The 72,089-nt window shown below is 39.5% G+C and overlaps 3 protein-coding genes, 1 non-coding gene and 1 pseudogene across 4 annotated transcripts; 2 read left to right on the forward strand and 3 right to left on the reverse strand.

Moving 5' to 3' along the window:
- Positions 1-17,591: 17,591 nt before the first annotated feature.
- On the reverse strand, positions 17,592-19,633 carry LOC130463904 (replication protein A 70 kDa DNA-binding subunit B-like; annotated as a pseudogene).
- A 331-nt stretch (positions 19,634-19,964) lies between these two features.
- LOC110780739 (uncharacterized) lies at positions 19,965-24,913 on the reverse strand. The gene is made up of 5 exons (XM_056833187.1): positions 24,610-24,913; positions 24,176-24,521; positions 23,315-24,035; positions 23,041-23,122; positions 19,965-22,948 (listed from the first exon to the last, which is right to left on the reverse strand). Exons 1-5 carry the CDS (start codon positions 24,911-24,913, stop codon positions 19,965-19,967), a joined length of 4,437 nt encoding a protein of 1,478 aa, XP_056689165.1.
- Positions 24,914-30,169: 5,256 nt separating this feature from the next.
- On the reverse strand, positions 30,170-33,259 carry LOC110778511 (AUGMIN subunit 1). The gene is made up of 7 exons (XM_021983064.2): positions 33,098-33,259; positions 32,586-32,854; positions 32,126-32,258; positions 31,894-32,028; positions 31,589-31,712; positions 30,669-30,806; positions 30,170-30,564 (listed from the first exon to the last, which is right to left on the reverse strand). The coding sequence occupies exons 1-7, from the start codon at positions 33,256-33,258 to the stop codon at positions 30,457-30,459; spliced, it is 1,068 nt and encodes a 355-aa protein (XP_021838756.2). The 5' UTR covers position 33,259; the 3' UTR covers positions 30,170-30,456.
- A 2,858-nt stretch (positions 33,260-36,117) lies between these two features.
- On the forward strand, positions 36,118-37,173 carry LOC110778509 (BES1/BZR1 homolog protein 2-like). Its single transcript, XM_021983063.2, has 2 exons — positions 36,118-36,174; positions 36,736-37,173. The coding sequence occupies exons 1-2, from the start codon at positions 36,118-36,120 to the stop codon at positions 37,171-37,173; spliced, it is 495 nt and encodes a 164-aa protein (XP_021838755.2).
- An 11,166-nt stretch (positions 37,174-48,339) lies between these two features.
- Positions 48,340-48,446, forward strand: LOC130466456 (small nucleolar RNA R71). Its single transcript, XR_008926682.1, has one exon. It is a non-coding gene; the product is annotated as a small nucleolar RNA R71 (small nucleolar RNA).
- The last annotated feature ends 23,643 nt before the right edge of the window (positions 48,447-72,089 follow it).

Genomic DNA, 72,089 nt, shown 5'->3' on the forward strand with positions numbered 1-72,089 from the left:
AAGGACTATGTTTGGAAAAGACTCTCTATAGTTGGGGCATTTTAAAGTAAATCGACCATCGTTGAGACCTACAATATCCTAGATTTTTGTACAAATTACTGCAAATGTTTCCAAAGTCAATATTAAAAATAAAAACGTGAATTTATTTTTAATTAATTAATTTACAATTTATCTAAGCAAGAACTGTTTTAAAGAAATATCATTTGTTTGGGCTCCCAATTGATTCTCAATTGGGCCACTAAGTCCAAAGCCCAATGGCTCTAAACAAACAGCATCAAACCTACCAATGGCTAATCAGCCATCCATCAAGGCCCAAGGCCCAAAAGCAATAAATGACCTATGGGCATTTATTATGCAAACACTATAAATAGGCCGCCAAGGCTCACACCTCAAGGTACGTCCAATTTATCTCCTTAAGACTACTCTTCTAGAGAACTTCTCTCTAGAATCCGAGCATCGTTCTTACTTAGGCATCGGAGGGGCTTTCCTCGGAAACACCCCCGAGGCTAGTGACCTTGCTCTTGTGCAGGTGAATTCGGACTCTACTCATTCAAACAAGAAAGATCTTCAACACATACGAAAGGGCCTTCATTCGAAGCCCATAGTTTCCATCTTTACAACACCGGAACAATTTGGCGCCGTCTGTGGGGAAGAACGCTTCAAAGCCTTTGAAAGACATCAATCACCTCTTTCCGCGAAAATGGTTAATGATGCTATTAACAACAATGATGACGATATGATAGTGCGGTCAGATTCAGAATCTGACCAAGAGGAGCACCCTCAATCGATGGCGAGGTCACGGCCAAGCAGAGCTACGACCGCCACAAACGCGGGACCTCCGATTCCAACCAGGGAAGAACTCACTGCGGCCATGACCATCATGCAAAACTTCCTCTTCAATGAGAAGCAGCAAGGATTGGCGAAGGACCGCAGAGAGGAGAGGAGGACCAGGCGAAGGCTGAACGAACAGCCCAGTGTAGAAGTGTCCAGACCCGAAAGAGAGCTCCTCCCCTTGACAGGAACACACCTGACGTCGAGATGGATGGAAAGCACGTGGGACACCCAAAAAAGGGCACAACAACAACCAGAATGGTTTGCAAGACCGTCGCCTACTCCAACAGCTCTCCAAAGCGAATCGACTACTCGTGACACTCGGGTCCGAAGCTCGGTGCTCAGCAGGTTAAGGCCCTCGGTCCACTCGAGGTTAAGACCTTCGATCCATACGAGACTCGGGGTAGGCGAACCAAGCAGATCTGGCGAACGACCCGAGGTCAGTAGCCGAGAAAGAAGAAGAGACAGGAGGCATGATCGAACCCCTAGCCCCCATCATACGCCCTCGGCAAACGAGGGCATCAGGGCTAGACTCGGGAAAAGAATCATGACTCCCACGTCATCCCCTTTCTCGGACGAGCTGATCCTGGAAGAAATACCGAAGGTAAGACTGCCAGCACACCTAACCTACAGCGGAATCACAGATCCGAGGGATCATGTCATCTCCTACGAGCAGCAAATGTTCTTGAGTCCCTACTCCGAAGCATGTTGGTGTAAATATTTCCCAACCACGCTAACCGGAGTGGCGGGAGAGTGGTTTAGATCGCTGCCGAAGGGATCGATCAAGAGCTGGAAAAAGCTGAAAAAGAGATTCTGCACACAGTTCGTGAGCAACAATCGCCCCGAGCGAACCACAGCAGAACTGACCTCAATCCAACAGGAAAGAGACGAAAGTCTAAGAGAATTCATGGCCAGATTCATGAAGGAATCAACAAACATACCAAACTTGCAGCCAGACGTGGCCATCTTCGCCTTGAAGCACGCGCTCCAGGAAGGGAAGTTCCGTGACGAACTCTCAATGAAGAACCCCTCCAGAATAGCTGACGTGCTCCAAATGGCTGATGCGTTCATCAGAACCGAAGAGTTCAACAAGGCCGCCGCAAGATTGAAAGGATCGTCGGATCCGAGAGACACAAAGAATACCCAGAGCAAGCCCGAGGGCGGCTCAAGGAAAGGGAAGGAGAAAGTAGGAGCTAGAGAGATGAGCCCGAAGAAAGACGGGAGAAGGGGTGAACTTCAACCCAAATACACTAACTACACTCCACTAGCTCTGCCCCGAAAAGAGATCTTTAGCCTCAACAGAAATGATGAAAAGTGGAAACTACCGGGGAAGCTCAAGTCCAACCCAGCTCGGAGAAACAAGAACAAGTGGTGCGAGTTTCATGATGACTTCGGTCACCACACCGAAGAATGCAACTCGCTGAAAGACAACATTGAGGACCTCGTTCGCCGAGGCTACCTGAAACAGTACTTGTTAGACCGAAGGGAGGAAAAAGAAAAGGCCGCCAGTGGCAAACAACATGAGCAACCCCAGAAGAGGGTCTACGAAGCAACAGGACACAAGAAAAACGAAATCCTGGTGGTGTTCGGGGGGCAGAAGTCTGGCCAGGCCAGCAAGAAACACCTAAGAGCCCTCTCCCATCGGGTCAACTTCAGCGCGGTGGGAGACAACCAGCCACACCCCCCGAACATAACCTTCACTGCCGATGATTGTTTCGGAGTCCAGTACAAACATGACGATCCTCTAGTCATTTCCATGGACCTCAATAACCACAACGTACATCGGGTGTTAGTCGACGGAGGAAGTGCCGTCAATATCATCTTCAGAAACTGCTTCGAGCAGCTGATCCTCGAAGAATCAGAGGAAGCACTGACGAAAGTCAGTTATCCTCTGATCGGATTCAACGGATCCGCAGCTATCCCCCGAGGAAAGATCACCCTGCCAGTCACGGTGGGTGAAGGCCAAGCAGCAAAAACCCTTCGGGACGAATTTTTGGTGATGGATTGCGATTCCGTATACAACGTAATCATGGGAAGAACCATGATCCACAAGATGCAAGCAGTTCCCTCCACATACCATCAGCTGATGATATACGTTTCGGACGCAGGGTTCGCCGAGCGGATTAGAGGCGATCAAGAGGTCGCAAGAAGAACCTGCCACACTGCTGTCCGAAAGCCCAAGCTAGGGGACGGCCCCGAGGAAGAAAAAGGAGCTACAGGAGAGGAAAACGAGGCAAAAAGGAGAAGAGCAAGCACGAGCAGCCTATCTCCCGCAGAAGTTGATGCCCGCCCCGAAACCCTATCTCCTGAACCAGATCAAGAAATGGAGGATATCTTCCTCGAAGATAATTCAGACAGGAGCGTCCGAATAGGCAAGGGCCTAAGCTCGGGGCTCCGAATCGATTTGATCCGACTACTCAGGGATCACAAAGACATCTTTGCATGGTCAGCAGCAGATATGCCAGGGATAAATCCGAAGCTGATTTTTCACAAGCTGGACGTCAACGCTGAAGCTCGGCCAGTCAAGCAAAAAAAGAGGAACTACTCCTCGGAGAAAAACAAAGCCATCGCCGAGGAGGTGAAAAAGTTGCAGGAGGCCGGATTCATCGAACCATGCATGTATCCGAAATGGCTGGCCAACGTGGTGATGGTCAAAAAAGCGAACGGCTCCTGGCGAATGTGCGTGGATTTCACAGATCTGAACCGAGCCTGCCCCAAAGACTGCTATCCCCTGCCAAGGATAGATCAATTGGTTGACTCTACCAGCGGCCATGCACTGCTCAGCTTCATGGATGCCTTTTCAGGCTACCACCAAGTATTCATGCACCCCGACGACAGGGCAAAGACAGCATTCATCACAAGCGCAGGAGTGTTCAACTACAAAATGATGCCTTTCGGCTTGAAAAATGCCGGAGCCACCTACCAGAGGCTAGTTGATCATGTCTTCGCCGACCAGAAAGGGAGGAATGTGGAGGTCTATGTGGATGACTCCATCGTAAAAAGCATCAAGGAGGAAGACCATGTCAAAGACTTGGCAGAGACCTTCGGAAATCTGAGGAAATACAGCATGAAGCTGAACCCAAAAAAATGCGTCTTCGGGGTGAAGTCAGGGAAGTTCCTCGGATTCATGGTGAGCGAAAGAGGAATTGATGCAAACCCAGACAAAGTCCAAGCGGCATTGGATTTACCCGAGCCGAAGACCAAGAGAGATGTGCAGAGGCTAACCGGCAGGTTAGCCGCACTAACAAGGTTCATATCAAAAGCCTCGGACAAGGGAGCCCCCTTCTTCAAAGCACTGAAACCAAAGAACCTCCCCGGGGGAGAAGCAGAACCAGTCAAGAAAAAGGGGGTCCCGAGGAAGGTGGATCCCGAACTAATATGGGAACAGGAGCAAAAAGAAGCTTTTCAGCAACTCAGAGCCCACCTAGCTCAACTGCCGACACTGGCCAGACCAAAGGAAGGGGAAACCCTGTACCTATATGTCGCAGTCAGCCCTGGAACCGTCAGCGCAGTGCTTCTTCGGGAAGAAGAGAAGAAGCAACAGCCAATCTACTTCACCAGCCGAACACTCACAGGGGCCGAAACTCGGTACCCGCTCATCGAGAAAGTCGCATATGCAGTAGTGGTAGCTGCGCGAAAACTGAGGCCATACTTCGACTCCCACCAGATCACAGTACTAACTGACCAACCGCTCGAGAAAGTACTCGACAAAATAGAGAGGTCAGGAAGATTGGCTGCCTGGGCCTTCGAACTATCAGAGTTCGGCATCAAATATCAGCCGAGGACAGCAATCAAAGCACAAGCGTTGGCAGACTTCTTGGCCGAGTGCTCATACCAGGAAATGCTGGATGATACGAAAAGCACTTGGGAGGTCTTCACTGACGGATCTTCCACAATAAACGGCTCAGGAGCAGGAGTTGTACTAATCCCCCCGACGGGGAAAAGCATAGAGTATGCATTGAAGTTCGGCTCCAAAGCAACTAACAACGAGGCCGAATATGAGGCCGCAATCGCAGGGATAGAGCTTTGCTTATCCCTGGAGGCCGAGCATGTTTGCCTCAAAACTGATTCCCAGCTTGTAGCCAACCAGATCCGAGGGGAGTATGAGGCCAAATGGCCCAGCATGACAGCTTACTTAGCATAAATTAAATCCTTAACGTCAAAGTTAAGATCCTTCGAAGTCATCCTCATCCCCCGAGGACAAAACACGCAAGCAGACGCACTGTCAAAACTCGCAAGCTCAACACTGATCGACCTAAACAGGTCGGTCCACGTGGAAGTTCACCAAGAGAGAAGCATTGACTTGCTACCCACCACAGTATGCAGTTTACGTACCGAACCCAGCTGGATGGACGCAGTAGTTGCATACAAAGAAAGGGGAGAACTTCCCGAAGATAAGCTGCAGGCGAGAAAACTGAAAAGATTCAACAAATGGTTCATCATCAGCGCCGAAGGAGAGCTCATGAGGAAATCATTCTCTGCTCCGCTGCTAAAATGTGTGGGTCCAACAGACGCTGACTACATCCTAAGAGAAATCCACCTCGGGATATGCGGAAACCACATCGGAGGCAGGACATTGGCACATAAAGCCCTTCGGGCCGGATACTGGTGGCCCACTATGGTTTCCGAGGCAAAGCAGATGGCAAGGAAATGCGAGAAATGCCAAAAGTTCGCACCAGCCATCCATCAACCAGCTCAAACCCTACAATCAACACTGTATCCCTTACCATTCGCACAGTGGGGGTTAGACATCATTGGTCCCTTCCCCTCAGCTACGAACCAGAAGAAGTGGTTGATTGTAGGAGTCGACTATTTTAGCAAATGGATCGAAGCTGAAGCTGTCTCCTCCATCACCGAACCTCAGGTCCGCAAGTTCATATGGCAGAACATCATCACAAGGTTCGGCATACCAAGACTGATGGTCTTCGACCACGGGAAACAGTTCGACAACACCCCGTTGCAAAAATGGTGCAAACAGTTCGGCATACACTTAGCCTACTCGGCAGTTTGCCACCCACAAAGCAACGGCCAAGCCGAAGCTGCTAACAAACTCATCCTCAATGTACTCAAGAAAAGAGTCGAGGATGACAAAAACAAATGGTTAGAAGAGCTACCCGGAACGCTATGGTCCCTTCGGACCACTGAGAAAGAAGCTACCGGGCAAACACCGTTCCACCTTGTGTATGGATCCGAAGCTGTCATCCCTGTGGAAATCGGAACAGAAAGCCTGAGGATCCAGGCATACAACAGGTATGATGGACTCCAAGGAGAAAGCAACAACCAACTTCTGTCCGAAGCTCTCGATCTACTGGACGAAGCTCGGAACGATGCAAGGACACTCAACGCAGCCTATTTGCAGAGGGTCAACAAACATTACAACCGAAGAGTCAACGCCAGACCCCTAAAAGTCGGTGATCTAGTACTCAGAAACGCCGCCTCGGTTCAGAAAGGACGGATCCATGGCAAACTCTCAGCCACTTGGGAAGGACCATACATCATCCATTCCGAAAAAAGGCCAGGCACGTTTATGCTGAAACAGTTAGATGGAACAATTTTGAAGAACCATTGGAATACCGATGTTCTCAAGAAATATTTTGTATGATCTCTGTCTGTAAACCAAGTAAGTTGTTTAATGAGAAGAGGAAAGCCATTGGCACCATGAGTTTCATTAAACTTATCTCTATATTTATTGTCCCCTTATATATACATGCAGCCTCGGATCTGATCAATCCGAGACTAAAAACAGGTTGACTTTGCCCATTCCTTGATAAAATGCAAGAAATGACCAAATCATACACTTCAGGGAATCGTCCAGAATCCTCGGATTCGCGATACCCAGATAAAACTTGTTCGCAACAAACAGTCGCTCGAATCAAGTTATAAAACTTCGGCTCAGATCCACGGATCGCCGAAGACATAACTAAGAGGCAGACTAGCGATCTCTTGCCCAGGTTTCCGAACCACAAGAGATCGGAAGAACAATCTAGACCTCTGAGCAGATCGACGGATTTGAAGAGTCTGGAACATAAAGAGTCTCTTAGCAGATCTACGGATTTGAAGAACTCGCAAAACCAAAGAGTCTCTTAGCAGATCTACGGATTTGAAGAACTCGCAAAACTAAAGAGTCTCTTAGCAGATCTACGAATTTGAAGAACTCGCAAAGTTAAAGAGTCTCTTAGCAGATCTACGGATTTGAAGAACTCGCAAAACCAAAGAGTCTCTTAGCAGATCTACGGATTTGAAGAACTCGCAAAACTAAAGAGTCTCTTAGCAGATCTACGGATTTGAAGAACTCGCAAAGTTAAAGAGTCTCTTAGCAGATCTACGGATTTGAAGAACTCGCAAAGATAAAAAGTCTCTTAACAGATCTACGGATTTAAAGAGCTCGCAAGATCAAAAGGTTTTAGCAAGTCTACAGAAAGAAAAGCTCGAAAAGTCTACGGATTCAAAGACTTAAAATTGCGAAAGTACAAAATTGAAAAGAAGTAGCCAAGTAACAAACATTCATTTTTCATTCAATATTTGGGGGAAGTACAAATACATTGAAAACCTCAAAAATTGAAAACAAAATGAAACAGTTAAAATCGGCAGCCATCAACAGACAATACCGGCCTACCGAAGTACTAAGAAAACAAAAAGAAATGAGTACAACGCAGCGCCGAGGCAAAAGGGGGAAAAGCAAGCACATATTCGGAAGTCCTCAACTGGAACCGACCGACTCTGAAGAAGACGACTGCCCGAATCCCTAACTCTTGGGAGTCTCAGGAGCAGCCCCTAGGGGAGCATCCTTCGAAGAACCCCCAGCAGTAGTATCACCCTCGGAAGTCGCCTTCTGGGCCCGAGCCTCTGCAAGAGCAGCTTGGCGTTCAGCTTCAGCTTCGTCTCGATCAGCTTGGCATTCCACCAAGTGGTCCTCGGCCTGCATCCAGAGGGGAACTTTCTCGTTCCAAGGGAAGTGAGGCATGTGCTTCGCAAACATGCGCCGAGCACCCAGGATGCCATTCCAGTACTGCTCTCTACACTGATCAGCAGTGTAGAGGTCGACTCGCTCTTGCTCCAACTTCCGAATGTACTCGTCCTTTTCCTGGAGCTTCAGCCGAAGAACAGGCACCTTATCAGCTTGCTGCTGGATCAGCTCCCGATGCTTGACAAAATGGCAGAGCCTCAACTCTGCCTCTTTGCTCTCCTTATCGGCCGCTTCAAATTTAGACTTCATCTCCTGGAAGAGTCTATCTTTTTCTTCAAGTTCGCTAGCGAACTTAGCGGCCATATCCTTCTTTTCAGCATCGAAGGAAGCGATCTTCTCAGCATCTTCTTCAACTCGGAAGATAAGCTTGCCAACCTCGGCCCCGATCTTCTCAGCAGACTCTCTAGCCTCGCGACTATACTGAAGGTATAGTTGCTTGACTTCCACAAGCTCGCCGAGGAGTTGCCCAGCCTTCTGGTCCAAAATAGGAATATCCCGAGCGTAAGCCTCACGATATTTCCTCAATTGTTTCTCCTCAACCGAGCTGCACTCGGAAGCGAACGAGGACCAGAAAACAGCCTGGGAACGAGGGAAAGATGAGCAAAAATAGGGAAAGCATAAAACAAAAACACAACTCAAAGAGAAAAATCCAGCAATTACCTCGTTCAGATAGTACTGGGCCATCATAGCCGGATTCCTCTCTTCAGCCCCAGGAACCCTCCACTGCGGGTTAGCACGAAGCAGATTCTCCCGAGCAGCTTCGGGGCCCACCAAGGATCCCACGTGAGCCAAAGGGTCCTCTCCCAAAATCGGAGCCCTGGCATACCGAGCCATCGCCTCCCTTACTTCTTCGGGGATCCGCTTCAGCGGAACATCCGAACAGGGATCAGCATGGATCAGCCTATCCAAGGCCGAGGTGGAAGTAGAACCCAAAGTCGAGTGGCGCCTCTTCCTTGTCAGACCTTGCTCGGGTTGCTCCTCCTCTCCAGCAGAGGGAACCTCCTTCTGAACCTCGGGAACCGCAGCTTCGGGGCCCGAGAGATCCACCATCTCCTTGTCTGGACTCTTCTCTCTTTCGAAGGGAAGATCAGCAGACTCCTTCTTCTCCTCAGCTACCTCAGGGACATCCGAGGCAGGAGCAAAATCGGCTTCAATCGCCTCCACCACCTCGGTGATATCCTGGATTTCGACCCCCAAAGCAGCAGATGGCTTCAGTGGAGAGGGGATGACATCTTCCTCGATCAGCGGCTGGTCCACGGGTGGCGGTTCAGCAACCACCACACTCTTTAACTTCTGCCCTGGCAAGGGCATGAAGTGAAGAAGGTTCTTTGGAGGAGGCATGACTTCCGAAACCGCTTCCTACAGGGCAAGCGCTCAAAGATCAGTTTCGGAAAAACAGAGAACGGACTACAAAAAACTCCAAGTCAGAACAAATACCTTCTCCGAGGACTGAGAAGCCTTTGCTTTCTTCGGATGCGCGGAAGGCCTCAAAAGAGTGCTACCCTTCCTTTTGCGTTGATCCTAAAAAGGGGAGACCAAGGGTCAGCAAATGTAAAAGAAGAAAAAGGAAGAAATAAAGAAAAAAGCGTGAAGTACCCAGTTCCTAGATAAAGAGATATCTATCCGAGCCGGAGATGAAACCGAAGGAACGGCACGCGGCACAGCGTCAGTCCCAGGACCCTAAAAAGATGGTCCAGGACCAAGACGTTAGCCGACGGCCAACCAAAAAGAAAAAGACAAACGGAAAACCGAGCCTATAAACAAACACTCACCGGATCCGAAGTTGTCTTCAACACAGGAAGCACAACCTTCACAGGAACAGCTTCAATAGAGGAGGCGGAATCCCACGGATCAGCTCGAACTTCGGATATCCGAGCAACCCCCGAGGGAGACAACACGTAATCCTTCAGGCGAGGATTACGAGGATTATCTTTTCCGAACTTGTACTCGGGAGCCGGGTCGTGAATAGTCTTCAAATCCAAAGAAATGCCCAACTTCTTAGGATCAATGCAGCTAAAGCCGTACTCTGCAAAAACAAAGCACAAAATATGTCAGCAAAACGAAACAGGAAAGAGAAGGACAAACTCACTGAAAAATCGGTCTCAGCCGAAAGACACCTACCCCTGTCAAAAATCCTGCTGAGACCGGCAACAGCAAGAATGTCCTCCCGCAAAATGTAATTAAGGTTCGGGAGCCAGCTAGACGGCAGTCGATAATTATCCTCTTGAGCCAAGAACCACTGGAGGAGATCCACATAGTGGCGATGATTCCGATCCGGAGCTGCCACACCCCTCATATCAGGATCACGAGCCACGAACCACTTCGGAGGACGATAAAAATTGGGATGCTTCGGATCCGTCGGCACACGAACGAGCAACCACTCCGTCTTCCAATTGTGGTCAGAGCTAAGGTAAGGGTACGCCGTAATGTAGTTCGGCTCCCCCCTCTTTCGGGACTTTTTGTTGACGATGGTCCACCAACCATACCCATCACCCTTGGAAGCATGGTTGAGAACCAGATCGTGAAGATCCCGAAAAATAGCGACAGAGCAAGGGAAATTGACAAAGTCACACACCCATCTAAATCCGATTATGTGCCTCATAGATTTGGGTGTGAGCTGGGCCAAACTAATGTTGTACGACACCAAAAGCTCGGATACGAACGAATCCAAAGGAAAGCGGAGACCATTCTCCAAATGATGAGTGTACACGGAAATGAACCCTCTCGGTGGATGAGTCACCCGAGGACGCTCTTGTTCAGGAAGCTCGCACCAGTACCCCAAGGCGTGCTGAATTCCGTATAGCTCCTCGGCCTTCCGATGATAATTCCCCAACTTCGCTTCCACCAACCAGTCACCACTGACCGATTTCTCCAACGGACCGTCGATCTTGGTGGTCTCGTGCAAAATTGAGGCATACCTGCCCTTCGGATCAGCTTCCGTCCTATGAACTGGAAACTCGGGGTAACGACGACGAGCACCCGAAGAACCAGCTCTCTCACCAGAAGTTGCGCGTTCAGACACGCTAGACCCACCAACTACATCATCTTCGGAAGCATCCCAACCAATCGAACGCTTCTCCACCGGCCTCGCCGAAGGCCGACCCCTCGAAGTTTTCGGTAACCTCCCCGAAGGCACGTTCTCCCTCTCACTAGAGGAGCCAACGACGAACTTGCTTTTGCCCCTATTCTTTGCCATGGTCGCGAAATCTCGGTCTAGGGTTTAGATTGAGGGGTAGAAGGAAGAACGAAGAAGAAAGGAGAATTCAGAAACAAATTACCTTTTTCCGAAGCGGAATTCGCCGATAAAACGAACAACACAAGTTCCCGAAGTCTAAAGCTGGCCGAATTTCGTAGATCTGAAGAAACTTAAAAACTGCGATCGCCAGAATTTAGAGAGAGAATGGGTTTGAAAGAAAGAGTAAAAAGTTCGAAAAGAGCAAAGAACCCAGTATTTATAGAAAAGAAAGGGAGCGCATCAACTTCCTCAACCCACGATCTCCACGACACAATACAACTCCCAACACTTGTCATCAATGCAAATCATCCCTTTTCAAAAAAGAGAGGGAACTTTCGGACTTCTGACAGCTGGAAACCCACCCATTTAATTCTAAATGGACCGGGTCTGGGGGGCATGTTGTTTGGGCTCCCAATTGATTCTCAATTGGGCCACTAAGTCCAAAGCCCAATGGCTCTAAACAAACAGCATCAAACCTACCAATGGCTAATCAGCCATCCATCAAGGCCCAAGGCCCAAAAGCAATAAATGACCTATGGGCATTTATTATGCAAACACTATAAATAGGCCGCCAAGGCTCACACCTCAAGGTACGTCCAATTTATCGCCTTAAGACTACTCTTCTAGAGAACTTCTCTCTAGAATCCGAGCATCGTTCTTACTTAGGCATCGGAGGGGCTTTCCTCGGAAACACCCCCGAGGCTAGTGACCTTGCTCTTGTGCAGGTGAATTCGGACTCTACTCATTCAAACAAGCAAGATCTTCAACACATACGAAAAGGCCTTCATTCGAAGCCCATAGTTTCCATCTTTACAACACCGGAACATCATTTAAATTATCTAAATGTGAAATTGAACTCATTTTTTAACACGTCAAAGAACACACTTAGATCATTCCATAGACGTATTAAACGCTCAACTACGAGTTTGGGTCGTCGAAGTATGAAGCTGAAAGGGCGATGAGGTGTAATTTTGTCAACAATGTGTTTTAAAGAAATTTGATTTTCATGTACAACATTCATTCGACTTACTCGAAACAATTGTTTTTTTTTCTTATAATGGTTGGATCACGAAAGCATAGATACTTCAAACCATTCACCAAGACATTATACTTACCTAAAATCCAATTTAGATTATGTTAAGTGATGCGGAAAATTCTAAAATAAATCTAAATATAAGTTTCATTTACTTTGGTCTTCTTTTACTTATCCAAAGTGAAGATATCTCTATTATATAAAGGAACAGCTGAGGGCGTTTTGGTAACATCATTTTTCGTGTCCCCATTTAAAAGGACTACAATACCCTTGCATCTTCACAAAGCTAACAGTTTCCTGTGCGGCGCATCAGCTACCTTACCCCCATTTTCTTCAACCTAAAACATTAAACCCCCAATTTCTCTCCTATTTTTTTTCGCTCTAATTTTTACCCCAATTTCTACAATTTTCTTCCCGAAATATGCTTCAAATATGCATCAACCAAACATTCAGCATAATGGAAAGGGAAGTAACAAATGGATCGAAACGACGAACGAGAGAATCAGAGTGAAGTAAAAGAACAAGGTCAGTAATGGTGGATTTTTCTAACAATTTAAGCATTTTTTCTTTAATTTTGTTGATATTTGTTGATTTTCTTTTTTATTTTCGATTTTTCAAAAATTAACTATTTCGATTTGATTTATAAGTATCTTAATTTCTTTTTTGCTGTGATTTATAAGGATATTTGTTGTTTTTCGATTTTTCAAAAAATAATGATTTCGATTAGATTTTGGTGAAGAAAATGATAATGGAAGAGAGAGAAAGGCATATGGGATTTCATACGCTTTATACCTCACCGGTGCCTCGTCCAACATTTTATCCAATTCTACCATTCTAACCATCTCACTCACTTCCCCTTTTTCGGTTTCATACGACAAACCAGAAGCCGAGAAGTAGAAAGAGAATAACTATGCAAGCCCCATTTCAGGCTTTTGCTTAATCATTGATTAATTGATTTGGCAATTTCATTTTTTTTTTTTGGAAATGTATGGAGTTAGATGATCAATTTACCTGAATGTTTTGTTTTTTTGCAGGGATGGATTTTGCAAAGAAAGAGTACGCATTTCTAAAGGAGATTGATATTAGCTTGCATAATCTAGGATGTCATGTGAACGGAAAATGGAAGGCTAATGGTCCTGTCATCTCAACTGTTAACCCTGCTTACAATCAGGTATAAACCATTTCTTGAATTTATGTCATTTGTAAAAAGCAATTGACAAAGATGGATTTTGTTTTATCATCTGGGTGAGTAGATTGAAATTAGAGCAATCTATTCTGTACTATACTGTTGAATTGGGTTTTGATTGTCTGATTTATCACCTTTGTTTGTATGTTGGGTTGTAATTTTATCATGATTTTCAGACCTTAAGTTTTAGGTTTTTGACTTTTGTTGTGACTTCATCGTTATACCACCTTCTTAAAGTTTTGGTTTTTGTCGTAATTCTGTGAATCATACACATGTTTCAGCCACAAAGAAAGTTGATGTTGTTGATCAGTTGATGGGATGAGGGGCAAGGTGGAAGTAGTTTACTAGAGAAATATGTTGTATTTTGTTGGTGTTTTACTGTTTTATATGTTTATATGCTAAACTAGAAATTTGCTGATTATTGGTATGTTTTTGGGGCTTTATTTTAGAATTTCGGATTTAATTGAAGTTGTTGATGTTTATTTTATAGCGTTGATGCTGAATTGGTTACCTGCTTCATCTTTGAATTTCGTCGTTTTTTTATTGAAATAATTCATATTTTCGTTAAAAATGGACTTAATCTGATCTGGTTTTTGCTGTAATGTGGGATAATTGAAGTTATCGTGAATTTATTTCTTCAAATTCGTCTGGATTACTGAATTTTAGTCAAGTGAGGTTTCGTACAAATGGGTGACTCGATTTTTTGTGCAAATTTAGGAAATTCATGGGTAATTAAAATTATGTCTCATGATTATGCTATGAAAAGTATTAATTTGTCTCCTCAAATTCAATTAGAATTAGTTCATTTTAGTTAAGAGAAGTTTTTTGCATAATTGGGTGAATCAATGCAAATTTTGTAATTTAATGGATAACTATGAGTTCTTATTTTCGTCAAACATGGAGTAATCTGATCTGGGGTTTGCTGTAATTTGATTTTTGGATGATGGGAAATAACCTAAAGTGGGTAATTGAATTATGGCTCATGATTATGCTATGTGAAGTACTGATTTGTTTCCTGAAATTGGTTTGTTTTAGTTAAGTGAAGTTTTTCCACAATTGGGTGACTCTATTTTTTCGTGCAAATTTAGGAATATTGTGGATGACTATCCTATTGTTTTGTGCAAATTCCTAATATTAAAACACATGTTATATACTACTAAGTTGCTCATATAAGTTTGCTAAATTGTGAATTCTGTGAACGAAGGATAGTTTGATCCTTTATTTGTGCTGATTTGAGGTTAAGAAAACTTAATTAGTTTGGGATATTGTATATTTTTTGAGGTGATTTTGTTGAATTAAATGGTTCAGTATTTTTTATTTATCATGTTTGATGTGCTAATTTGATTGGTCTGACCTTCTGATGAAGCAGATTAGCTCCCTTTGACTTTGTAAACTATTATTCTATTTGTTTGGGGGGGGGGGGTTGATGCTCAATTACGCACTCTTCAATCCCAATTTATCAACTATCATCACAATCTAAAGTATTTATCTTTCTCTGTGTGTGTCTCCCGCTCTCACACACACAATTATGATATTTAATGTATATATCTTTTTTAAATCTGGGTTTCAGTTACGACAAAGAAGCTGTAGAAATCAGCGCAAAGCTGCTTGGGAAACTACACTGCCCGGAACACCAGAATTATAATCCAGAATTCTACACTGCCTGGAACTATCGGAAACTTGCTGTTGAGTATTTTCTGAGTCAACCCAGTTCCGGTCCCGTCTCTATTTTGAATGAGGAACTCCGCGTTGTAAGTGTTCCATTTTACTTTCATAGAAACCAGTGTTGTTTTTCTTCTGTTTTTCCCGACAGCAGCTGCTGTGATCTACTGCTGTCTTAGCATTACTGTTGCTAGGTTGTTCTATTTTTGCTGCAGTGTTTTGTTTTTGTTAGGGTGCGGTCTGTGCACCCTTCTTTGTTGGTTGTTGTTTCTTTCCTTGATTGGTAGCCCAAAGCTTTTGATTACAATGAAGTCCGTGCTAAGTCCAAATCCAGTTCCGTTTTATTGTGACAACAAATATTGCAAGGTTTCAGAATCCTGCCAAATTAAGGAAATTTATACTGTTGGATGAGAAGTACACCCCTGTCTTCTCCAAACTGCCTAAAAATACCCCTGAGATACACTCTCAAATGTGCATCACTCATTAGATGGTTCGGCGCTATTTTGTTCTTATGTGAATTTCGTTCTTCATTTCAAGATATCTAAGCCTTTTCCGTGCTTGAATGATGCAGAATCAATGTGTAAACTCAGAGAAGACTCATTACTCAGGCACCGTAAATGATGTTAAAGCTATTGTAACTGATGTTATGAAAATAAAAGGAGTTTCAGGCATCCAGAACCTACATGTATGGAGCTTGACGAACACAGATGTTATCAGCACTTTACACCTCCGGATTTCATCAGAAGATGATCAAGCTGCAACAAAAGCACGTGTCATGCACGTACTTGAGGATTCTGGGGTAAAGGATCTGACACTTCAGGTAGAGGGTGTCAAGAATTTGTAGTTGTTATTTGTAAAATAAGAAGTGTAGCTTAAACTCTTACAGCGTGGTTAGTGATTGCTGTCATTAATTACAAAATTTATGTTCTCAAATAATCAAATTGACATTTCATTTTCAATTGAGAAATTGAGAATGGTTTAAGATGTTTTGGAGTTTGGAAAGGTAGACCACCTTTTCCATTGGCTATATTTGCCTGATTAGGAGAATGTAATTCAACATAGATTAGGAGTATATATTTGGATTTTGGTTGTTAGTTGTGTTTTAAGGATTAATGGGTGGAAAGGAAGGTAAGTTCTGGTTTTTTTCTTCTTCATTGATGGGATTAGTTCGGGTGCACTTGGGCCAGTTGGCTATCGTCAATGTCAACTTTTGTTCAATTTAAATTAGGTGATTTTTAGGAGGTTCTTATCTAAGTTATGTGATAAAGGAAAGGGTCTGACACAATGTCATAAAAATGTTATTTTGTGATGTTCACATATGGTTCTTCACACATTACTCTTATATTATGTATTTCTCCCTTTTTAAAATTCTTTTAAGATAAAACAAAAGAATTATGAAACTTTTGTGTTATATGTTAATATTGATGATTTGATCTTGATTTTAAAGTATGTTTTCTTAAGGGGATCAAATTTGCTTTTTTATTCGCACGCATCGCGTGCATATAAGACTAGTATGAAGATAAGTCAAGGAAAAACAGTTCAAGGCAAAGGGATCAAGATTTGAAGGTGCTATTTAGATGGGAAATTGAAACTATTATAATATTTATTGTATTTATGACACTTGTAAATTAAAGTTCCACCATCAAATTATTAAAACACAAAGGATTTATCTTATGCACACTTCTTAACAATAAATCATTCAAGTGTTTTTATTAAAACGGTTAAATAACTTTGTATGCTTGATCGATATATCATTTTGCATTTGCATGAGATAGACCTTGTGATTTATGGTTTATGACCTTGAATCGAGTAAATAGGTCAAATTGAAAATCTAGTAATATAGGATTGTGAAGTGATTCACCTACCTATACAAAATATATTATCATCAAGTATGACATGATTTCTATTATGAAACTATAATTCTACTTTAGGCCATATAAGGTGTCCTAACTTATTTGGTCATTCCATAATCCCAAACATGTTACCTCAAATCTCACTCAAAAAGTACACTACTATCCATCCTCATTAGAGTGAAGTTCAACCCAAATTAAGCAAGTTACAAAGTTAAAAACAACTTTCTTTTCAGAAACAAGTCAATCTAGAACTCGTCAATCGGAAAGCATTTTATCTTTGAATTGTCTTTCACGTAAGACTTTTATGGTGTCACTAATCGGGGTGATTTCCACAACCTTAATGGAGCGATTTAATACCAAAATCAAGTTAATTAAAGACCTACTACCAACCTTATTTTGAGTTATCCAACATTCTCTTTCCCTTCACCCATTGAAATTGGCCAAATAGGATAGACCACCTGTCAGAACTACGTAGGATTTTGATCCAGCAGTGGATTCCTAACTTATGTGACAACTTTTGTTAGGCGATACTGCAAATGACGTGGTGATTCGAGTGGATTGAGGATAGGTTGATCGTGAGTCATTTGGGGGACAATGATACAATATTGTATACTAGTATTTTATGCACGCGATGCGTGCGTGAATTTTAGAAACTTTATTGTGCCTATTATTTCATGCACATCATTCGCAAAGTCCATATTTTGCAACATTGAGGTCATACAATACTCGTAGCCTTACATGACGAATTTAAAGCTATTAAAAAAATGTAACATTATTTTGATACAGCTAACATATCCCATTGGAAAACCAAAATTGAAGTACATACAAAATAGTAATTATCACTTTCTTTTTTTGCTCGCAATATATTTGTTTAACCACATGCACTCCTCCGCCCAATCGATATGCAACACATATCCAACCGTATACGAATGTTCAGGATTAAAAGCTTCAATTGGTGGATGTAGCACCCATGAAAAAGCTTTGTTTCCGAAGCATGCAAATACTTTTTCCATCACTCGATTACGTCCATTAGGCTGCATGAACGATAAAAAAAAAAATCAAATGTAAAATCAACATGAGTTAATTTTTTTTTAAACAATTATGTTGTTAGAGTATTAGATTGAAACCTGTTGAAGTACTGATTTTATTTCAGTAGCTAAACAACCTAAGAGGTGTTGTGCAAGATCGTGTAATATTGTGACTTTCAAATTACCACTTTTATCAAATATGGTAAGTCGAAGAAGCAACCTATAAAACGAAATTAAATCAATTTATTAATATAGATAAAAATCAATATATAATGTGTGTTTAAGTATAAAAAATATTTAGATAATTACCTTGGGATAGTTACAGTGTTGGTGAGATTGCAGGATTGACATTTTTGTAGTCCTTGAAAAATGACAACCTTTTTTAGACAACGATTGCATGCCTCATATATGATGTTATCAACACTATCAACGCGACATGCATATGCAGCAACTCGACAATATTGAACCTACCAAAAAAAAAAAAAAGTTAGACAATTAAGTACATAATATCGTATTTTGTTGACAACACTTAAACTTCAAGGTTAAAAATGATACCTTTCTCACGCTAGAGAATTGAGATAATCGGATACGGGGAGTGTTAGAAATGTCAATCGAAGACTTTAACGAAAAAGTCGACGAACGAAACCAATCTCTCCTTATATTTGCCAGTTTTTCCGATTTATACCTATACGTGAAAAAAGTTATGATCATAATACTTAAGGTTATGTTGTACATGTATTTGGCGAAATTGTACATACCATGTAGATAAGGATGTTGTTTTTTCATTAACCGGGTTAACATAAACCCTAGTGTGGTATCCCGTGGAAAGATATGTACCTGTTTGTATTTATCAATTAGAAATATTATCACAGGTGGATATTATACTTTAAACTACATATTACAAAGACAACATCTACAAAATAATTTAATTTGGATGATGTACCATAGAAGCTCTTGACATGCAGACCACATGCTACAATGATTGGACAAATGTCAACATGATTAAGATTTTCATCAAGAACATGCACAAAATCATTCCAAAGTGTTAATTTAATAACAGTCCAGCTGCAAGTAGAAATGAAAACAATATTAAGACAAAATATTCGAAATACAGGTAAATTCGATAAGTAATTAACATTATAATAATTTAGCGGACTTACGTTGTATCCATTATTGCTACGTCTCGCTTGACTGAATCCACACCAATATTCTCAACTGGTGAAACGTATAGGACCAATCCCATTGCATCTAAAACATCATCAATGTTTCAATTAATAAACGACATATGCATGATAACTGAATATTGAAAAAAGGCAAACAAAAGTACCATAAACTCTATCGGTACAGTCGATGTGACAACTTAATCGGTTCAACTGAACCAAATTATAGTGGAATGAAGGTATGGAAATGTCATCCTCCTCTTCACGTATCACATTTGTTTCTTCTTTAATGATCATCTGTTTCCAATTGGGGACAATTTTGTTTTTCCCTTCAGCAAATATCACTCGTACAGCAAGGAGTATATAAATGAATCCCTCTTGAAACCGTCCTACAAACTTTTCAATCGCGGGGCCGAAAATATTTCACTGTATGCCCTCACCCTACAAAAGGAAACACATGCAAAGTTATGATATAGTTCAGATTCAATGAAAATTTAAATGAAGCATAAGGTCATTTACCTCAACATCGACAAAAAGCATTTTCCATGTTTGCTTGGTTATTCCTTTATGGTTGTAGTTGAAAATATCATAATTGCGAATCAGTCGGGCTCGTACATCATATCGTTGTACCCCGCTAGGATATAAATGCTCAAAAGTTGGATAATGGTACTCTGTCATCCTGTAAAGTTAGTTCAGTTCAAAATTAGAATTACATAAACCAAAATTCACAATGTATGAATAGGTATATCACATGAAAAGAAAGCTATGTACATGAATACATTTAATTACTCCGATATATAAAATTCACATCTCTCAATTCGTCTGTAGTTATATCATAAAGCAATTATTATTATAAAAACTACTCAATGTGAGTACAATAACGTTTATTATAAAACTGGGAAATAAAAAACAATACTTTAATTCCGTATCTCTAATCATAAGACAACAAAACTTCTTTGTACACAATATTTTTAGTGAATATGCCTTCACAACCTTGAACCTTTCCCTTTTATACCACGATCTTTGTCGTGTTCTCTGAAATTCCTCGTGATAATGCCACATATAGCTGGCCGTGGCTAAATACATGATCGGGGAGGTATATCCCAACATGTGGAATAGTTTGTCCCTGAGACTTGTTGATAGTCAAGGCAAAACTCAACTTCACAGGAAATTGCTTTCTGACCATCTCGAATGGCAATTTAATATCTTCAGCAGTTTTCAAGGGAATTCTTGGCAAAAACACTCTGTTCCCCCTAGAATGTCCGGTTAATATCTCAGCATCAATAAAATTGTCCTTTAATGAATGGCAAAGAAACCGTGTTCCATTGCAAAGACCATGTTTAGGATCAATATTTCTCAAAAGCATTAAGGGTACCCCAGGTTTCAGGGTGAGAGCATGGGGAGGCAATCCCGACGCAGAAATCGAATTCAAAAACTCTTGTTGGTACAAATTTCTCTTATCTTCAGGAACAGAATCAAACGAATAATACGTTTTTCCTTCTCCGAGAAACTTTTCGACAACCTTATTATTTATTCTATCAGCGTCTTCGTTCAGGGGTGTGATGATCGCCCTTTCAACTATAAAATTTCCATCACCAACATGCTCACTTAAACTTGGAAAGATTTGGTCGATCAAAGCCTCGATCGAACTATCTGCCACTGTTGGTATAATCATGGCAGTTGGTAACCTTATCATCTGATCTGAAACAGTAGGTTCATTACCGTTCCCAACAGAGAGTAAGAAATTAGCAAAGCCGTTATCATCAATTGATCTCATATTTTCTCTCAAACGCAAAATACGAATATGTCTCCACATAGGGGACCTGAAAAAAGATGCGTCAATCATTTGAGCTCTAGTTCCGTTTCGAACCACCGGTAAAACCTGTCTGAAATCACCACCGAACACAATAATTTTTCCCCCAAACGGCAAGTCATTCCCCATTAAATCCTTGAGTGATCGATCAACAGCTTCAAATTGATATCTGTGTGTCATTGGGGCCTCATCCCATACGATAATGGCAGAATTTTTTAGGAGAATTGCAGTTTTAGAACGTTTGGTAAATGAGCAAGTTGATGAGCTGTCTGGATTAAGTGGAAGCTGAAAAGTCGAATGTGATGTTCTTCCCTGGTGCAACAACGTTGCTGCAAATCCAGATGTTGCAGTGGGGATAGCTATTTCGCCTCTACTCTTTACAGTAGCAAGAAGGGCTCTGTATAAAAATGTTTTTCCGGTTCCCCCAGGACCATCGACGAAGAAAGAACAGCCAGCCTTTGAAATGACAGCATTCATTATTGTGTCGTATGCAACTTGTTGGTCACTATTGAGAGTGCCAACGCATGCCAAATCCTCATCTGGAACCGGAACAGAAAAGTACTCTTCCATGATAGAAGGAAGCTCGTCAATGTCATCAGTACATTCAGGTAAGCTTGGCAACTCCGTGTAGTCAGAAATCCTTTTTCTAAGTGGTCTTAATAACCTATCTATGTCTTGCAAAAGTTTGTTAGTGAGGAAAACATAATTACTTGTTGTGTTTGAGGCTAGATAATCCTCAACCATGTAAGGGAAAAACTCATCCCAGAGTGCTCGTAATCCAGTTGGTTGACAGTATACCAATATGGTTGCAAGTAACCGACGTAATGCAGATGGCATTCGTACTGAACATGCTTCTAAAAGACATTGACGAATGCTTTCGTCATTTTCGATTAGACCGAGGGCTTCAGCTGCAGCCCTGAATGTAGGGTGTGTGACGCCATTGATCGTTCTTAAATGTTCGAACGATGTACGCTCCCTCACATGATTGAGTAACATTCTCAAATAAAATCGTTCTCCTTCCAATGGTGAAGCTACATACAATCGACCCATAACTCGTTGTGTACTTTTTCTCTTCTGCCATTCACGTGAACTCGTTAACCATCTGTAATGCTCAGGAAATTCTCGATAAAGATATTTCCTTGCATTTGGATCGACTGAATTCATCTTGAAAAATTCAGTGAGCATCGTCTTAGAGTTTCTTGGGTTCGCTAACACGCTTGAGATTTGCTGGTTCCCTTCGAACCTCACTTGATGCATGTTTGGCAAATGAACCTGCAAACGATCTACGGCAGGACAGATTCTAGTCATGGGGAATTTGTAAAGTTTCCACATAGCTTCGGGTGCACAAATCCACCGTGCATCGACATATTGTGCAATCTCATCTCCGTTATGAACTTCCATTGAAACTCTATCTGAACCCTTATGGATGTACTTATACAGATATTTGACACACTTGATGCTGCTGCATATCTCAATATTGATGTGACAATCGTACTTTAAGAGCAAAAATGGATTATATGGGACTACCCACCGATTATCTACACGAACTCGTGAATTCTCACGCAACGGTACTGCTGGACGATCTTGTGGACGACGGTAAAGAGGATATGAGTCATTTCCTTGCTTTGTATCATTGGAGAATTCCTTAGGGAATCCTTTCTTACAACTTCCTTGTTTCATACACGGGGATTTGTGGTTGAGAACACCACATGGGCCATGAATCATGTGTTTAAGAACTACCTGATACAATTTTGGTTCTTGTTGTTCATCAGGAATCACTGCTCTCACAATCTTATCAAAGTCATCCGGAGTGGTTAGCTTGTCATTTTGATCAAGAATTAATAACATATGAACATGTGGAAGACCCCTCTTTTGGAATTCAATCACATATACATAAGCAACAACCGTTCCGAGGACGCCCCTTTCTAGAACATCCTTTTTCAACTCTTCAAGTTTAGCATGAAAAACCCGTGTCAGCAGATCTGGACGATCGTTTGGAACTTGTCCGGCCAACAATTCTGATTGTATCTCTGGCCAAGATGGATTGCATGTCATTGTAAGAAATATATCGGGCTTGCCGAACTTATGAACCAATGCCATGGCATCTTGATACCTCTGGTGCATATCTCTTGGACTTCCAACGAATGAAGACGGTAGTATGGTCCGTCGTCCAACATTTTCTGCAAATAGACATTATATGGACAAACTTTATTGCATGTGAAACAATGTATGAATTATTGAGTATAATCGATTAACTTAAATCAATATGGACCTGTGTTATGCTCTCCAGCATGTAAAGAATCCTCTAAACCCTTGTACAAATCAGCACATATCTTATCTTGGTTGAGTGCAATCTACCTCAAATTATTGGCTTGCATTTTCACACAGTTATCGACAACAAATTGTTGCAGTAGACGACCGCCTCTTAAGATTAGAGAATCAAGATGTTGCCGCATCTATAACACAAAATACTTGTTTTGGTCATAAAGGTCTAAGTATATGATTTTTAGGATAAGGCTTAAAAAAGAGTTATTAGAAATATGCACCTGAAACATGTATGCATAGAATTCCCGGCACGTCAACTTTTTACCAGTGGAACTTCGACTGTTTAAATCCCAGCCGTAAGAACCATAAGGGAACAGTAGAGGATACTGCAGTGGGTCATAATAACCGGCAGTGTCTTTGATATAACTTAGTTGCCCAGTTACTGACTCTACCATGATGTCCCTATCCTTCAAGTTGGAAATGTCATCACCTCCAACGACAACTGCTGCTACTTGCGAAGCTGTCGGCATCGAGTATTGATGTTTATTTGTAGGTTGCTCTTTGATGACAAATTTGCAATCACTTAAGTCACTACGCTGAGCAAGATGGCGGAGATTGTGGACAAAAGGATTGTGAGCATTCAAAATATTCTTGATTCTGTCGATGACATCGAGGCGTAATGATGAATTCTCTGCTGCACGATTTTCATTTTCATGCTCAGTATCATAAATGTAGAGTTGAAGAAATCGAGGACGATCTCCTTCGTTCAAAGGTAAGAAACCTCCAATACGATGGTAAATTGAACCTTGTGCACGGAATGTGTAAACGCCTTGACGTGCATTTGCTAGTTCGTCATCTAAATGAACTCCCATTGAAGTGAATGAAAAGACGTGGTTGTACTTACGGATGTTTTGCCTAAAATGAGCCCCATATTCCGATTGATCAGAATATAAATCAAGCATATCAGAGGATAATGGAAAATCAGGTAAGTTGACCTTCCCACTTAAGCAACATAGTTCAGGAGATTCACAATGGAAAAGTCGTGCTTGGCAATGCGGACATGTTTTCATGGGTGGCAAACTGAATATAGGAACCCCTTGACTCTCTTGGTAATTTCTTGCACAATTTTTATAACCTGTTACGTTCTCCCTACTTTCCAGACCCTTATATCATCAGAAATGGGGTTTGATATGTTGTTGGTGTCGATTGCACGACTTTCACCGACATTGAATAATATGCCAGGCATGCGTATTTCATTTTCCGCCTCAACAAAGCGCGGGAATTCCCCATCGTCTGAAGTAGGGTATGGTATACGTGCATTGGTTGTACTGCTCTCGCCAACACAAAAGAATCGATTGGGCATACCGCTTGAGTTTGATGTTGGGTCTGGGATGGTCACAGTGGTTGCGCTACTTTCACCGACACTAAAAAACCGATTTTCTAGATTTGCCCGAGTATCGAGTAAACGAAGTTCATCAATAGGTTGCACTGCATTATCAAATCATGTTTTTGATTGGTTAGGTAAGTTGTCATGTTTACATACTTAAAATGAATTGATTATGTTCAGATTTCTTACTTTCACGCCTTTCATATCCAGTCGTGACATTATGGGCACGATTTGTGATGTCTGTAATAGCCCTTCTAACTCCCAAAGTGTTGGGAGTATTGGTAACAATCACAGGCCCTTCCGAACTTGGAGTTTGAGGTTGGCTTTCAGGAGTACCTATAACATCTGATTGGTTTTCACATGCATAGCTGAGTCGCCTTTTTGCATTTTGACGATCTCTTTGTTCTGGAGTGAGTGATTTTCTCTGTTGTCTTTTTTTATCCCTCCATATCGACCTTTGATCTTGCATACATTGATCTCCGTTCTCGTCCATTATGAAACTCTAAAACTACACATTAATTTGGTTACTATAAGTTGTTTGTATTGTAATTTTGTTGCAATATATATATTGATAAATTAAATATTTTATTTTGATGCATTTTTTTTCCTTTTTTGCTAAAACGAACGTATAATTTTAAAATAAATTGAATATTTTATTTTGTTTCCTTTCGCTTTTCTGTTTTACTTAAAGGAAATTTTATATTTAAATTAAATTAAATATTTTATTTGAATGTTTTTTATTCTATGCTTTTCCACTAAAATGAAAGTCAATTTTAGGTAATCAAACATAATTTGTGTTTTTTTTTTTTTAATTTTCGTATTAATATTCTTATAATAACTTTAGGTGATACTCCTCTCGCCATTTGGTTCCGTTTTTTCGTTTTAGTAAAGCTAAAGCCCATTTTATTCTCAAAGCCCAATCCTTTCTATACTTAAGAACGTAAACCCTATCTGATGTTTGTTGTTATCCGCCGTTCCTCTTTTATGTGGAACCTATTTTCATTTGTCTCCTTCCTTTCTCTCTCATCGTTTATCAGATCTCCTTCCTCTCTCATCGTTTATCAGATCTCCTTCCTTTCTCTCCTTAAAGAATGGCGATAAACCTCAAATTTGGTGAAAATATGCGCTCAAATGCCTATCCTTTCAAATTCCGATCAACATATTGCGAAAATACTCAGATCAAGAAATATAAGGTTAATCTCTCGCCTTACCCTCTCCCATCTTTTCTAATTTAACTAATTCAACTCAGATTAAGGGTTTTATGTAAGATGCTGGGCCAAAAATCGCTAATTTAACTAATTCAACTCAGATTAAGGGTTTTATGTAAATTACGCGCAAGTTTTTTTTCTGATTGGAATGGGTATTTAGGATTTAATTTAGCGATTAATTGTTGATTAACTAACTGATTTTTTTGTTTGCATTTTTTGGTTTGCATGTCGTATCAATGTGGAGGGTAAGGTCGCTGGCGTGGCGCTGGCGAGGCGGTGGAGAAGCGATGGCGAGGCGCGGGGCGAGGCGATGGACGATGGTCAGGTTCTGTTTAATATAACTTTGTTTTAATTTGGTGAGATTTGTTGTTACTATTCCAAGAGTACAATTATTTGTATGTTTCTTGAATTTAACGTTAATTTAACCATTATTGTTCGTCAAATTTTTTTATCTGTTAATTTGAGAATTTGTTGGGGTTTGAGAATTTGAGAATTTAACCATTGTTGGGGTTTCGTCTGTTAAATTTTAGAAATTGAGAATTAAACCATTATTGGGGTTTTGTCTAATTTGGTGTTACTATTATCGGTGTCTAATTGTTTGTATCTGTTAAAAGTCTTATATGCACGCGATGCGTGCGTGCATATTAGTAATTAAAACTTAACTGTAGATTCGTTTGACGTTTCATGAATGTTCTAGAGCATGAAAAAAGTCTCCTCTCTTCTCCCAAAACACACACATACAAATACGCCTCGTAATGAGCACCAAGCAACCAATTAGTAAACTACTACAGTCCGGTAAGTAAAAATTAAATGTTTTTCTGCTAAAAACGAAAATTATAATTTAAAATAAATTAAATATTTTGTTTTGAGGCCTTTTGTTTTTCTTTTCTGGTAAACGGATATTTTAATTTAAAATAATATTAAAATAAGTTAAGTGTTTTATTTTTTTTCCTTATATTTTTCTTTTCCACAAAAGTAAAAGTTTTAATTAAAAATAAATTAAAAATGTTGTTTTGATGCGTTTCATTTTTATGTCTTTCTGAAATATTCATTTTCGTTTTAGTAGAATTCAGTAGTTGGCCCATTTCATTAGAGCGACCCATGTTCTCAAAGCCCAAAGTTTGGTTTGGTTTAGTGTTGTAGGGTTTAGTATTTCATTCCACCTGTTAACCCCATGCAATTTTAGGGTTTTATGGATTGATGTTTTTAGGGTTTTAATTGGAATTTACTTCATGCAAATTTTGTAATATTCAGATACACTAATTTTTTGTTGCTTTACCAATTCTTTTTGCAAAAACCGCCGTTGATTTTTAAGCGGAATATCAAAATTATTGTTGCTTAACCAAATTTTTTTGCAATTTTGGTTTGCATGTAGAGTCCCTCTATTGGTTGGAGAGGAAGGTCCACAGATGTTGGGCAAGACGCGCGCGAGGCGATGGGCGAGGCGGGGAAGGCGATGGGCGAGGCGACCGAGGCGCTGGTCAGGTTATAATTTGTTTAAATTGGGTGAGATTTGTTACTACTTTGGGTTCGTCAATTCTTTTAAATTATAAACTGATTTGGTTGTTTGAATTTTATTTTATTTGTGTGATTTGGTGGTATGAATTTATTTAGATTTGGTGGTATGATTTGTTGTTGAGTCTTGATAAGATTGGGACTTTGAGAATTGAACATGGTGTGGCTTATTTTTTGATGGAATTTGTTTTTTTGTTGCCTTTTGTTTTCTCTTGCTGCAGTATTACTGGCTCAAATTCCTATTCTAAATAATGCTCAGTTATCTTATATTTGTAAGCAATGTTCTATAACTTCAGTTTAGTTGGTTAAATCGTGGGCCATGACAATCAAATGTAACACCTAATATTTTGGGCCATTTATATCTTGGTGTGTACCTAATATTCTGCTCTACCCAAGCAGCATTATGAATTGGTGTTGTTTGTTTGTAGAAATATCCTCATTTTTTTGAGTTGAATGCGGAAATTAAGTACTTTAGTGAAAATCATGATATTATTTTCAGTTAGTGTGATTTGTAGGGGTTTAATTAGGGGTTTGATCCTGTTGTTTAGATTATTTTGTGTGTTTTTCTAGTGGATTGTCTTGATTTTCTTAATGTTATTGTTTATTAAAACACAAATCAAAACTAAATTACCTAAATTGATGTGTTAATCACATATTGAGCTCTAGATCAACCCCGTTATTGAGTACCTTGATGTCGTTGTCACTTTGTTGAGCCGAAACATGTAAATACAACTATTCTTGCGACTCGAACTCCCATTATTCACTCTGTAATTTTGGTTAATTCAAGAAGGGATGAGGGATTAGGTTAGTTCACTATGCATGGGTGAGATCATTGTGCGTGGGTGAGGGGAGGAGGGAGATGATGGGTTTTTAATACTGAATTTTGAAACAATGTGCGTGGGTGAGGGGAGGAGGTGAGATTAATGTGCTTGGGTGAGATCAACCTGATGTAATTTTTTTTAGATGTATTTTTATTTATTAATTACTCACTATATTTTAATCGAATAAAATTACATTGTTTTTACCTTCTCATTGACCAAATTTGTTGATTTTTATTCTCAATTAGTTAGAATGAAAACTTGATGATTTTCTTTTCGTTCTATGTAATTAAAACAGAAACAAAACATGTGTACAGTCACATTAGGTATCATAAACATGTATACAGTCACATTAAGCATGCATATTAATATTAAGATCTTGGTGGGCCACATACCATATGCCGTTGTTTATAGTATGTCTTGATGAACTTAACACCCAACTTAAAATTGAACTTAAAACCGAAATTATAACCTGCAAAACCATAATTTATTTCAGATTTTTGACTTACATAATTGAACAAAAAAAATGCAAACAATCTCAGATTTGACTTGGGAAAGCAAAGGTCTGAAAGATGAGGGGTTTAGTTTTCCTTCCAGATTTTAAAGATTAAGAATTTACCGTATGTCGTTGGTCGTTGTACCTCGTTATGAACTTCAAACCCCAATTAAATTCTGCATTAAAACAAATGTAAGTCAATAATGTAAGTCAATTATATTTAAAATCATAATTTTAATAACAGAAATTTATGTTATCATATACCTTCGTTGTTGAAATCTGCAATTAAAAATTAAAAAAATTATGAGATTATTTAACCAAATGCTTAAATTGAAATATAAAATAATTTAAAAGCAAGAATATTACTTACCTCTTTCTTTCAAAAAAAAAAAAAGAATATTACTAACCTTATATGTTGAAATCTGCAAAATAAATAAACACAACAATATTAGAAAAGAACATTTGTTTTATGCATGAATTCACAAATTTAATTTTGTTTTTATTTTTTATATAGTCTTGTATACATGAAAAGTATATTGTTATGCGTACAATATTCCTTGTATTTTTATGCATACACAGATTTGAATATGTCCATACAATTAAATTAGAAATTCACGAATTTGTTAAAAGAATGATTGTTTGATTTCTGTTTCTTTATGGTTATGTATTAAAATTTATGAATTATTATCATAAAAGAATTATTTAATTTCTGTTTGTATTTTATTTGCAAGGATTCATACGAAAAGTATACTTACGTGTGGGAGCGACTTGAAGAAGGAAGAACGGTGATGTGGTTCTTTTGAGAACGGGTTCCTTCTGGTTTTCTACTGAGAATCAGCGAGGCAGTAGATTTGCGATGGAGATGTTTTTTGATTTCTGAAAATTTTCTTCCTCTTCTGGTTTACAATGGAGATTTTTTGAATGTTTTTGGTTTCTGCAGTTTGAATTTTTTTGTGCGTTTAGCTGTATTGTTCATAATTTGATAGTTTCATTTGGCAACTGTAATAATTGTAATATTTTCTTTTCCTTATTTTCATTTATTTCCTGATTTAATCCATCAATCAACACCAACTTTGGTAATTGAGATAAATAGGATTGTGTTATGTGGTAATGGGCCCATAATCTTGATTCTGGGCGTTACATTCTTTCAGGCAAATTAGGTCTTTAGTTAAATTAAACTGTAGAACTATTGGGGGGGTATTTTTGTCTTTTAACTGGGGGACACGAAAAGCAAAGTTACAAAAAAGACCTCAGCTGTTCCTTTATAGAATAGAGATTTGACTGTATATTATGGTGTTGACCATTAAATTGATGCTTAAAAATTAACAATTGTACTTGAAATATTATTAAGAAATACTTAAACATACTTTGTTTTAATTTTATTTTGGACTTGAACATACATGTGCGAGGTACCAGTGCAGATGTGCAGTAGGGTCCTTGGTCAAAAGTAGGTTTCGACTTGGTGGTTGGCGGAGAAAGTCATCCGGAATGACTAGTAATAGCCGCCAATAATGGTGGTTGTACACCAGTACTTGATGCCTTGATTGTGAGAATTGCAGTGGGAGTTAGATTAGGGAAAGTGAGAGCGGGGAAGACTGAAATTGACTGAGGGGAGAGTAAATACTAAATAGTTTAAAACTAGGGCGACGTTTAACAACCTGTGTTTGTTGGTTCGCAAGTCGCAACTCCTTTTAGCTTCCCCAAAATCAATATGCATACAATAAGCAACTACAGTAGCATTCAACTCTTCAGTCCAATTACAAATACTTGGTATACTTTTATAAGGCTAATTACTTACTACTGGAACATATTGCCAGAACAATGCTGCATGGAGTACATAATACTAGAGCTCAATTGGGAATTTTGGAAACAAGATTGATTTTCATAAATAACATTGGTTGAGATTTGAGTGGTATTGTGGCTTCAACTACAGTGCCAATGAATAAGCTAGCTGTTGATATTCACTCAACTCAAAATACGATAAATGCTAGAGATGAAGCTAATCTGTTGTAGAAAGCGCAGACTGTAAAACCTCCTCTAGGTACTTCTCCGCGGCAGCAAACTGTCTTTTCTTGTCTTCAATTGCCAGTGAAGCCAATGCTTTATCCTAGACAAGTGCGAGAGAAAAAAAAGAGGAGAACAAGCTAAGAACATCATAAATGAAACTCAAAAATTAACTATGGAGGCTTTAGTAAGAGGACTTAGACTTACAGGGGGCAAATCCTGGTAACTTCTCAAAGTATCTAGAATTGGTTTAGTTTTCTTCTCCAACTCTTTCCTGTGTTCCGCCATTTCCACCAGTACCCCGTGGCTGATTTCAGGGGCATAACCCACTCGGTTCAACAATGCCTGCTCAAACAAGGGGAGAAAAAACATCTTAATCAGTGACCAGAGAAACAAAGGACAGAAGGCGATAGCAGTTATTTATTAAATAAAAGTGTCAAGAAATTTGGATTACCAAAACAAAACTTGCAGCAGTCTATTATCGAGTTTAGAATTTAGACGAGGAAACAGACCAACAAGCAAATGATGCCAATAACAAGCAAAGTGTCATGATTTAACTGGCCTGTTGAAAAGTATACTTAAACTGTATCAAAATGGAGAAATCAATCCACAATGGTTAAGTGTTCTTCCTATTTCCCCTTTTTGTTCCAGATCTGAATACTCAATTTATCCATTTATCCAATGGTATATTGCATTATCATCCATCTCATATAGTCGAGTGATAAACCAACAGATTGAATACACAAGATTTAGCTTAAAATAAACACAAAAGAAATGAGATATCTTTTCCCCATGGAAAAACCACAGATTCCAACATCAGTTCACAAAGCCAGATTGATTTGCACATGCATCCTAAGCCTGCTGCTATGGAGTTCACAAAGAAAATGAAGCAAAAACATCACGTATAACAGAGTTACCTCACACAACACAGTTTACTGTAATAGTAATCCACACACTTCGTATTTGATTGGATGTCACATATAGAGAAAAATGAAGCATTCACAAATCAAGAGCATAACAACAATAAAAGGAAGCCAAACAAAGACCAGAATTCCATTCTATGCCCCGACCAAATGATTGCAAACAACAGTTTAGACTTCCAGTTGCAGCAATGTACACTACCTTACCTTGTAATTGGAATATCTTTGATTGTATTCACGCTCTTTTGAGACTAGGAGTGGCAAGTTTGTCTTCCAGTTTTCAATTTGAGCCTCACATGGAGCTACTTCATCTTCCAGCTGAGCAAGTATTCTAGAACATGCAAAGAAAGCTAAAATCAATAATTCAAACCGAAAAAGAACTAGTCAAGCTTCTAAACAAAAATGTCCTAAAACAAGTTACCACCTAGGAAACAACCACATATTTAACAAAATAACATAAAAAATATATATACTCTAACACACATTTCTGAAGAATTTTACTGAAAGCATACCTTTTCAAGTAAGTTAGCCTTGCTATAGCCTTCCTTGTATAATCAAGGAGCACTTTAGATTCCTTTTGTACCTTCGCCCTCTTCTCTTGTACTCCAGACTTCCTCAGAGAAAGATCTCCCATCGAGACAAGGAAACTAGAAGCATATTTATTCTAGTAAGATCTCTCGAAATCAAGTACAAAAACACAAACCGTAGGCAAAAAGATAAACATGATTTACAAGCAACACTCACCTGCTCAACTCAGTGTCTCTTATATTCAACAAGTTAGCAACACTCGACAAAACTTGCGCTGAACCCACTACACTGGATGGCAAACTCTCCTGAGCCAAACCCACATTCTCCAGTAACTCCCGAATCCTTGCAGCTGAATAATTAAAACTCCCATCAAAACCATCACAAAAGAAACCCAAAATATAAAACCAACTTCGGACTGCGTCTAATTTACTTAGGCTAGCCTCTATCACATTGATCCGCATATTGCACCATAGCTTGGATGCTCATGATATAGACTACTAGACTAGCACAACACTTTTAGGCTCCAAAATCAATCACCACAACCTATCTAATCAGATCGAGACTAGCCAACATAAATAGAATCAATTAGCATACTAACATTGCAAACTAAACATACAGCCTGCAACAAAATGCCACTCAAAGTATCAAACACAAATTTAGAGGGGCAACACCAAACCTTGAGAACGATATTCGGCTGCCTTTTGTCGAAAATCATTGGCAACAATGCCAGCAGCTTGTGTCTTAGCTTGAGAAACAGATGCAATATTATGCAAATGGGCAATACTTCGAGGGGTGTATTCGAATTCGGGTACATCTTTGCCAACAGCATCAAACTGAGTAAGAAGCCATGCTTTCACCTCCTGAATCCTAGTAGGATCAAACCCACTGCCCTTTGATTCGCTGCTGCCCGACGGATCAGACCCAGAAACTGAATCACTCATATTTCTTCACCAATTCACAAAAAAGGCTCTTTTAGCGGAAATTCAAACTACCCATAATCACAACACGCTGAATTAACACATTGTTTTCTTCTTTTTTAAAATCAAATTTTGATTCAATAAAGTTTCAATTCCAATACCTAATTTGGAAATTGATAGAATTGGAATTTCATAGTGTGTAAAGATCGAAATTAATTGGGTGAAATTGAAGATTAGGGTTAAGTAAATAATTGAAATGAAGAAAATATACCTGAAACTTTCCAGTGATATTTTAGAAACTGTGCATAAATTCGCCGGCAAATGGCAGTGCACCGTATTTGTGAGCAAATGATTTTCCGGTGAAGTTTGTGGGAATTTGAGAGTGAGTGAGACGTGAAAACTATTGTTATGTGAGATGAAAAGGACAATCATGAAATTTGAATTTCGAGTTATAAAAGTCGCCGATTTATGGCTAAAACTAGTTTAGAACCCGTATTATGCACGAATTTTTATTTATTTTTTATCTATTATTTTTATCATATAGGAATTTTATTGGCATTTATATTTAAGGTAGATAATACATTTCTGAAAAAAAAATTAAAATGCATAAGAATCTATATAAATGGGAGTTTTTTTAAGAGCATTTAGAGCGTCACGTAAAATTTTACAGTCACAAAATCAAAATTAATTTTATTTTAAATTAATATAAAAGAAACAAAAAAGTAGGATAAAATATATTAACCATAAGATAAATATTGATTATAATGTGATAAATTTTTTTAAAAAAAACTTCAATTTATTTTATAGGATAAAATATATTAAACCATAAGATAAATATAGATCATAATGTGATAAGTTTTTTGTTTAAAAACTTAAATTTATTTTAAGTTATATTTAGGATAAATATATTAAATCATACTCCCTCCGTCCCAGATTAGTTGTTACACTCTCCTTTTCCGTCCGTTCCAAATTAGTTGTCTCTCTTTTCCCACTAATTTATTTTTTGTCCCCACACATTCTCTCATTCAATTAAAAAAAAAATATTCACTAACTCCTATCACATCTATTTTTTCAATAAAATAACAATTGATAGCCAAACAAACACTTATTACCTAAAACTTTGGGCAAAGGTAAGTGTAACAACTAATCTGGGACGGATGCAGTAAGATAAATATTGATTATAACGTGATAATTTTTTTTGTTTAGAAACAGAATTTCGGTATGATACTCTTTAAAACATATATATTGAACCTTGTGGCATTTCAACGTTGACATTTGTACGCCTAAACAACAACCTAAGTAATACGTAGTACTTAAAATAAATTTGTACGTAGATCTTGTAAACTCTTTCTCCCATTGGGTTTTGGAACGAATCTTAAAAACAGAAAAGAAAAATAATTGCACGAGTAGATTATGGCTCGAAAACTCTTTCTCCCATTGAGATTTTTTTGGGGGGGGGGGGGGGGGGGTTGGTTTGAAGGAGAAAAATTGGAGGGAAAAGGGGTGAAGTAAACAAAACCGGCGAGTCAAAGGCCGAATAATTGGAGTCAGCGCCAGAAAAGAGGAAAATGTTGTCTCTCGCAATTTTTTTACTTTAAGGTATTTATTCACAAAAAAAATTAAAAGGTTGTTTCTAAAAGGTTATTTTTGGCAAATATGCCTTTTTATTAAAATAAATTTTCTTTCGACATGAGTATTTGTTTGCAAAATATGACACATAATATTGTATGCCAAGTGGATAAGTCATTATTGTTCAAATCATGAGGTCATGCGTTCGTATCTTGTGTTCTAATTTTTGAATAATGTAAGGATGATATGGAATGATTTGTGTCGAATTGCAGAGGAGAGTGTCACATGGAATGAAATTATTTCTTACAAACACCTTTTAATATATCTATACCTAGTCTATACCTAGTAATATATATATATATATATATATATATATATATATATATATATATATATATATATATATATATGACCAGGTTCTGGTGAGAACCTCTAACAACCGTAGAATTTAGATGGAATAGACGGATGAGATTGAATCTCAAAACATATGATATTTTCGCTCAAAATAGACAAACATCTTTCTCTCTCTACTTCCCAAAATATCTCACGCTTTCTTTCTCTTCCTCCTTGAAAAGTGACGCGCGATTTATCTTCGAAAGCCTTCGTTCTTCAAATTCCAGAAATTCGTCCCAAGATTAGGTATAATTTGTCAAAATAAATTTGCAATCAGACTTTAGTTATTCGTGATATCAAAATTCATATTGTACGTTCTACAGTGATTTTCAACTTGGATTTTGAAGTTCATCATGCGAAAATTTCGAATACTAATTGCTTGATTTGGTTAATCAATTCTAATTTCTTCTGTAGCAATATTTCAATTAACTTGAATCTGCAATCATCGAGCTCAAAATTAAAGGTAAATGTTTCTAATTAAGTTCAATTAGATTTCTAGGTTATCAAATTTCTTAAGGTTCATCCCGTATTTGATTTGATCTTCGTTCTCGAATTTATTGTTTTCTTCTAGGGTAATTAGATAAGATTTTGTACCATTTTGAAGATTGAATTTCCCGCGAAATTGCTAAAGACAAGGGCAAGAGTTGCGAGTTCCCAAATTGATTTCTAGGTACTTCAATTTCTTCAAGCAAAAAGGATTTTGTAAACTCACTAGTAGAAAAAACCCCTGTTGCAGCCCCTTTGTTGCAGCGTACATGTATTTATACGCTTCAACAACCAGTCGGTCAACGCGGGTCAAACACTTTAAAAGGTTGTTGCAGCGTACAAATTAATTGTTCCCTGCAAAACGTTTGTTGCAGCGTACATAGTAAAAGCCCCTGCAATAGCCCGTTACTATTGCAGAGTACTTGTAAAAGCCCCCTGCAATAGCCCGTTAGTAAGAAAAATTCGTTGCAACGAATATTTGTTTAACTCAATTTAGACCAAAATAATCTGCAGTCCCGCGCTCAACTCCATTCTTCTTCCCCTCAGTTTTTCCTGCGTCGCAATCAATCTAGCTTCCTCGTCGGTGGTTCTCGCCTCCTCGCCTGTCGCAGGTGGGTCGTCAGTCGCCACCTGTTCTCCGTCGCATCCTGTTCTCCGTCGTTGAACCACCGATGAAATTAGTCGCTAATCCAAATTTTTTCCAGATTCTTACAAATTCTCGCAAAAAATCTTTGAAAATTGTTCATATTATTGTACAAAATCTGTAGCATTCCAAGAATTTCCCGAAAAAAATAAACAAATTTGTTATATGAAAACCCTAAAAGTCTCAATTTTGATTTTCGAATGGATCTAAGTGACCAAAAAGTGAAAATCTACATCAGTGAATTGCGAACAACGAAGGTTAGTTGTAATTTTTGGATTTGGAGTTGTATTAGAAATTTTATGTTTTGAATTTGATAATTTTGTTGCATTTTGATTTACAGAGAATATATATGGAAAATTAATATGGTGAAGAACCCTAAATCGCGATTTAATTGGTTACTGGATTTGGATTGATTTTGGACAAAATGGTCAGATTTGGATTCACATTTTGTTTATTATGTTATTGTAATAACTTTTGATTCAATCTCTTAGATTTTCGTATAAATTTGTATGAAAAAGAAACATTGTCTTCTTAGCTATTGATTTGTTTAATTTCTGCCATTGTTGTGATTATAATGTTATTATAAGAACTTCTGATTCAATTTCCTATATTTTCATATAAATTTGTATGATAAAGGACTAAAGGAGCATAAATCTTAGTTGTTGATTTGTTTAATTTCTGCCATTGTGTGATTAGAACTGTGGAAAGTGACGTTATTACGGTGAGAATGGTGATTTTATTTGAGTAAAGGCAATTCAATTGGTGGAACTAGTTCTGTACTACAATTACTCTGTGCTAATGTAGTTTTGTAATCACAGGGATGCAACCCACCTCCAATGGATATGGCAGGGACATCTGCGAACATTAGCGGGTGTTCTTACCTTCAGCATAGTCCACAATCATTAGCATACCCTAGCCCTATACCTTCCTATAATGCTAGCCATATGCCTTCCTTCCCTAGTCCTTCACGTTATGATTCAAACCCGTCAAATTATTTGCTTCCTTTCCTTGGCAATTTGGCTTCCATTGCTACTAATCTTCCACCAATTCGGATATCAAACAGTGCACTTATAACTCCCCCTTTATCTTCCCTGACTTCTAGGGGGTCGAAGCGTAAAGTTGAGTGGGAATCCCTGCCGAATTCAAATTGCTTTGGCTCTCAACAATCTGCTGCTCGTAACCAGGATTTTGCTGTCTACCTACGCTCTAAAGACTTGTGGAGCTACAGTCATCCGAAGGACTGTAGCTGGTATTAAAGAAAGTTTGTGAAACGAAGGAGAAGATAAAAGCTCTTTTTACAGAGGCTCAGTTCAAGTAACAAGTAAGTTCCTCCACAAAGAAAACTTACAAGTTACTAGCTTATCCTTCTTATTGCTAACTCTGCTAACCCAACCCCCATAGACTTACAAGCAACAAATCATTCTTATTGCTAACTCCGCATCCTCTTTCTTAGGCCGAGGTGGTAATTTTGAGTAAAAAACACCTCAATTTCTTACTGTTTGATCATGTAGACTGTGAGGTCCTCAGTTAACTGTTGCAGATAAAGGTATATATATTTGTTTCAATAGTTTAAATGCTTTCTCTTATTTTTGGCTATGTTATGCTACTCATAGGTTGACCGCTAGCGTTATGTGGTTTACATGAAATATTTTTATGCATTTGAAGTACCTTGTGCCTTATCTTGCCGACTTAGCGTCTGAATTGACTGGTATGGTCAGACATTTGGTGTTATGATAAAAATTTCTCAGTTATTGAACTATAGTCCAGTTGTAGCAGGAGAGAGATGTGGTCGCTAACTATCTCGAAAACCTTCTTAAGGTTTATTTGTTTTTTAAAGAGCCCTACCCTTTATCCTGAGATTCATTTCTCATTGTCAACATACTAGTATTATAACGATGATAATGATAATAGAGCAAGTGCATAACTTCACAGGATGATGTGAGTTTGAAGATGAGGTGTTGTCTAAACTGGTATAATGATATGGGACTAAAAAGTGGACTGTGTACAGTGTACACTATTATCACTTGAAGAGGATAATAGTGAATAGGTAAAGATTTGTCTAATTCAATAATTCTGAACTTGTCACCAATTTGAGATATTCTAACCCATTGGTTCAGCGTTAGTTTGCTAAAGAAAAGCTGTATACATTTAAATCCCATCAAATAACAAAGGAATTTTTTTGGAAAAAGGTCCTTGACAGGCTAAATCGCACTCCTATCAAAGATAAACCTAACGTTCACCAACTAAAAATATAGCAAGGGAAGCAGGGATCGTATCCACAGGGAAACAATGTTCTTTCTACTATTAATCGGTAATTCTAGACTTATTGGGAAACAAGAATATGGATTGATTTGTATAATATAACTAGGACGATAATAAAATAGGAAGAAATCAGATATTAAAAGGTCTAGGGCATAGGTTCACCGATGAACAACATTCCAGGACGACAACAATCGATAACAATCAATATAACAGTTAATTAGACTAGCATGCTCTCTCGAATCGATACTAATCATAGACTTAGAATTAACGGGCTCTCGCTACGTATTAATCCCAATTCTACCTATTGAAACAAGCCTAAACATCAAATTGCATCTCTCGAATCTTAATTTGATATTGCGAAACTAATACAATCAAACCTGCGCAAATCTAATTGCAAAGTAGATAAGGGCAATCAATAGGAATTAACAGCTAAACCAACAATCAACAACAATTAATCATCCTTTCACATTCGTTCATGGATTCCCAAAACCCTAGAAAATCAACTACTCACACATATTTAAATTAAACCAAATAAACATATTAAATAAAAACATGATTAAGATTGAATAATAAAATAAGGAATAAAGTAATACCTAAAACGAAGAACGAAACGATTAGCTGAAAGTTTAAATCTTTAATTAATTAAAAGTTGAGTGTTTGGAGAAAATAAAAATTGAAGTTTTAAGCTAAGCAATCATAATACGAAGTTCGGAGAGGAGCCCGTACAAAAAAAAACACTAAATATATATATAAGCCTCCCCTTAATCCTACGGAGTAACTAAGCAAAAGAAGACGCAAAGGGGCCGAAAACCGGGCACCCCGGTTTCCAGAAACCGGCCGGTTTTGGCCCAGTCAGGTGTCTCAAAAGTAGCAGGTAGCGAAAACCGGGGCCACAGGTTTCTCCAAACCTGCCGGTTTCGCACTTAAGATAGATTTCCTTCAATTCTCAAAACCTGCCGGTTTCCGAAAACCGGGGCCACAGGTTTTGAGCTCAGTTTGACGCAATTGCCTTGAGTTTGAACTTGAGGCCTAGGTCCAACTCCTTTGGGCCAAGTCTGACGCTCGTGGCCCCTTTGAAGCTAGCTAGATCATCCTGCAATGCTCCGGGATCCGTGTAGTCATCCAAGAGTGATAAGAAACAGGCCTCCAAAGATCAATTATCATCAAAAACAGCACTGCAACTAACAGACACTACACCACACACATTAGCACTAAAATAGGCTCCGAAGAGCTCAAATGAGATGAAAAGTGCATACGGGACGGGGGTAAAAACTATATAAAATATGAGTATATCAAACTCCCCCAAGCTAAAACCTTTGCTTGTCCCTAAGCAAAAAGCATCAATGAGACATAAACGATTAACTCACCCCAAAATCTATGCAAAAAGGTTGGTGATAAAACAAGAGTTAAATCAAGGCAAGCAATTATCATGACCGAAATCTCTAATCCCCACAGTCACACATCAAACCGATACAAAGCTCAAGCAAGGCTCACAAGACATACGTATAAAATCAAGATTGGGCCTCACCAAGTGAATCACTCCTCTCGTTATGTGGCGGGCTAAGCGAGCCAATTGTGGCCCGTTCACTCACCTTCCCATTATGAGCATGCATACTACCGAATGAGTAGTCGCCCCTCCCAACTCACAACACTAGTGTGTTTGAAGGTTCTCCTAAACACTCAACCTACACCGGAGTCGACTCGAAATGCGCATATGCTCTTTGGCCCTTGATAAACGACTATCTTCAACCTATTGTTATACACACATTGCACGATGATCAAAAAGGTCTTTATATAGGCTTGTAACGTTGGCCGGGTATAAACAAGGGGTAAGGAATATTCTGGATATGTGAGTAATAAAGTCTAACTTGGGGAGCAAAAACAACCAATGATACCAAAGAAATCATCTCCGGAAATTAACTCATCAATAACCAAAACATTACCATAAGGGAGGAAGTATCCAATATATTTCATAGTATGAACCAACTTCTATCCTTTTCCTTGCTTTTCTAATACTATAAAATGAATGACATAATTTTTGTTTTTTTTTTTTTTTTTTTTTTTTTTTTTTTTTTTCTTTTTTTTTTTTTTTTTTTTTTTTGTATATAACGACGAAAATAAACAACTAGATATGTACAAACTACAATACCCGTAACCACAAACTTTTAGGTGCCAACAAATGAATACACCTCTTTCTTTGCTAACTTCCCAAGTACATGGAAACACCACCTTGAGTAACATAGGCCTTCAAAGCCAACCATCTCAACAAAATAAGCCAATACTAATAAGTGATAGCTCCCCCAAGCTAGACTCGGGATAAGTAACCAACGGGGTTAATAAGGGCTATTTTGTGGAGTTAAATGAAGAAAACGGTCAAGGCTAAACATGGGAAAGAAAAAGCAGGAACAGATGTATCTAAGATCGTCTGAAAGCTTCCTAAAGAATGGCCTTTCATCATGCGCAAAGTGCAAGTGTGTTAAGCATACTAACAGTCGAAAACCAAAAACTCAGATCAATGCAACACCAGGAATTAAGCACTCTGAAAAAAAAATCAAGGCTCAAGACCTCACAGCTAACCACAATCCAGCATTATACATATGAAAAGTGGGACAAAGTTGACCTTTGACAAGAGTCAATACAACTGTAGTTCATACATCAAACAGTCAATCCAATATGCTCACCTGTCTTATCAGCTTGAATCATCAAAATACAATTTCGAACCAAAGGGGCACAGGGAATTAATTGTCTAAATCTCATTGATCAACACGTATTTTTGAATTTTTAATATTTTTTTTTTTTTTTTTTTTTTTGTTAAAGCAAAAATTATCAAAGCATAAACTATCCTAAAGAAGCAAGCAAATACACACACACAATAATAGAAAAGAGGAATGGAAAGACATACCAATATGTACAAGAAGCAAATACCCCCCCAAGCTAAATCGGACAATGTCCTCATTGGCTCAAAGGGGTACGGAATCATCACCAATATCATCATCATCACCATTATCATCGCCTCCCACCTGTCCACCACTCGGACCCGCACCGGAACTCCCTTGCCCACCATCATGGGCAAATCGACTCGCCAGGTTGCTCTCAAAATGATCAAACCGCCTCTCGAAGTGACTCTCAAGCCGGTCAAATCGGCCCCATAATTGACTCTGAAATTGATTGAAATGGGAGGTGAGAGCCTCTTGGTTAACCTCGAGTTGCCGGAATCTAGCATATATGATCTCTGGGTCTAGGGGGCCGGGCTCACCAGGCTGGCCTGCAGCCCGTGCTGCATCTCTGAAATAGGCCTGCTCATGTATAGGTTGCTGAACAGGAACATGCTCAGCAGGGATGTCATAAAGATAGCTAGCCTGATCAGGGATAAAAGCTGTGAGAGTAGTATTAGGTAGTGTGAAAAGAGGCCTCCCATTAAACATCCATTGAATCTCTCCAGGCACTAGACTATGGTTTAAGGGCCTAATCCACCCTTGCCTCTCCATGTAGAGAAGTGTCATGGCATTACCACCCTCAACATGCCCAGTCTCTGGCTGAACAAAATTTTCCACACTCATTGCTAGGTGTGTGATCATGCCTCCTAACACAATGGGACGGGTGGATGACTGCTTCCCGAGAGCCTGAAAATGTAGAGCCATGTGGTGGGCTACATTGATCTTGTAAGAATTGGCTCCCCTATACACCCAACTTCCCAAAATCATCAACTCAGCACTCCGGACATTATTAGGCTCAAATCTCCCAAAGAAAGTCAACCCGAAAAACCGTTGGCCTACCCTAAGCAAGGGGTGTTGAAAGGAAGTGGCATGGAGATGTTGCAAATCCTCTTTTATCTCCCCTGTTAAAGCGGTCCACAATTCCAAAACATTATAGGGAGCGGGGGGTTCCTTAGGTCCACCTACATTCATACCATACACTCGGGCAAAATCTCTCATAGACATGCGGTAATTCTGATTGAACATTCGGAAAGAAACATGCGTAATTTCACTACCACGCCCTTTTTCGACATTGAAACTACTCAAACATTCAAGGGTGAGACGTGCATAGGTTTTTCGACCACAAATATCATACATTCTACCAATGCCAGCATGTTGAAACAGTTTTTTCAATTCTTTATCAATCCCTAACTTGTTCAGACTTTCCTTATGTAACCAACGAGTGGGATGGATGGGTTTACCTTTGAGTAGCTTAAACCGGCGTTGTTGATCGTAGGACTCGAACACCACATCCGGGTAAGTTGTGTCTTGCTCAAGCTGCACTTCGGGAGGTGGTGAAGGTACCCTACTCGTACTTGCCTCTGCCCTTGACCTTTTAGTTGGTGCCATTGATGTATTTTCAAGCTTTTTGGGTGGAGTTCCTCTTTCAAGAATATGAATGAAAAACAAGGAATTGATACTAAGAGATGAAAGAGGGAAGGATGGGGATGATTTTGATGTAAGAAACTTGTAATTTGGTGGAGTAATGGAGGTGGTATGAGGATTTGAAGAGTTAGGGTTTTGAGGTTTAATGGAGTTTTGGGGAAAAATTTGAGGAAGAAGATGAATTGAGAAAGTGAGACCCGTGGGAAACTGATGCTGCTGCTACTCTGTTTCGGAAATTTTCTCGAAAACCGGCCGGTTTCCCAAAACCTGCCGGTTTTCGCGAAATTGTAAACTCCCTGACACGCGCGAAACCGGCCGGTTTCGCTAAACCTGCCTCCCAGGTTTTCGCAAATTCTCTGCTTTGGCTTCCGAAAACCGGGCGCCCAGGTTCTCACAAACCGGCCGGTTTACGGTACTTGTAATTATTCTTGTTCAACGCGAAACCGGCCGGTTTGTGGAAACTTGCCTCCCCGGTTTTCGCGAATTTCTCTTTACTTTCCTTCAACTTTTTCCTCGGACGCTGATTTCTTGGTTGCATACGGAACCGGCAGGTTTTGATGAAACCGGCCGGTTTTCGCTGAAAATTTCCCCTTACGACCAAGCAACTCAAAAAAAATTCTAAGGCATGAATATGATGCTAAGTTCGTAACCGGCAGGTTTCCACGAACCGGCCGGTTTTCCTCGCCTTCTAAAACGCCCATCATCCTTCAAATTTCTCACACTTGGTATAAAAATCTGCACATTACACAAACGACCAAGTGGTAAAATTTCACTCTCCTCACCTCTCTAAAGCTATAGAATCGAAAGTAAAAACACAAGGAATACCAAAAAAAAAAAAAAAAAAAAAAAATCAAACTTATACTACTTAAAGTGATGAAGTACGGGTTGCCTCCCGCAAAGCGCTGGTTTATTTCTAGGTCCCGCTCGACCTTGTTACCTTGAATGTGCAGTTTATGAGGCGGAGGGATTGAGGTGATGGACCTCAACCACTCCTACAGTAGCCCCATCATGGTACAACTTCAGACGTTGCCCGTTGACCTTGAATCGTTCACCATTCTCATTCTCTACTTCAACAGACCCAAACTTGCTTACCATAGTCACAGTGAACGGCCCAGACCACCTAGACCTAAGTTTTCCAGGAAATAACTTAAGCCTAGAGTTAAAAAGTAGAACCTTGTCGCCCACCGCGAACTCTCTATGCAAAATGTGATTGTCGTGCCACTTCTTGGTCTTTTCCTTGTAAATTCGGGCACTATCATAGGCTTGTAGTCGGAATTCATCGAGCTCACCTAATTGAAGTAACCGCTTCTCACCGGCTAGCTTTGCATCCATGTTGAGCTGTTTGATTGCCCAATAAGCCTTGTACTCCATTTCTACTGGTAAGTGACACGCCTTGCCATACACCAACCGATACGGGGAGGTACCAATAGGTGTCTTAAAGGCGGTTCTGTATGCCCATAGAGTATCATCTAGCTTATCGCTCCAATCCTTCCTAGACTTTGCTACCACTTTCTCAAGGATAGATTTGATCTCTCGGTTGGAGACCTCAACTTGACCACTCGTCTGAGGGTGGTAGGCTAGTCCAGTGCGGTGATAAACTCCATACTTGCGCAGGAGCGCGTCCAGATGCTTCTCATGGAAGTGTGACCTCCCATCACTGATCAAAGCGCGCGGAACCCCAAATCTAGGAAAAATGATCTTCTTGAACAGGGAGATGACTGTCTTAGCATCGTTAGTAGGTGAGGCAACGGCTTCCACCCACTTTGACACATAATCTACAGCAACAAGGATATACAAGTTACCCTTGGACGATGGGAATGGTCCCATATAATCAATTCCCCACACATCGAAAATCTCAACCTCAAGGATCCCGTTCTGTGGCATCTCATACCTCCTCGAAATAGTGCCGGCCCTCTGGCACGCATCACAAGCCATAATAAAAGCCTGTGCATCTTTGAACATAGTAGGCCAGTAAAAACCACATTGTGACAGCTTAGCGTTTGTTTTCGACGGTCCATGGTGGCCACCATAAGGTGAAGAATGACACCTACTGATAACACCTTGAACTTCCCATTCTGGAATACAACGCTTGTATAACCCTTCAGCAGTCTCACGAAACAAGTAAGGATCGTCCCAAAAGTAGAACCGGACATCATGTAGGAATTTCTTCTTCTGTTGATATGAAAGATCGGCCGGAAGAATTCTACCTACAATGTAGTTAGCAAAATCTGCGAACCATGGTGACTGACTGGCAAGTGCAAGTAAATGATCATCCGGAAATGAATCATCAATCGGTGTAGATCCCTTACCATCGTCATACCTCAATCTAGACAAGTGATCTGCAACCACATTCTCAGCCCCTTTCTTGTCGCGGATCTCTAGATCGAACTCCTGTAGCAGTAGTATCCATCGAATAAGCCTAGGCTTGGCTTCCTTCTTAGAGAGCAGATACTTAAGGGCCGCATGGTCAGTATAGACTATCACCTTGGATCCAATCAGATAGGTGCGGAATTTATCCAAGGCATAGACTATAGCTAGAAGCTCTTTCTCAGTAGTTGCATAATTAACTTGAGCTTCATCCAAGGTCTTACTTGCATAATAGATGGCATGTAAGACCTTCTCCTTTCTCTGACCCAGCACTGCCCCAACTGCATAATCACTTGCATCACACATTATCTCAAACGGAATATCCCATTCGGGAGAACGGATGATGGGAGCCGAAATCAGTGCCTGTTTAATCCTGTCAAAGGCTTCAAGACAAGCATCAGTAAACACAAACGGGGCGTCCTTGAGAAGGAGCTGGGTAAGTGGTTTAACAATTTTAGAGAAATCCTTGATAAAGCGGCGATAAAACCCCGCATGACCAAGAAAACTTCTAACACCCTTCACATTAACTGGAGGGGGTAATTGTTCAATCACTTGGACCTTAGCTCGATCCACCTGAATGCCCTTATCAGATATCAAATGTCCCAAAACCACCCCTTCAGTAACCATGAAATGACACTTTTCCCAGTTCAAGACTAAATTGCACTCTTCACATCTTTTCAAAACTTTAGTCAGATTTAGCAAGCAAGAATCAAAAGAAGTACCATAGACGCTAAAATCATCCATAAACACTTCCATAAACACTTCCATGAAAAAATACTCATCATGCAATGTTGGAAAGTAGCAGGCGCATTACACAGACCAAAAGGCACCCTACGATATGCAAAGGTACCATAGGGGCAGGTGAAGGTGGTCTTTTCCTGGTCGTCTGGATGTATGGGAATTTGAAAGAAACCAGAATAACCATCCAGATAACAGAAAAACTTGTGACAGGCTAACCTTTCTAACATTTGATCAATGAAGGGAAGGGGAAAATGGTCCTTTTTAGTAGCAACATTAAGACGCCTATAATCAATGCACATGCGCCAACCTGTGACTACCCTAGTTGGTATCAACTCATGTTTTTCATTTCTCACCACAGTTGTCCCCCCTTTCTTAGGCACTACCTGAACGGGACTCACCCACTTAGAATCAGACACAGCATACACTATACCCGCATCAAGCAATTTCATAACTTCAGCTTTTACAACATCTTGCATGACAGGGTTCAAACAACGCTGGGGTTGAATGCATGGTTTATGATTTTCATCTAGATGTATCCTATGCATACAAAAGTCAGGGCTAATACCCTTTAAATCATCAATACTGTACCCGATGGCCTTTTTGTGCCTTTTCAACACAATAAGAAGTTGGGATAGCTGGCCTGCATCAAGTGCAGTACTGACGATCACAGGGCAAAGTTGTTCATTATCTAAAAACGCATACTTAAGGTTAGCAGGAAGAGGTTTAAGTCCGGGTTTCTTTACCTCTTTAACAGAACAAACCGGCCGAACTAACCTCTTCAATTTGATGCCCTCCGGCTCAGATTCTCCACCATTAAGAGCCAACTCCAGAGCATCCACATCAGCACTCCAAGAACTGCTATCACCTGCAGAAGACTCACAACAAAGCACTGCCTCCAAAGGGTCTCTTTCGAGAACTTGGGAGACGTTATCACGAGTAATAAAATCGACTACATCTATGCGATAGCATTGTTCCTCCTCTAGCATGGGACTTTTTAAGGCACTATTCAGATTAAAAGTCACCTTATCATCCCCAACAGACAATGTCAATTTCCCACTTTTAACATCAATTACCGCCCCCGCCGTATGAAGGAAGGGTCTACCTAAGATTATGGGAATTTGAGAATCCTCCTGCATGTCTAATACTACAAAGTCCACAGGTATATAGAATTTACCTACTCTAACAGGGACGTCCTCTAAAACACCTAAGGGGTATTTGACAGAACGGTCGGCCATTTGTAGAGTGATATTGGTAACCTTAAGCTCACCCATATTCAGTTTAGTACAGACAGACAAAGGCATGAAAGACACACTAGCACCTAGATCACATAAAGCTTTATCAATAAATATGGTGCCAATGTTACATGGGATGGAAAAACTCCCGGGGTCCTTAAGTTTAGGTGGAGACTTGTTTTGCAAATAAGCACTACATTCCTCAGTGAAAGCTACAGTCTCTACCTCACAAAAGGCACGTTTTCTGGTCAAAATATCCTTCATGAATTTAGCATAAGCAGGAACTTGTAAAATTAACTCAGTAAAAGGAACCGTTACCTGCAAATTTTTGACCACTTCCAAGAATCTGCCAAACTGCTTGTCTAGCTTATTCTTGAGTTGTCGGTTTGGGAAGGGGAGTGCAATAGGTGGTACTTGTATATCCGCTCCCTTCTTAGCCGCAGTTGTAGCCTCATTTTCATTGACTATCTTTTCAACTGGTTCCTTTTCACCCATAACTATTTTCGGGATTTCCTCACTGACCAGATCACTAGCAGACACCCCGGAATCAACCTCAACCGGCATAGAAGGACCATCATAATCCCTACCACTCCTCAATGTAATTGCATTAGCAGACTCCCTATTTTCGGGCTGTGAAGGAAGTTGGCCTGGTGGCCTCCCTGCAATAGTAGTAGCCATCTGTGCCAGCTGTGTATCAATGATCTTGTTATGAGCAGTAAGAGCATCGATTTTTGCATCCTTTTCACTTAGAGATTTTTGCATTTGTAGCATCATGTTTCTCATCTCTACTAGCATAGGGTCAGGCTGTGTGGCTTGAGGTTGTGGTTGTGGGGGTGATGTGTGTTGTCTAGAGAACCCAGGTGGCCCACTAGACTGTTGGTTGTAGTTGTTTCGGGGTTGGTAAGATTGTTGGTGTGGGGGTTGATATGGTTGTGGTGGTGGTGGATGTTGAACTTGGTGAGGGTTTTGGATGTTGTTGCTCCTGTAGGAAAGCAGAGGGTTATTTTTGTAGCCCTCATTGTAAGAGTTGGAGAATGGGTTGTTTTGTTTGTAGGATTGAAAAGCATTACATTGTTCAATAGAGCTTCTACATTCCTGTGCATAATGACCAGACATTCCACAACTTTCACAAATAGTAGTAGGTTGGGCACTCATAGCAGCTACACTAATAGGTTGGGCAGATTGAGCATTGGCCGCTTGCATATTATCGAATTTATAATGTAAAACAGTCAATTGGGCAGTTAATTGTTCAATAGAATTTAAATCATGCTTACCACCCCTCTTAGATAGACCTCTAGGATTTCCATACTGGGCATTGTGAATGGCTATCTCCTCAATCACCTCCATAGCTCTAGGCACCTCAAGTTGCATGAACCTCCCACTGGCAGCTGAATCCAACAAACATCTAGACTCATTGCCCAGACCATTATAAAACTGCTGAATCAAGAACCAATCTTCCAAACCATGGTGCGGGCATTCTCTTTGCAAATCCTTGAATCTCTCCCAAACCTCGAACAAACTCTCATCCGCTTGTTGTGAGATACCTAATATCTGACCCCTCAGACGAGCCGTTTTCTCAGGTGGAAAATATTTAACATAAAAAGCAAGAGCCAAGGATTCCCAATTATTGATTTTCAAAGCCGCCCGATTCAACCCATTAATCCACAGTTTAGCTTTCCCACTCAAAGAGAACGGGAAAAGTATCTCCATAGTCTGCTCCGGAGTCAATCCCTTTTGCTTGATGGTGGAGCAATATTGGATAAAGGACTGAATGTGAAGATTCGGATCTTCACCTGGTTCCCCACCGTACTGGCGTCTCTCGATCATGTTAATCAATGCGGGCTCAATCTTGAAGGTCTCAGCTGCAATAGAAGGCATGATCGCCTTTGGTAGTACGGACAGACTTGGCTTAGAATAGTCCTTAAGCCTTGGGGTAGGTGGCGGTATCAGATTTTTGTCACCCATCTCTATCTCTGAAACTGAATCTGTATCTGAAGGAAAAAGATCGCCAATATTATGATCAGAATCAGAGTAATTCCCACACTGTGCAATGAAAGTTCTTCGTCTACGAAAGGTTCTTTCGGGCTCAGGATCGAATGGAGTCAGATTACTAGTACCTACGGTCCTGGGCATAGACAAAGACTACAAAACAATGTGAGATCCGGTCTCAAGGAACGTGAGTTCCTTGAGTAGTAACAAACAATAATCTAGGATAATCAATCAACAACAGAAAATAAAACCGTTTCCCCGGCAACGGCGCCAAAATTTGACAGGCTAAATCGCACTCCTATCAAAGATAAACCTAACGTTCACCAACTAAAAATATAGCAAGGGAAGCAGGGATCGTATCCACAGGGAAACAATGTTCTTTCTACTATTAATCGGTAATTCTAGACTTATTGGGAAACAAGAATATGGATTGATTTGTATAATATAACTAGGACGATAATAAAATAGGAAGAAATCAGATATTAAAAGGTCTAGGGCATAGGTTCACCGATGAACAACATTCCAGGACGACAACAATCGATAACAATCAATATAACAGTTAATTAGACTAGCATGCTCTCTCGAATCGATACTAATCATAGACTTAGAATTAACGGGCTCTCGCTACGTATTAATCCCAATTCTACCTATTGAAACAAGCCTAAACATCAAATTGCATCTCTCGAATCTTAATTTGATATTGCGAAACTAATACAATCAAACCTGCGCAAATCTAATTGCAAAGTAGATAAGGGCAATCAATAGGAATTAACAGCTAAACCAACAATCAACAACAATTAATCATCCTTTCACATTCGTTCATGGATTCCCAAAACCCTAGAAAATCAACTACTCACACATATTTAAATTAAACCAAATAAACATATTAAATAAAAACATGATTAAGATTGAATAATAAAATAAGGAATAAAGTAATACCTAAAACGAAGAACGAAACGATTAGCTGAAAGTTTGAATCTTTAATTAATTAAAAGTTGAGTGTTTGGAGAAAATAAAAATTGAAGTTTTAAGCTAAGCAATCATAATACGAAGTTCGGAGAGGAGCCCGTACAAAAAAAAACACTAAATATATATATAAGCCTCCCCTTAATCCTACGGAGTAACTAAGCAAAAGAAGACGCAAAGGGGCCGAAAACCGGGCACCCCGGTTTCCAGAAACCGGCCGGTTTTCGGCCCAGTCAGGTGTCTCAAAAGTAGCAGGTAGCGAAAACCGGGGCCACAGGTTTCTCCAAACCTGCCGGTTTCGCACTTAAGATAGATTTCCTTCAATTCTCAAAACCTGCCGGTTTCCGAAAACCGGGGCCACAGGTTTTGAGCTCAGTTTGACGCAATTGCCTTGAGTTTGAACTTGAGGCCTAGGTCCAACTCCTTTGGGCCAAGTCTGACGCTCGTGGCCCCTTTGAAGCTAGCTAGATCATCCTGCAATGCTCCGGGATCCGTGTAGTCATCCAAGAGTGATAAGAAACAGACCTCCAAAGATCAATTATCATCAAAAACAGCACTGCAACTAACAGACACTACACCACACACATTAGCACTAAAATAGGCTCCGAAGAGCTCAAATGAGATGAAAAGTGCATACGGGACGGGGGTAAAAACTATATAAAATATGAGTATATCAGTCCTGCACTTCTTGAGTTTTTGTGCAGACTAAACATTAAAATTAAGCTTTTCATAGAGATAAGCGGAACCAAACACGAGGTAGAAAAACCAGTTATGGAATTGGAGTAAGCTCATCTTTTGAAGTGATGGATTTTCAATATATTGGGGATATGGGATTGGGATAGATTACATGTCTTTTAGATGATTTATGAGTAGTGGCCTTACTGTTGAAGATAATAAATCACGCACGATGCATCCTAACTTCTTAAGTCTAAACTTATATGCCATAATTCAGATTTCAGAGGCATCACCCCCTCTCCAAAGCGTAGGTACTATATCGGCATATATTGGTTTGGTGGTAATGTTTTGCAGGTTCTCAAACTCCTCTCCTTCCATCTACAGAAATGGACTTGACACTAATGGCAGCTGATATTTTTCATACAGCATCACCGGGATTTCTTTTGGACTCCTCTCAAGCTTCATCAGGAACAAGGATCAGCTTTAGTACTCCTCTTTTGTTGATCCTTTCCAGGTATTCTATTCTTGGCTCTATTTAAAATAAACCAGGCACTACATTTATAGTTTTTAGGGTTAGCTAAAATTTTGTAGTTTACACAAAAACGCTCAACGGTAACAGGTGGAGCTCATGTTGTTAGGAGCTGATGGAGCTTGTTAACCCTGTTCCTAACTACTACAGATATGTTCTTCCTATATGTACAGGTTCAGCAGTTCAGCCTGAGCTCCATGTTGGTAACCAAAAATAGTGAAAGAAATAGATTGATCATATACTACTTCAGTTTTCATCATTTACCGAAAAACTATACAGTATGATCTTTGAGGTGTTAAACTCAGAACTCTTACTGACGGGAATTACAGGGGAGTGTTCCCCGTGGATAGCAGACACTAGTCTCACCACTACAGTTCCCTGCCAGGCTCACGTAGTTACAATAATTATAAACCTTGGTTATCTTTTTTATTTTGGCTGATAATTTAAGTGAAGCAAATTGTTTTTTAGAACAACAATTTTGCTTCACAGCCATTAAATTTAGGATATGTTCATGTTGCTGAGAGTTTTTTTGTTGAAATGGTAGAAGACTAACAAATTTCCTTTGTCATCCTGTCTTTGCTAAGTGTTTTTATTGGCTGAATCATGTCTTATTAACATTGTAGATAGATGTATCTTACAAGTTTGGGATCATGCAGCAGCACTCCAAACATGCAGTTGTCCTTTGTGTCTCCGTCCCATTAGCTTGTTAATACCTACTGAGGCTTCCCAGCAACAAAGCGTTAATCCAGAAGTTGCAAATATTTTAGGGAGACTGTAAATGTATAATTGTCGATATGGTGAAGGCTCCAGTGGTTAATTTCATGCAGGTACATACCGTTATAAAAACTGTTTTCGATTTTTTTTTGCTAAATCTTATCTCATGAGGGAATATATATGTTTGGTTCTTCATATTTTGGCATACTATGTCAGGCACAAGGTAATAACTAGATCATAGGACATGCACTGATATCATAGATGGAGTTGTTCTGGTTTATGTTTAGAGGTGGACAGTTGGTCATCTTTCATAATATTAGCCAATTCATAAGTTATAACCTGATTTGGCCCGTGAAAATTTGAATAAACTTGCTGCAAATATGTACTTTGTCCGACTAATATTTTTCCCCAAATTCTGAATGTTTTCAAGTTATATCCTTCGGTTTAGATGAACCACGTTATTAAAATTTGGAGATTTTAGACTTAAGGATGCTGTAAGTTAGAGATTAATGCAGTAATATTTGCTGAAATCAAGTCCTAGAACATGGTTAATATACGGTTATAACAAGTGGAGTGTTTCCTACTTTCCTTGTTGGTCTTTAATAGATACAAAGTACGGAGTAATAAACCCTTACTTGCTATTATGATCAATCCTCAAATGATTTACTTCACAATAACCTTAATTTATATGGACCGATACAACATGGAGTCAGGCCAATATCTCCAAACCATCATCAAACTATGAAAATAAACTGAAACTTCATGAAAAACAATAATAAAGCACAAAACTCAAGAACTAAAGACTTTGAACTAAAGAACCTAAGGACTCATTTGATTCTTATTATATGACTAATATGCATAGTTTTAACTTTCTAAAACTCATTTGAACCTATTTATGCACATTTAAGGCTCGTTCGGTCGTTATAGGTCATATTTAGAGCTAAAATGACATTTCCGCTCCCAAATTTGAACTAAAGAACCTAAAGACTCATTTGATTCTTATTACATGACTAATATGCATAGTTTTAACTCATTCGAACCTATTTATGCACATTTAAGGATCATTGGGTCGTTATAGGTCATATTTAGAGCTAAAATGTCATTTCCGCTCCCAACGTTGAAATAAAGAACCTAAGGACTCATTTGATTCTTATTACATGACTAATATGCATATTTTTAACTTTCTAAAACTCATTCGAACCTATTTATGCACATTTAAGGATCATTGGGTCGTTATAGGTCATATTTAGAGCTAAAATGACATTTTCGCTCCTAACGTTGAACTAAAGAACCTAAGGACTCATTTGATTCTTGTTACATGACTAATATGCATAGTTTTAACTTTCTAAAACTCATTAGAACCTATTTATGTACATTAAAGGCTCGTTGGGTCGTTATAGGTCATATTTAGAGCTAAAATGACATTTCCACTCCCAACTTTAAACTAAAGAAGCTAAGGACTCATTTGATTCTTATTACATGACTAATATGCATATTTTTAACTTTCTAAAACTCATTCGAACCTATTTATGCACTTTAAGGCGCATTGGGTCGCTATAGGTCATATTTAGAGTTAAAATGACATTTTCGCTCCCAACTTTGAACTAAAGAACCTAAGGACTCATTTGCTTCTTATTACATGACTAATATGCATACTTTTAAGTTTCTAAAGCTCATTCGAACCTAGGGCATACCAAGTGTACAAGTGCAATGGTGGGAATTGTCCGAATGAAACGAGTTTTAACTCGTGTAAACCCATTCATATAGAGGTATAACATGTTTCTTAATTAGCTTTAGCTTTGTTTTTATTAACTATTGGCCTTGCAAGATAAAGTATTATGTTTCTTAATCAGTGTGCTCAACAAATCGGCGGAACTGAGTGTGGCTATTACGTTATGAAGTTCATGCTAGAGATAGCCACGTTACACCATGACCATGAAGGCCGGCTAGATGAGGTAATTAATTAATTTTTCTTACTCTTAATTGATTCGTATTCTAGACTATTAGTACATTGTCATTAGTTGCTTGAATGTTAAAATGTGACATTTCATTTGCATTTAATCGATCTAATGCTCCCATCAAATTTTTGTTTTTGTAAAGGTCTATACTCCGAGGACTGCGCCTTGTGCTAGTGAGGAAATTGAAGGAAATAATGCCCTTGGTCCAAGTATGAATTCAATGATAAGTCTAATATATGCGGTTCAGTATTAATTAACAAGTTAATAATTCAGTGAGATCAAGTGAGCTGAATGCCTAGCTAGAGGCCGCTTCAGTTCAAGTGGAATTAATGATATTAATCCACAGCTTACTCTTGACTGAACCCGTAGGGTCACACAAATAGTACGTAAACGGATCAAGTATTTAATGGCATTAAATACTCCATCTATGGATATTCGGAATCGACGGATCTTGGTTTCAGTGGGAGCTGAGATCGTCACAGGCAAGAAATGAATACTCCGGAAACGATGATATTGCCGGAAACAGAAATATGGATCGTATCGGAAATATAAATATTATCCAAGTCGTAGATGTTGCCAGAAACGGAAACATGGTACGTATCGGGAAATATTATCGGAAATCGGAAATATTGCCGGAAACGGAAATATTGTCTGAATCAGAAATATTATCGGAATCGGAAAATAATTCCGGAAACGGAAATATTAAATATTTGTTCGAAACGGAAATTAATTCCGGTATCGGAAATGTTAAATATTGTTCGTATCGGAAATGAATTCCGGAATCGGAAAATTAATCGGAAGCGCGTCGTACGAATTAGCATCGGACGAGCATGCTAGACGAAGGCCCCGCACGAAGCCAGGCCCACGTCCAGCAAGGGAAACGCGCGCCACAACACGCCAGCCCAAGGCTACGCCAGGCCCACCGCAAGGCAGGCCCAACGCGCGCCCAAGGCTGCGACAGTCGTGGGCTGCGATGCTCGGGCTGTGCGCGCGCGCGCATGGCGCCCCTCGTGGGCTGCTGTGCGTGCGTGGGTGTTTGTGTTCACATACGAAACCTAAAACGTACAGGATTCGTTTAATGATTAAATTCCTAATTCTATTTGATAAATTAATTAAATAAGAGTTTCATTAGGATTCTAATTTAATTAATTCGTATCCTAATAGGATTCCAATTCTCTTTCCATACCCCTATTAATATGTGGCCTGGGTTCACAATTTACAACAAGTTTTTTCAAGTATTCAAAGTGAGTTTTTGAGAGAAAAATTCAGACACATTCCTTGCTCAAAAGTGCCGAAATTTTTAGTACCTTAAGGGTGATTCTAGTTGGTCAATCTTAAGGCGGATCCGGACGTGCTGTGGACTATCTACGGAGGGACGACACTTGGAGTCCTAAAGACTTGTTCTTGTTCGGTTCGGGCGCAGCTAGGGAAGGCACGCAACAAAGAGTATGCATCTAAACTATGCTATATGATTATGTGTAAATAATATGTATTCCTGGTTAAATGGTTTTTCCGCATGATTTATGAATTGTCATATGTATCATAACTTTACAGTGGTATTACGAGCCCCTTATTATTTTCATAATCTAAATTGCATGAACATGGTTAAATATTACAAATTTGCAAGAATTAAAAGGGGTGATTAATTTTCGTAATTGTTAATTAATTGCAAATTGCGTTTATTTAATTATACGTACGCAGTTTTTCGGCAGTTTCTTCGTTACTCATCCAAATCGAGTGATTTTTGTGTCAATTCCGCATGTAAAAGACATTCTAAAATTTTCGAAGCCTAACTATGACTTTTCGAAGGTTTTAGTTTTTCGAATGCAAAATTTCGTAAATTTAAGATGTTAAATTAAATATTTGCGATTCTTGTTGATAAATCTTGAATTTTTGATTGACCTACTGTATATGTTTAACAAGTTTGAATGCCTAGCCTTGTTAATTATGCAATCTAATTTGTAATTATGATTAATTTGTTGAAAATTAGAATAATTAAAATTAATTTGATTTTCATAATTAATTATAATTTAATTAGATACCTATGATTAAAAACCACCATAAAAATTGTAAATTTATGATAAATTTTAAATTTTTATGACCTAGACTTGAATCCATGTTAATCGGAAATCAATTGAATAATAAATTTTCGATTTTTCGCCCTAAAATTATGAAATTAATATTAATTTATTAATTTGTCATTAATTTTAAATATAAATTTTTTAAATTTTATGCGATTCGTTCATATAACTTGCACGCACAAAGCAATGGACGCTACGTGTTACCCTTAAGGGGTGTTGTATAGTGCGGGCATGCGACGACGAGCAAGGGAGCTCGTCGCCCATGCGGCACGAATGCAATGAGCAAGGGCATGGTGCACGAGCACAAGGCAGCAGCCCTACCTTGTGTCGTGGGCTACGAGCAATGGACGAATGGGCATGGGCGAAGGCAAGGCTCGGCAGTCGCGTGTGGGCAGCAAGCGAGCTGCGCCACAACGCGCACTGCCTCGCGCGCAGCGAGCGCAAGCTCGCGTGCCACGAGTGCTGCGCCCAGCGTCGATGCCTCGCGCAGCGAGCGCTGGCTTGCACAAGCGAGCGCTGGCTTGCACAAGCGAGCGCTGGCTCGCATCAAGCGAGCGCTGGCGAGCGCGCACAGCGAGCGCTGGCGAGCGCGCACAGCGAGCGATGGCTCGCGTGCATCGAGCACTGGCGCGCGCGCAGCGAGCACCAACTCGTGCGATGGCTTGCGAAGGGTAGAAGCAACAGCTATGCGACGCAGCGCATGGGCTGCGTGCACATGGCCAGCGATGGCTGTGTGCGTGTGGCCCATGGGCGTGCGATGCGTAGGGTGTTTGCGTTGCGATTAGATCGTTTTGAATGTTTAATTTGAAATTTTCAGTTTACGTAATTTTAATTAATTTTAAAATTAATAATTTAAATTATTTTCTTGGATTTTAATTTTGAATATTGTAATTATAATAACTTTTATTTATTCTAATTATTTTACTAAAATTAAAATCATGAATTAATTTAAATACGACTGAAATTAAATTAAACTTTTTGGATTCAATTATAAATTTATATGAGCTTTAAATTTTAATTAAATTTGTATGTTTCCGGTTAGACTAGAAATACATTTTTATGTTTAAAATTAGTAAAGCATATGAATTTATTAGTTTGCGTGAGAGCCCCTTTAGTCATAAACTCTTGATTAGGTCTACAAATCCTTAAGGTTAAAACACTTGATTAGAATTAATAAGGACTGAATAATTGGTAGATTATTGGTGCCCTTGATTAATTGCTGCAAATGTTTACGTAATGCATAATGTGTTTTACTAACCAGCTATGTGGGCCATTCATGATAATGAATGGGTGAATGGTATATATTGTATATGTACTGTTTTGCAGGTTATGAAGTGACTAGTATGGCCCAAATAGGATAGAAAATATGGTCTGCGTACCATTAATTTGAATGTAATTGGTCTAAAGTACCAAAGTTGTTTTTCAATTCAAATATGGTCTGCGTACCATCAAATAGTTGTAATTAGTTTTAATTATAGCTTATCCTATTTGAAGAAAATGGTGCCTCCCACGGAGATTTTCAAGACGGACTTTGAAGTTAAAGCTTCAAGATGAAGTCGGGCCATACTAGATCACATTTATCTTATGCATGTTTTAAGTTATTTATTGCTTTTAAATATGTCTTAAAATGCATGAGATGAAAAGCTTGATTATGTTGCATGATTAAGGATTTTAGTTCACTTAAAATCTAACCAACATAGTAAGAGCCTTAAGTTCCAAACTTAAAAATTGAGTTATAAGGTGCCATGCCAAAATATACACTTGCTTGGATATCCTTTACATCAATCTAGTAATAGTTTTCGCTCAGCGAGGTGTTTTTTATTGGTCCTAAAGGGGCAAGGTACACAAATAATTGTGAGTACATGTTAGTTTTGGTGAAACTCAACGATATAAGTAAGGAGTCCTTTTATGTCGTGGCAAAATCGATAGGTTTACCTAATAAGTTCTTAGACGTACCTATCAACCAAGAATAGTTTCTAGACTATTAGCAAAAGGCTTATGCTTACCTAAGATGTTTTAGGATTAAGTCGACAAACTGTGCTTAGTTCTTCAATGATTTTAGGATCTTGGAATCATTTTATTCACACTTGCCGGAACACATAACTTGAATAAAATGCTTAATAAACAATGAATTATGCATGTATGCTAGAATTTAAGTTTATTAAGAGAAACTGTGAATGGTTATTTATTTGTTTATTCTTTTCAATTGTAGTTTTTTAAAATGGCAAACAACAATTCATTCAACATTCGATCAATTCTCGAAAAGGAGAAGTTGAACGGGAAAAACTTCCTTGACTGGCAAAGGAACTTGCAAATAGTTCTTATGCAGGAAGAAAAGGAGTATGTCCTAGAAGAGGCGATGCCCGAAGCCGCAGGCGACGGGGTCACTCAGGCAGCCCTCAATCGTTGGATTGATGCCAACAAGGATGTGAAATGTCTAATGCTCGCCACCATGAGTGCGGATCTGCAGAAAACGTTCATCAACTCAGATGCTTTCACAATCATCAGTGAGTTGAAGAACATGTTCCAAGATCTGGCTCGAGTCGAAAGATTCGAGACTCATAGGCAAATTCTTGAGACCAAGCTTAAGAAAGGCGAGCCCGTAAGTCCACATGTTCTCAAAATGATTGGACTCATTGAGAATATGAGTCGGCTGGATCAGCAATTTTCCCAGGAAATGGCTATAGACACCATCCTCCATTCTCTTCATAGCGAGTATGATCAGTTCAAACTGAACTACAGTATGAATAGTCTGGACAAAACGCTCACTGAGCTTCACGGTATGCTGAAGACCGCTGAAAAGACGCTCAAAAGTGATAAGCAGGATGTGCTTATGGTGCGTGGGGGCAAGTTCAAGAAATCTGGAGAGAAGAGGAATGCTAAGAAAGGTGGCAACAAGGCCAGCCCAACTAAGCAAACTGGCGCCAAATCTGTAAAGAGGAAGGTCAGTCAACCCACTTCTGGATCCGAATGCTTCTACTGCAAGAAAAAGGGGCATTGGAAGAGAGATTGCTTGAAGCTAACGGAAGATCAGAAGAACGGAACAGTCGTTCCATCTTCAGGTATTTTCGTTATAGACTGTATACTTGCTAATTCAACTTCTTGGGTATTAGATACAGGTTGTGGCTCACACTTATGTTCCAATCCACAGGGACTAAGAAGAAGTAGAAAGTTAAGCAAGGGTGAAGTCGACCTACGAGTGGGAAATGGAGCACGGATTGCTGCATTAGCTGTAGGAACTTACTATTTGTCGTTGCCCTCCGGGCTAGTTTTGGAACTAGAAGAATGTTTCCATGTTCCAAGTCTTACTAAAAACATCATTTCAGTTTCTTGCTTAGATGCTAAGGGATTTTCCTTTTCAATAAAAGACAATAGTTGTTCGTTTTATTTTAAAGAGATGTTTTATGGATCTGCTAGATTAGTCAATGGACTTTATTTATTAGATCAAGACAAACAAGTATATAACATAAATACCAAAAAGGCCAAAAAGGATGATTCAGATCTCACCTATCTGTGGCATTGTCGATTAGGCCATATAAACTTGAAACGCTTAGAAAGACTTCAAAAGGAAGGAATTCTAGAACCATTTGACTTAGAGGATTATGGTAAATGCGAATCATGTTTACTTGGCAAAATGACAAAGCAACCTTTCTCTAAAGTTGGAGAAAGAGCAAATGAACTATTGGGTTTAATCCATACAGATGTATGTGGACCAATGAGTACAAATGCTAGAGGTGGTTTCAGCTACTTTATCACTTTCACTGATGACTTCAGTAGATATGGTTATGTCTACCTAATGAAGCATAAGTATGAATCCTTTGACAAATTCAAGGAATTTCAGAGTGAAGCAGAGAATCAATTAGGCAAGAAGATTAAGGCACTGCGGTCTGATAGAGGCGGTGAATATCTGAGCTATGAATTTGATGACCATCTGAAAGAATGTGGAATTCTATCATAATTGACTCCTCCTGGAACACCACAATGGAACGGTGTGTCAGAACGGAGGAACAGAACCTTGCTAGACATGGTCAGGTCAATGATGGGTCAGGCCAAACTTCCATTAGAATTTTGGGGACATGCACTAAATACAGCTGCACTCACTATAAATAGAGCTCCGTCTAAAGCTGTCGAAAAGACTCCATATGAATTATGGTTTGGAAAGCCTCCAAATGTGTCTTTTCTTAAGATTTGGGGATGTGAAGTATACGTCAAACGATTAATTTCAGACAAACTTCAGGTCAACCCGTTTATAGTTGGGTTGGGTTGGGTTGAAAATCTCAACCCGTTTAATTAAACAGGTCGGGTTGGGTTGGGAAAATCTCAACCCGTTTATAAATGGGTCGACCTGATTTCGACCCAACCCAACCCATTGCCAGCTCTGAAGGAAATAATGCCCTTGGTCCAAGTATGCATTCTATGTTAAGTCTAATAAATGCGGTTCAGTATTAATTAACAAGTTAATAATTCAGTGAGATCAAGTGAGCTGAATGCCTAGCTAGAGGCCGCTTCAGTTCAAGTGGAATTAATGATATTAATCCACAGCTTACTCTTGACTGAACCCGTAGGGTCACACAAATAGTACGTAAACGGATCAAGTATTTAATGGCATTAAATACTCCATCTATGGATATTCGGAATCGACGGATCTTGGTTTCAGTGGGAGCTGAGATCGTCACAGGCAAGAAATGAATACTCCGGAAACGGAAATATGGATCGTATCGGAAATATAAATATTATCCAAGTCGTAGATGTTGCCGGAAACGGAAACATGGTACGTATCGGAAAATATTATCGGAAATGGAAATATTGCCGGAATCGGAAATATTGCCGGAAACGGAAATATTGTCAGAAACGGAAATATTATCGGAATCGGAAAATAATTCCGGAAACGGAAATATTAAATATTTGTTCGAAACGGAAATTAATTCCGGAATCGGAAATATTAAATGTTGTTCGTATCGGAAATGAATTCCGGAATCGGGAATTTAATCGGAAGCGTATCGTACGAATTAGCATCGGACGAGGCCCGCTAGACGAAGGCCCAGCACGAAGCCAGGCCATCGCCCAGCGAGCCGCACGCAACGCACGCCTCGACCAGGCCCAGCGCAAGGCCAGGCCCAGCCAAGGGCGCGCGCGCGCACGCAGCACCGCACATGGGCTGTGCGCTTGTCGTGGGCAGGAAGGCCTGCGCGGGTGCACGGCTTGTGCGATGCGTATGCCGGAAATCCTAATTCTATTGGGATTCGTGCGAAGATTAAAATCCTAATCTTATTAGAATTGCTTTGTTATTTAGAGTCCTAATAAAGTTCTAATTAACAAATCCACATCCTAGTAGGATTACAATTCCTTTTCCATACCTCTATAAATAAGGGCCTAGGGGTCATTATTTATACATAAGTTTTCAAGTATTCAAAACTAGGATTTTTAAGCAGAAAAATCAGCCATAACTCTTGCCCATTTAGCCGAAAATAATAGTACCTTAAGGGCGATTCTAGTTGGTCAATCTTAAGGCGGATCCGGACGTGCTGTGGACTATCTACGGAGGGACGACACTTGGAGTCCTAAAGACTTGTTCTTGTTCGGTTCGGGCGCAGCTAGGGAAGGCACGCAACAAAGAGCATGCATCTAAGTTATGCTATATGATTATGTGTAAATAATATGTATTCCTGGCTTAATGGTTTTTTCCGCATGATTTATGAATTGTCATATGTATCATAACCTAACAGTGGTATCACGAGCCTCTTATTATTTTCATAATCTAAATTGCATGAACATGGTTAAATATTACAAATTTGCAAGAATTAAAAGGGGTGATTAATTTTCGTAATTGTTAATTAATTGCAAATTGCGTTTATTTAATTATACGTACGCAGTTTTTCGGTAGTTTCTTCGTTACTCATCCAAATCGAGTGATTTTTGTGTCAATTCCGCATGTAAAAGGCATTCTAAAATTTTGACAAAAATAGTAGTTTTCTGCCGAACCCAGAATTCTCAAATTCGAAGCCTAACTATGACTTTTCGAAGGTTTTAGTTTTTCGAATGCAAAATTTCGTAAATTTAAGATGTTAAATTAAATATTTGCGATTCTTGTTGATAAATCTTGAATTTTTTATTGACCTACTGTATATGTTTAACAAGTTTGAATGCCTAGCCTTGTTAATTATGCAATCTAATTTGTAATTATGATTAATTTGTTGAAAATTAGAATAATTTAGAATTAATTTGATTTTCATAATTAATTATAATTTAATTAGAAACCTATGATTAAAAACCACCATAAAAATTGTAAATTTATGATAAATTTTAAATTTTTATGACCTAGGCTTGAATCCATGATAATCGGAAATCAATTGAATAATAAATTTTCGATTTTTCGCCCTAAAATTATGAAATTAATATTATTTATTAATTTGTCATTAATTTTAAATATAAATTATAAATTTTTATGCGATTCGTTCATATAACTTGCACGCACAAAGCAATGGACGCTTCGTGTTACCCTTAAGGGGTGTTGTATAGTGCGGGCATGCGACGACGAGCAAGGTAGCTCGTCGCCCGTGCGGCACGAATGCAATGAGCAGGGGCATGGTGCAGGAGCACAAGGCAGCAGCCCTGCCTTGTGTCGTGGGCCACGAACTATGGATGAATGGGCATGGGCGAAGGCAAGGCATGGCAGTCGCGTGTGGGCAGCAAGCGAGCTACGCCACAACGCGCACTGTCTCGCGCAAGCGCGCGCAGCCTCGCGCGCAGCGAGCGCAAGCTCGCGTGCCACGAGCGCTGCGCCCAACGTTGATCGCGCGCAATTGCTCGCGCACAGCGAGCGATGGCTCGCGTGCATCAAGCGCTGGAGCGCGCGCAGCAAGCGCTGGCGAGCGCGTACAGCGAGCGATGGCTCGCGTGCGTCGAGCGCTGGCGCGCGCGCAGCGAGCACCACTTGTGCGATGGCTTGCGATGGGAAGATGCAGCAGCTATGCGACGAGCGCATGGGCTGCGCGCACATGGCCAGCGATGGCTGTGTGCGTGTGGCCCATGGGCGTGCGATGCGTAGGGTGTTTGCGTTGCGATTAGATCGTTTTGAATGTTTAATTTGAAATTTTCAGTTTGCGTAATTTTAATTAATTTTAAAATTAATAATTTAAATTATTTTCTTGGATTTTAATTTTGAATATTGTAATTATAATAAATTCTATCTATTCTAATTATTTTACTAAAATTAAAATCATGAATTAATTTAAATACAACTGAAATTAAGTTAAACTTTTTGGATTCAATTATAAATTTATATGAGCTTTAAATTTTAATTAAATTTGTATGTTTCCGGTTAGACTAGAAATACATTTTTATGTTTAAAATTAGTAAAGCATATGAATTTATTGGTTTAAGTGGGAGCCCTTTTAGTCATAAACTCTTGATTAGGTCTACAAATCCTTAAGGTTAAAACAACTTGATTAGAATTAATAAGGACTGAATAATTGGTAGATTATTGGTGCCCTTGATTAATTGCTGCAAATGTTTACGTGATGCATAATGTGTTTTACTAACCAGCTATGTGGGCCATTCATGATAATGAATGGGTGAATGGTATATATTGTATATGTACTGTTTTGCAGGTTATGAAGTGACTAGTATGGCCCAAATAGGATAGAAAATATGGTCTGCGTACCATTAATTTGAATGTAATTGGTCTAAAGTACCAAAGTTGTTTTTCAAATTCAAATATGGTCTGCGTACCATCAAATAGTTGTAATTAGTTTTAATTATAGCTTATCCTATTTGAAGAAAATGGTGCCTCCCACGGAGATTTTCAAGACGGACTTTGAAGTCAAAGCTTCAAGATGAAGTCGGGCCATACTAGATCACATTTATCTTATGCATGCTTTAAGTTATTTATTGCTTTAAATATGTCTTAATTATGCATAAGATTGTGGCTTGATTATGTTGCATGATTAAGGATTTTAGTTCACTTAAAATCTAACCAACATAGTAAGAGCCTTAAGTTCCAAACTTAAAAAATTGAGTTAAAAGGTGCCATGCCAAAATATACACTTGCTTGGATATCCTTTACATCAATCTAGTAATAGTTTTCGCTCAGCGAGGTGTTACTTATTGGTCCTAAAGGGGCAAGGTACACAAATAATTGTGAGTACATGTTAGTTTTGGTGAAACTCAACGATATAAGTAAGGAGTCCTTTTATGTCGTGGCAAAATCGATAGGTTTACCTAATAAGTTCTTAGACGTACCTATCAACCAAGAATAGTTTCTAGACTATTAGCAAAAGGCTTTTGCTTACCTAATATGTTTTAGGATTAAGTCGACAAACTGTGCTTAGTTCTTCAATGATTTTAGGATCTTGGAATCATTTTATTCACACTTGCCGGAACACATAACTTGAATAAAATGCTTAATAAACAATGAATTATGCATGTATGCTAGAATTTAAGTTTATTAAGAGAAACTGTGAATGGTTATTTATTTGTTTATTCTTTTCAATTGTAGTTTTTTAAAATGGCAAACAACAATTCATTCAACATTCGATCAATTCTCGAAAAGGAGAAGTTGAACGGGAAAAACTTCCTTGACTGGCAAAGGAACTTGCAAATAGTTCTTATGCAGGAAGAAAAGGAGTATGTCCTAGAAGAGGCGATGCCCGAAGCCGCAGGCGACGGGGTCACTCAGGCAGCCCTCAATCGTTGGATTGATGCCAACAAGGATGTGAAATGTCTAATGCTCGCCACCATGAGTGCGGATCTGCAGAAAACGTTCATCAACTCAGATGCTTTCACAATCATCAGTGAGTTGAAGAACATGTTCCAAGATCTGGCTCGAGTCGAAAGATTCGAGACTCATAGGCAAATTCTTGAGACCAAGCTTAAGAAAGGCGAGCCCGTAAGTCCACATGTTCTCAAAATGATTGGACTCATTGAGAATATGAGTCGGCTGGATCAGCAATTTTCTCAGGAAATGGCTATAGACACCATCCTCCATTCTCTTCATAGCGGGTATGATCAGTTCAAACTGAACTACAGTATGAATAGTCTGGACAAAACGCTCACTGAGCTTCACGGTATGCTGAAGACCGCTGAAAAGACGCTCAAAAGTGATAAGCAGGATGTGCTTATGGTGCGTGGGGGCAAGTTCAAGAAATTTGGAAAGAAGAGGAATGCTAAGAAAGGTGGCGACAAGGCCAGCCCAACTAAGCAAACTGGCGCCAAATCTGTAAAGAGGAAGGTCAGTCAACCCACTTCTGAATCCGAATGCTTCTACTGCAAGAAGAAGGGGTATTGGAAGAGAGATTGCTTGAAGCTAAAGGAAGATCAGAAGAACGGAACAGTCGTTCCATCTTCAGGTATTTTCGTTATAGACTGTATACTTGCTAATTCAACTTCTTGGGTATTAGATACAGGTTGTGGCTCACACTTATGTTCCAATCCACAGGGACTAAGAAGAAGTAGAAAGTTAAGCAAGGGTGAAGTCGACCTACGAGTGGGAAATGGAGCACGGATTGCTGCATTAGCTGTAGGAACTTACTTTTTTGTCGTTGCCCTCCGGGCTAGTTTTGGAACTGGAAGAATGTTTCCATGTTCCAAGTCTTACTAAAAACATCATTTCAGTTTCTTGCTTAGATACTAAGGGATTTTCCTTTTTAATAAAAGACAATAGTTGTTCGTTTTATTTTAAAGAGATGTTTTATGGATCTGCTGGATTAGTCAATGGACTTTATTTATTAGATCACGACAAACAAGTATATAACATAAATACCAAAAAGGCCAAAAAGAATTATTCAGATCTCACCTATCTGTGGCATTGTCGATTAGGCCATATAAACTTGAAACGCTTAGAAAGACTTCAAAATGAAGGAATTCTAGAACCATTTGACTTAGAGGATTATGGTAAATGCGAATCATGTTTACTTGGCAAAATGACAAAGCAACCTTTCTCTAAAGTTGGAGAAAGAGCAAATGAACTATTGGGTTTAATCCATACAGATGTATGTGGACCAATGAGTACAAATGCTAGAGGTGGTTTCAGCTACTTTATCACTTTCACTGATGACTTCAGTAGGTATGGTTATGTCTACCTAATGAAGCATAAGTCTGAATCCTTTGACAAATTCAAGGAATTTCAGAGTGAAGTAGAGAATCAATTAGGCAAGAAGATAAAGGCACTGCGGTCTGATAGAGGCGGTGAATATCTGAGCTATGAATTTGATGACCATCTGAAAGAATGTGGAATTCTATCAGAATTGACTCCTCCTGGAACACCACAATGGAACGGTGTGTCGGAACGGAGGAACAGAACCTTGCTAGACATGGTCAGGTCAATGATGGGTCAGGCCGAACTTCCATTAGAATTTTGGGGACATGCACTAAATACAGCTGCACTCACTATAAATAGAGCTCCGTCTAAAGCTGTCGAAAAGACTCCATACGAATTATGGTTTGGAAAGCTTCCAAATGTGTCTTTTCTTAAGATTTGGGGATGTGAAGTATACGTCAAACGATTAATTTCAGACAAACTTCATCCAAAATCTGACAAATGTATCCTTGTGGGCTATCCAAAGGAAACAAAGGGGTATTACTTCTACAATACATCTGAGAACAAGGTATTTGTTGCTCGAGATGGTGTCTTTTTGGAGAAAGATCACATTTCCAAAATGACAAGTGGGAGAAAAGTAGACCTCGAAGAAATTCGAGTCGAACAACAAACTCTAGAGAATGCTCAAGATGACATTCAGGATGAAACTCAGAGATATTTGGAAGAATCTGGTGAGAATCATGGCCAATCTAGAAATGTTACCCCGCGTAGATCGCAAAGATATAGATCTCAACCGGAAAGGTACTTAGGTATTTTGACGAACGAGAGCTATGACGTTCTATTACTTGAAAGTGATGAACCTGCGACTTACAAACAAGCTATGACGAGCCCTAGCTCCAAGCAGTGGCAAGAAGCCATGCAATCTGAATTAGACTCCATGTCTGAAAACCAAGTATGGGATTTGGTCGATTTGCCAGATGGCTACCAAGCCATTGGAAGCAAATGGGTTTTCAAACTGAAAAAGGACAAGGATGGGAAACTTGAAGTTTTCTAAGCTAGATTGGTTGCAAAAGGCTACAGGCAAGTCCACGGTATGGATTATGATGAAACCTTTTCACCAGTTGCAATGCTAAAGTCTATTCGGATAATGTTAGCAATCGCTGCATATTACGATTACGAAATATGGCAGATGGATGTCAAAACTGCTTTCTTAAACGGCGTTTTAACAGAAACTGTGTTTATGACACAGCTCGAAGGTTTTGAGGATCCAAAGAATGCTAAAAAGGTATGCAAGCTAAAGAAGTCAATCTACGGATTGAAGCAGGCATCCAGGAGCTGGAATATACGTTTTGATGAAGCAGTCAGTGACTTTGGTTTCATCAAGAACGCAGACGAATCTTGTGTATACAAGAAGGTCAGTGGGAGCAAAATTGCTTTCCTAGTATTATATGTCGACGACATATTACTTATCGGAAATGACATTCCTATGTTGAACTCTGTCAAGATTTGGCTTGGGAAATGTTTTTCGATGAAAGATCTAGGAGAAGCACAGTACATATTGGGCATCAAGATTTACAGAGATAGATCTAAAAGGATGATTAGACTTAGTCAAAGCACTTATATCAATAAGGTGCTTGATAGGTTCAAGATGGCGGACTCCAAGCGAGGCTACCTACCCATGTCTCATGGAATGACTCTAAGCAAGAATCAGTGCCCAAAAACACTTGATGAGCGTAGACGAATGAATGGGATTCCATATGCATCATTGATTGGTTCAATAATGTATGCTATGATATGTACACGCCCGGATGTTGCGTACGCACTCAGTGCTACGAGCAGATACCAGTCAGACCCAGGAGAGGCGCATTGGACTGCTGCCAAGAATATTCTGAAGTACCTGAAAAGGCACAAAGATCACTTCCTGGTCTATGGTGGAGATGATGAATTAATTGTTAAAGGCTATACGGACGCAAGTTTCCAAACCGACAAAGATGATTTCAGATCACAGTCTGGGTTTGTCTTCTGCCTCAACGGAGGAGCAGTAAGCTGGAAAAGTGCTAAGCAAAGCACCATTGCGGATTCTACAACTGAAGCGGAGTACATTGCTGCACATGAAGCAGCAAAGGAAGCTATATGGCTAAGGAAGTTCATAGGTGAACTTGGTGTAGTCCCCTCCATTAAAGGACCAATAGCCCTGTATTGTGATAATAACGGAGCTATTGCACAGGCAAAGGAGCCTAGACACCACCAGAGAGTCAAGCATGTACTTCGTAGATTTCACCTTCTACGAGAGTTCTTTGAAAGAAAAGAAGTCGAGATAAGCAAAATTGGAACTGATGACAACATATCAGATCCATTGACTAAACCTCTGCCGCAGGCGAAGCACAACTCGCACACTGCAGCTATGGGAATCAAGCATATTGGAGAATGGCTTTGATGTCTCTGTTTAATGTTTTAAAGTTTTAGAGTTTAAATCTTTGTAAAAAATTATTGGTTAATCATTCACAATAAATGAAAAGAATTCATTTTTCCATTTAATTTGTGGTTTATTAAATGATTAGTCCCTTCAATTTGACGATATATTCAAGATAGACTGTCAGGACCAGTCCTGTGACTAAGAAATGTCTATCAAGTGAACTTGAATGTCAAAGGTTGAAAATGGTCCCTAGTCGGGGTTTTCTATAAAATTGGACGCATAGAAAACGTTAGACGATTAGAATGCAAGATGACTAGTAGTTCTGTTTCTTGAACTATGTGGACATGACAATGTCATAATCATTTGCATAGATACTTACTTTGGGAAGACTAGTATCGGACAAGACCTATGAAACTTTACTGTAAGAGATGAAAATCTGTCATAAGTAAATTTCATTAAAATTATTAGACACTAAATCCTCAATACCTGAGTGATTTGAGATTACTTGTTTGAGAACTGGTTACTTTGACGTTGACCAACCGTCTCACCGTAAAAGGAGGCTATAAAGGTAACGCTCAGGTAATCACCTATCAAACGAAGTCTAATCTCAAGATCGCAAGATTGGGATTGTCCTCCCATAAATTGGGATGAGATGCTTAAAAGTTGTACAAGGCCACTCGGAGAGCTAGAAACTGTGAAATGCATGGCCGTGCTCGGATGAATCATAGGCTATGATTATCTGTCTATTTGATCAGTTGAACTCTGAAACCGAGAAACACCTCTGGACATAATAAGGATGACAACTCTTACCTTATGTTCAAGAGCAAGCATCGAGCGACAAAGGAATTAGGAAATGCACACTTGTCCCTAAGGACAAGTGGGAGACTGAAGGAAATAATGCCCTTGGTCCAAGTATGCATTCTATGTTAAGTCTAATAAATGCGGTTCAGTATTAATTAACAAGTTAATAATTCAGTGAGATCAAGTGAGCTGAATGCCTAGCTAGAGGCCGCTTCAGTTCAAGTGGAATTAATGATATTAATCCACCGCTGACTCTTGACTGAACCCGTAGGGTCACACAAATAGTACGTAAACGGATCAAGTATTTAATGGCATTAAATACTCCATCTATGGATATTCGGAATCGACGGATCTTGGTTTCAGTGGGAGCTGAGATCGTCACAGGCAAGAAATGAATACTCCGGAAACGGAAATACGGATCGTATCGGAAATATAAATATTATCCAAGTCGTAGATGTTGCCGGAAACGGAAACATGGTACGTATCGGAAAATATTATCGGAAATGGAAATATTGCCGGAATCGGAAATATTGCCGGAAACGGAAATATTGTCAGAAACGGAAATATTATCGGAATCGGAAAATAATTTCAGAAACGGAAATATTAAATATTTGTTCGAAACGGAAATTAATTACGGAATCGGAAATATTAAATGTTGTTCGTATCGGAAATGAATTCCAGAATCGGGAATTTAATCGGAAGCGTATCGTACGAATTAGCATCGGACGAGGCCCGCTAGACGAAGGCCCAGCACGAAGCCAGGCCATCGCCCAGCGAGCCGCACGCAACGCACGCCTCGACCAGGCCCAGCGCAAGGCCAGGCCCAGCCAAGGGCGCGCGCGCGCACGCAGCACCGCACATGGGCTGTGCGCTTGTCGTGGGCCGCAAGGCCTGCGCGGGTGCACGGCTTGTGCGATGCGTATGCCGGAAATCCTAATTCTATTGGATTCGTGCGAAGATTAAAATCCTAATCTTATTAGAATTGCTTTGTTATTTAGAGTCCTAATAAAGTTCTAATTAACAAATCCACATCCTAGTAGGATTACAATTCCTTTTCCATACCTCTATAAATAAGGGCCTAGGGGTCATTATTTATACATAAGTTTTCAAGTATTCAAAACTAGGATTTTTAAGCAGAAAAATCAGCCATAACTCTTGCCCATTTAGCCGAAAATAATAGTACCTTAAGGGCGATTCTAGTTGGTCAATCTTAAGGCGGATCCGGACGTGCTGTGGACTATCTACGGAGGGACGACACTTGGAGTCCTAAAGACTTGTTCTTGTTCGGTTCGGGCGCAGCTAGGGAAGGCACGCAACAAAGAGTATGCATCTAAATTATGCTATATGATTATGTGTAAATAATATGTATTCCTGGCTTAATGGTTTTTTCCGCATGATTTATGAATTGTCATATGTATCATAACCTAACAAGCTCTACTTGTGGGCTATCCAAAGGAAACAAAGGGGTATTACTTCTACAATACATCTGAGAACAAGGTGTTTGTTGCTCGAGATGGTGTCTTTTTGGAGAAAGATCACATTTCCAAAATGACAAGTGGGAGAAAAGTAGACCTCGAAGAAATTCGAGTCGAACAACAAACTCTAGAGAATGCTCAAGATGACATTCAGGATGAAACTCAGAGATCTTTAGAAGAATCTGGTGAGAATCATGGTCAAACTAGAAATGTTACCCCGCGTAGATCGCAAAGATATAGATCTCAACCGGAAAGGTACTTAGGTATTTTGACGAACGAGAGCTATGACGTTCTATTACTTGAAAGATGAACCTGCGACTTACAAACAAGCTATGACGAGCCCTAGCTCCAAGCAATGGCAAGAAGCCATGCAATCTGAATTAGACTCCATGTCTGAAAACCAAGTATGGGATTTGGTCGATTTGCCAGATGGCTACCAAGCCATTGGAAGCAAATGGGTTTTCAAACTGAAAAAGGACAAGGATGGGAAACTTGAAGTTTTCAAAGCTAGATTGGTTGCAAAAGGTTACATGCAAGTCCACGGTGTGGATTACGATGAAACCTTTTCACCAGTTGCAATGCTAAAGTCTATTCGGATAATGTTAGCAATCGCTGCATATTACGATTACGAAATATGGCAGATGGATGTCAAAACTGCTTTCTTAAATGGCGTTTTAACAGAAACTGTGTTTATGACACAGCCTGAAGGTTTTGAGGATCCAAAGAATGCTAAAAAGGTATGCAAGCTAAAGAAGTCAATCTACGGATTGAAGCAGGCATCCAGGAGCTGGAATATACGTTTTGATGAAGCAGTTAGTGACTTTGGTTTCATCAAGAACGCAGACGAATCTTGTGTATACAAGAAGGTCAGTGGGAGCAAAATTGCTTTCCTGGTATTATATGTCGACGACATATTACTTATCGGAAATGACATTCCTATGTTGAACTCTGTCAAAATTTGGCTTGGGAAATGTTTTTCGATGAAAGATCTAGGAGAAGCACAGTACATATTGGGCATCAAGATTTACAGAGATAGATCTAAAAGGATGATTGGACTTAGTCAAAGCACTTATATCAATAAGGTGCTTGATAGGTTAAAGATGGCGGACTCCAAGCGAGGCTACCTACCCATGTCTCATGGAATAACTCTAAGCAAGACTCAGTGCCCAAAAACACTTGATGAGCGTAGACGAATGAATGGGATCCCATATGCATCATTGATTGGTTCAATAATGTATGCTATGATATGTACACGCCCGGATGTTGCGTATGCACTCAGTGCTACGAGCAGATACCAGTCAGACCCAGGGGAGGCGCATTGGACTGCTGCCAAGAATATTCTGAAGTACCTGAAAAGGCACAAAGATGGCTTCCTGGTCTATGGTGGAGATGATGAATTAATTGTTAAATGCTATACGGACGCAAGTTTCCAAACCGACAAAGATGATTTCAGATCACAGTCTGGGTTTGTCTTCTGCCTCAACGGAGGAGCAGTAAGCTGGAAAGTGCTAAGCAAAGCACCATTGCGGATTCTACAACTGAAGCGGAGTACATTGCTGCACATGAAGC

Source organism: Spinacia oleracea, chromosome 1, assembly GCF_020520425.1.
Source record: "Spinacia oleracea cultivar Varoflay chromosome 1, BTI_SOV_V1, whole genome shotgun sequence".
Classification (NCBI taxonomy): domain Eukaryota; kingdom Viridiplantae; phylum Streptophyta; class Magnoliopsida; order Caryophyllales; family Amaranthaceae; genus Spinacia; species Spinacia oleracea.

Bases quoted from the DNA above. Each gene is read 5' to 3' on its own strand.
- LOC110778511 (XM_021983064.2), bottom strand. From the start codon at position 33,258: ATGATTGTCCTTTTCATCTCACATAACAATAGTTTTCACGTCTCACTC. The intron at 32,029-32,125 runs GTGAGTGTTGCT...ATATGCTTCTAG, and splicing joins AGAGACACTGAGTTGAGCAG to TTTCCTTGTCTCGATGGGAG. The intron at 31,713-31,893 runs GTATGCTTTCAG...TGCATGTTCTAG, and splicing joins AGGCTAACTTACTTGAAAAG to AATACTTGCTCAGCTGGAAG.
- LOC110780739 (XM_056833187.1), bottom strand. From the start codon at position 24,913: ATGGACGAGAACGGAGATCAATGTATGCAAGATCAAAGGTCGATATGG. The intron at 24,036-24,175 runs GTAACAGGTTAT...ATGTTGCTTAAG, and splicing joins GTCTGGAAAGTAGGGAGAAC to TGGGAAGGTCAACTTACCTG. The intron at 23,123-23,314 runs GTGCATATTTCT...AATTTGAGGTAG, and splicing joins TCTATGCATACATGTTTCAG to ATTGCACTCAACCAAGATAA.
- LOC110778509 (XM_021983063.2), top strand. From the start codon at position 36,118: ATGGATCTAAGTGACCAAAAAGTGAAAATCTACATCAGTGAATTGCGA. The intron at 36,175-36,735 runs GTTAGTTGTAAT...TTGTAATCACAG, and splicing joins GTGAATTGCGAACAACGAAG to GGATGCAACCCACCTCCAAT.